At 42.3% G+C, this 71,809-nt stretch overlaps 2 protein-coding genes across 5 annotated transcripts; one reads left to right on the forward strand and one right to left on the reverse strand.

Annotated features, from left to right (window-relative positions):
• LOC100524773 (low-density lipoprotein receptor-related protein 2-like) lies at positions 1,959 to 42,554 on the forward strand. 4 transcript variants are annotated; one of them, XM_013997654.2, is made up of 33 exons: positions 1,959 to 2,146; positions 4,973 to 5,092; positions 7,117 to 7,236; positions 7,643 to 7,882; positions 8,972 to 9,085; positions 10,640 to 10,759; positions 11,972 to 12,097; positions 12,650 to 12,853; positions 13,574 to 13,742; positions 14,051 to 14,219; positions 15,057 to 15,282; positions 16,053 to 16,178; positions 17,819 to 18,043; positions 21,722 to 22,033; positions 22,945 to 23,157; positions 24,495 to 24,689; positions 25,724 to 25,939; positions 27,580 to 27,815; positions 28,946 to 29,075; positions 29,290 to 29,474; positions 30,306 to 30,492; positions 31,063 to 31,281; positions 31,853 to 32,036; positions 33,311 to 33,512; positions 33,601 to 33,765; positions 33,905 to 34,105; positions 34,981 to 35,530; positions 35,941 to 36,066; positions 37,146 to 37,256; positions 38,327 to 38,563; positions 40,654 to 41,122; positions 41,775 to 41,883; positions 42,326 to 42,553. In XM_013997654.2, exons 1-33 carry the CDS (start codon positions 2,071 to 2,073, stop codon positions 42,353 to 42,355), a joined length of 6,312 nt encoding a protein of 2,103 aa, XP_013853108.2. In that variant the 5' UTR covers positions 1,959 to 2,070; the 3' UTR covers positions 42,356 to 42,553. The 4 variants fall into 4 exon arrangements, with proteins under 4 accessions (XP_013853108.2, XP_020933440.1, XP_020933442.1 ...); XM_021077781.1 differs by lacking the exon at positions 38,327 to 38,563 and having other exon boundaries at positions 42,326 to 42,554; XM_021077783.1 differs by lacking the exons at positions 37,146 to 37,256; positions 38,327 to 38,563; positions 40,654 to 41,122; positions 41,775 to 41,883; positions 42,326 to 42,553 and having other exon boundaries at positions 35,288 to 35,530.
• Positions 50,082 to 51,133, reverse strand: CLDN23 (claudin 23). Its single transcript, NM_001159778.1, is given in 1 exon segment — positions 50,082 to 51,133. A coding segment is annotated over 1 exon segment (870 nt). The 5' UTR covers position 51,133; the 3' UTR covers positions 50,082 to 50,262.

Consider the following 71,809-nt stretch of genomic DNA (forward strand, 5'->3'; position numbering starts at 1 on the left):
ACCAAAAAAAACCTTAGGAATAAACCTGACTAAGGAGGCGAAAGTTCTTCTATGCCAAGGACTATAAAACAGTAATTAAGGAAACTGAAGATGATGCAAAGGACTGGAAAGCTATTCCATGCTCTTGGAGTGGAAGAATGCTGTTAAAATGGCCATACTACCCAAAGGTATCTACAGATTTAATGTCATCTCTATCAAATAATCCATGACATTTTTTATAGAACTAGAACAAATAATCCTAAGATTATGTGGAACCACAAAAGACCCAGAATTGCCAAAGCAATCCTGTGGAAAAGAAGAGGCATAACCTTCACATTTCATGCAGAAGGCATGAACCGTCCCAGACTTCAGACAATACTACACAGCTACAGTAATCAAAATGGCTGAGTGTTGGTACAAAAAAAGGCATATGGATTAATGGAACAGAATAGAGAGTCCAGAAATAAACCCACACACTTATGGTCAATTAATCTTCAAAAAGGAGGCAAGAACATACAATCAGAAAAAGTCTCTTCAGCAAGAGGTGTTGGGAATGTTAGGGAGCTGCAGGTAAAACAATTAAGGTAGAACATATCCTCACACCCTACACAAAAATAAACTCAAAATGGCTTAAAGTCTTAGACCTGACATGACGCCATAAAACTCCTACAAGAGAATAGAGGTAAAATTTTCTCTGGCATAAATCATACACACATTTTAAGTCAGTATCCCAAGGCAATAGAAATAAAGCAGAAATAAACAAATGGGAGCAAATCAAATTTACAATATTTTGCACAGCAAAGGAAACCATAAACAAAGGAAAAGACAACCTATGGCAGAAAATATTTGCAAACGGTGTGACCAACAAGGGCTTGATTTCCAAAATACACAAATAGCTCATACAACTCAAAACAAAAAAAAACTCAATAGAAAAATAGGCAGAACTAAAACACAAATTAGAGAAGTACAAATCAAAACTACTCATCTCACACTGGTCAAAGCAGTTACCATTAACACTGGAGAGGGTTTGGAGAAAAGGGAACATTCCTACACTGTTGGTGGAAATGTAAATTGGTGCAGCCACTATGGAAAACAGTATGGAGGCTCCTCCAAAAGCTAGAAACAGTTTTTCTAATCTGGCAATCTCACCCCTGGGTATGTATTTAGAGAAAATTGTAATTCGAATGCACCTCTATGTTCATAGCAGCATTATTCATGACAGCCAGGACATGAAAACAACCTAAAGGTCCATCTGCAGGTGATAAAGAAGTAGTATATAAACACAACAGAATATTACTCAGACATAAAAAAGAAAGAATGCTATTTGCAGCAACATGGGTAGACCTAGAGAATATCATACTAAGTCAAGTCAGAAAAAGACAAACACCATATACTATCTCTTACATGTGGAATCCAAAATATGACACAAATGAACTTATCAAGGAAACATACAAACAGAAAACAGACTTGTGGTTGCCAACGAGGGGAACAAGGAAGGGTTAGATTGGAGTTTGGGACTAGCAGATGCAAACTATTAAATACAGAATGGCTGAACATCAAGGTCCTACCGTGTATCAGAGGGACCTATATTCAATACCATGTGACACACTCTAATGGAAAAGAGTATTTTCAAGAGAATGTGCATTTGGGTATAACTGAGTCACGTTTCTGACCAGCAGAGGTGAACACATTGTAACTCAATGTATTCCATTTTAAAAAGAAGTCTGAGAAGCCTTAAGTATGGCTGAGCATTCTACCTTGAACTGAAGTGTGGCAAGGGTCCCGAGGTAGCTGGGCATCTGCTGTCCCGCTGCAGGAGGGGCGTGGAGTCCCAGGCACTCAGGGTCACCGAGCATCACCAAGGAGAAGGAGGGGAGGCGCGCTCTGGCTCCGTCTGCAGCCCCGCTGCTTCCCGGAGATCTGGCAAAGCCAACTCCCCGCGTACGCCGCCCACTCAGCATCGGCGTTCGCCATGCGCCGCGGGAGCGCGAGATCAAGGCGCCTGGGCTCTGGTGTGCTCCGCCTGCTCTTCCGAGGGGTCCATGCATAGCGCGCCTTGCTCCCGGTTTCCAGTGCTGTCCCTTCGTGGCCATGGGACGCCGGGCGCTCCTTCTGCTCCTGCCGCCTATGCTGGCCTTCCTGGGCAGCCTGAGGGAGTCCGTGGCCGGTGAGTGGGGCCCGCAGGCGGGGACACCCCGGGAGGGACTGCATCCAGCTCCGCAGCTTGCGAGCGCGGGGCTGGTGGGCTCCAGCTGAGAGCTTGGGACGCTCTCACTGGGTGCGAGCGGCATGTCCCAGGTGCCGCGCGGTGAGTTTTTAGTAGGGAAGCAAGGCTGAGCCATATGGAAGGGCCCCTTACTTCTCTGCCTCTGACTCTTTAACAAGCCTGCCTGGTGGGCGGGCTCAGCGGAGGAATTCAAAGTCTTCAGATGTTTTTCTCTATCAGTCCTCAAGCCATGGGAAAGGAAGCCCTCTCAGCACCTGAGGCAGGTTGCACCCTTCCTTCTAGGCTCATTTCCCTAACATCCCAGGGAGTGGGACTGGCTTTCTAGCCCTGTTTTCTGATGGGGCTGCCACCCAGATTTAACCAGGCAGCACATTTAGCCTCTTGGAGGCCCAGGACATGGGGAAAAGAAGCTTCCTTCCAGAAACAGCCGAGGGGAAATGGAGTTTGGGCCCGAGGTGCCGTCAGCAAGCAAATTCTGGTGGCACTTATTGATGCAACTCAGGTGTAGGCCGACCCCAAGACAGAGGAGAGAGGTCCCAGAGTGACTGAGACACCCTCTGTGCTTGTAGGGTCGGTGGCTAGTGGCTTGTGACTGAGCCAGGCTTTTGAAGTGCCCACCGTTTGTGAAACTACCCTGCAGGATTGCCCATCTCTAATGACAGGTGCTCCTGATTGACCCTCATGGATGGAGTTTTTAAATCATTTTGAAACTTTCTTGGTCAAGGTACTGTTGACTGGTTTGGAAGAGATGTCACGTAATCTCTGACTTGTTTGTCCTCAAGGGGTTTTGCTTCACCTGGTGTAGCATCTCTGTTGTGGCACAAAGCCCTTGGCCTCTGTGGTCTCTGCTCCACTCCTGAAATGGCATTTAAAGTTACCTACCTTGTCACTAAACATTGTTTTCCAACCCCTTCTGTTGTGAAGACATCTTTATGATGTCTGTTGTAGAGCAGGACATGGTCATGATAATTTGTATATTGACATACTATGAGGCGACTACCATAAACTTAATATGTAAATATATTAATAATAAATTTTTTACATATTCACAGCAAGCATCCACCTAAATTTGAAAAGTAATGTTTGGGACCTATCTCGCGTGATGTGTAGAGTCCATGTGCACATTTGGTCTCCAGACTGAGGCTCACCAGGGTAAAACAGTGTACCAGGTGGGACTCATCTAGCAGTGTGAGTCTTTGAGGGTTGACTGCAGCCCTAACTGGGGTCCTTCTGGAAGGCTCTGCTAGAAGAAGTAGCAAAAGAGTTGATACTTCATGAGCTCGTATGTGGTGGGTACTGTGCCAAGTGGCCTTGTATTCCTTTAATCCTTGTATCTTACTCTTAAATAGGATCACTTATTTACTACCCTCATTTTATAGACAAGAAAAACTGAGGTCCTGAGGGAGACAGTAATGCTCCTGCGGTCATGCTGTTAGTAAGTGGTCTAATCAAAGCCCCATCCTAGAAGCCTGACCGCTGAGCCTGAGATCCCATCTTAAGGGTTTATGACCTCAGCTGCTCTCAGTTGAATGGTTTTGATCAAGTCAAGTGGGATTGCCTGGGTGGTATGTGAATTGCTAGCAGAGTTGTTAGCTATTTGTTAATAACCAATACCTCTGGAGTTTTTCATTCATAATGTTTTTTATAAGCCAGCCTTTTAAAATCAGACATTTAGTAACTATGCTAAAAGCACTATCTTTAGAGGAATGCAGGTAAGACTAAGGTCTGATTCCTTAGCAAAAAAGGTGTGGTCTATGCAGTGGGCTTCCATTGTCAACTCCCATCACATAGTTTTGCACATGACTTTCTATCTCATATGCTCACATCTTCCCTGGGGTAGGACAGCTGGGTCTGCACTGCATCTCGAAGAGTCTGCTGCCAAATGGGCCATGTGGCTTATGTTTTCTTGAGACCCAGGATTGGCTTTTTCTCTTTGAGAGTTAGGACAATATAGTAAACTAAGTACAGTCAGGCCTTCCCAGTATTTCTTTCTGAGCACCACATTCCATAGCACGTTTATTTTGACCATTAATCATTCAGGATTGATAAACACAAGTTCATGACCTGAATAGAACTGAAAATAGAAATAAATGACCCACAAAGAACTGAAAACTTAACAAATATTTGTAACCAGGCTGTTGAGATTCTCACAAAGATGGTATCTGAGATCCCAAACCTAACTTCATTTTAAGCTTTATCTATACGTCTAAAAATAAAGTCAAGTGCTTTGAGCTTAACCTCTAAACTTACAACACTCTGATATATGGAATGATTGGCCAACGGGGACTGCTGTATAGCACAGGGAACTCTACCCAATATTCTGTGATAATCTATATGGGAAAAGAATCTGAAAAAGAATGGATGTGTGTATATGTATAACTGAATCACTTTGTTGTGTAGCAGAAATTATCACAATATCATAAATCAATTATGCTTCAATAAAACTTTTTTTAAAAGCCAGAATCAGAACTAGAAGTAGCTGTACCTTTATAACCACAAGTGTTAAGAATGAGCCATTCTAACAAGACAGCAGGGAGGTGAATGACAGCTCTCCAGGAGCAACTCCACAGCTTCAGAAAGAGTGGTTCCCAAGATCGTCACTGGCAAACCTACATGGCTTTTAGGGTACTGAACCCCCTGTTTGGGTTTTAGGGTATTCTGGGTAATAGTTGAGAGAAGAGAATATTGACTACAGCTTACCATGGAAAGTAAGATCCCAGGAAGCCAGGTGCTCTTATGACTTTGCTTCTCTGTCGTGCAATGCAGATGAAATCCAGTGTAACATGACAAGGCAGGCTGCGTGTGGTGGAGTTCCCGTGTGTATTCCTGTGGCCTGGCTCTGCAATGGAGAACAGGAGTGCCCAGATGGGGCAGATGAGCAGTGTGGTAAGTAGTGTCACCTGTGCCTTGTTGTGTAACATGCACTTACTGACACCTGGCCCTTATTGCCACGAGCCTGGTTGAAAGTCCGTTCTTATGGCTTTTACCCTCTTAGAGGGTGTTCGGAAATGTTGAGTGTTCTGGGTTGTTGCACATTTTCAATGGGGAAGGTCAGGGATCTCTTGTTCTTTCTTTCTTCCTTTCTTTCTTCCTTTTTTGGTCTTTTTAGGGTCATACATATGGCATATGGAGGTTCCCAGGTTAGGGGTTGAATCAGAGCTACAGCTGCCAGCCTACACCATAGCCATAGCAACGAGGGATCTGAGCCATGTCTTCGACCTGCACCACAGCTCATGACAATGCCAGATCCTTAACCCGCTGAGTGAGGCCAGGGATTAAACCTGCGTCCTCATGGGTGCTGGTCACATTCATTTCTGCTGAGCCATGATAGGAACTCCAGGGATGTTTCTTTAAATGTTGGCAGAACTGTTGTCCAGACAAGTGTGGAAGGCAATTGGGATGGAAAAATCCAGCAAAAGTCTGGCTCTTCCTCTTAAATTCAGACGTAAATGTCTGTGACAGTGTTACTTGAAATGGAATGACACAAAGAGTGCTCTATAGGAAACCCTGGCAGACCCCAGTGCACACAATTATTGTTGTTTAGTAAACTTGTCCAACTTTTACATGCTTAGAGATTTTACATGACTGAAAAAAAAAACAGCTTTCAAATTGGGATCAAAAGCTATAAAACCAATAGAAGTCAGTTAGCCATTTGGTAAATGTCTCCCTGAATAAAGTTCCTGAAATAAAGTTCAAGTTCCTCTCTTTGCTAAGAGAGCTCCAAGTCCCAGGTGGGACCATGGAGCACCTATGTGTGAGGAAAGCCTCTCCCCAGATGCCTTGCTCCCCAGTGCAGTGATTATGGAAGGGAACATCCCTCTTTAAAAGGGGAAAACCTCCACCATGCTTGGGGAGTGCTATGTTCTTTTTCTCTACCCCCACACACATTCCTGGGGTGCTCACTTATTGTAACTTATTTAACATGAAACCTAGGGTGTCAAAAATGGGTACTGTTACAAAATAGAGTAGAATTTTAGACTTGCAGAAATGCCCTGTGCTCAGCCTCCCATACACTTTATCCCAGCTCCCCAAGTTTACGTCCTTCAGCCATTCCACAGACTTAGGTAGACATACTTGAACATCTAATTAAACGCCCAACCCCAGTTCCCAAGTTGCCTTAGATCTTAAATATTGAGTCTCAAACACCAAAGGAATTCAAAGAAGTGAACCTATAAAACTGGACTGTCCAGTATAGGGGCCACTAGCCACATGTGAGCTTTTAATTTATTTAAATTAATATGGAGCTCCCGTCATGGCTCAGTGGTTAACGAATCTGACTAGTATCCATGAGGACTCGGGTTCCAGCCCTGGCCTTATTCAGTGGGATCCGGTGTTGCCATGAGCTCTGGTGCAGATTGCAGATGTGGCTTGGATCTGATGTTTCTGTGGCTGTGGCTGGCAGCTGGAGCTCTGATTTGATCCCTAGCCTTGGAACCTCCATATGCCATGGGTACAGCCCTGAAAAGACAAAAAAATAAATACATAAATAAATACATGAATTTATTTAAATGAATGTAAGAAAAAAATTCTGTCATACTAGCCACATTTCAAGTGCTTAATAGCGTGACCAGTGGCTGCTGTTTTGGACATCATGGATAATTGTGAAATGATTCCATTGTCACAGAAGGTTTTACTGTCCAGCAGTGTTACAGATGAATGATGGTCTGGGGGGTATGCTTTATTGATCTGCTTAGTGATTGTCCCTAAGGTAGAAGTACTTAGTTTTATCATCAGAAGTAACATGAAAAAGGATGGGCAAGTTTAGGGTTGACTCCAGTGGCAAGTCAGGAACTAATTATTCCTTTGCTAATGACAATATGTAATATGAAATCCAAATTTGAAAGCTGCCAGTGCCCTGACAAACACCTCTTCCTTTCTGCCTCTTCTTGGACACCACTGCTGGCCCTCAGAGGAACTATGTCGTGGACACCCTCAGGCCTGGCAGTGTGATGATGGCAGATGTATTGCCATTAGCTGGCTCTGTGATGGTGTTGGTGACTGCTCAGATGGCTCCGATGAGGTTGACTGTGGTATGTACAACTTAGTTTTACTGTCAATCATACTCTATTCATTAGCAGCTTTGATTAGCATCCGCAGTATTAGGTGAAACAAGACTGCCACTGAACAAAGCCTTGTGCCATCTGTGCTAAACCCAGATGTTCAACTGTCTCTGGTATTACAGGTGACTGTTTTCACCCACTCCAACATTTTTCAAAACTACCTAAGATTAAAACGATGATTAGCTTTATTGATTTTAAAAAGCTTATTTGGGGTGAAACTTCAGAATACAAAGCTGTGGCCACATCTCGGACAGCTCCCATCCTTCTCAATTCTTGGTTTTCTATGGATTAAAGTCATGAGCAAACAATAAATCCCTCAATAAGCAAAACCATGGTACAGCGGTCCTACCTCACTGAACCAGCTCCTGCCTTTTAGAAAGATTGGCAGCATGTCCAGACCGAAAAATCCAGTGTCCAGGAGATCCCCAGTGTCCCGATGCTTGGGAACTCTGTGATGGTGATAAGGACTGTGAAGGTGGATTCGGAGAAGCTCGCTGCCCCCATAACCGTTGCCTGACTGGGCAGTGGCAGTGCCGGAACAAGGTGTGTGTCCCTGACAGCTGGAGGTGTGATGGCATCGACCACTGTGGGGACTCCTCCGACGAGGAGGTCTGTGGTGAGTCCTGCCCCTCCCCCCACCTTTTGTTCCAAGGGAATGTTTTACTATGTGGGAAGCTTTCTTTGAGTTGTGTTTTAGTTCCTACAACCAAGACTGCCATCCTATATCTAAAAATGGGATGTTTCCTAGCAGTAACCAAGATTTACTTATCTTATCCATGGAAACATAACACAGTGCTTAAATAGTAACTCTGCAGTGGACACTCATAGCATTGCCTAGAATGTTTCCACTATTCATTTCTGGCCAGTGCACAGAACACCTGAACCCCAGTATCCAAAGAAAGGCTCCTAACAAAAGCCTTACATCCTTGCATAATGCATATGAAAGGGGAACTTTCCTCAATAAAAAAAAAAGAAAGCTCCCCCAAACTTGCTAAATGCTACATTCTTTTTTTTTTCCCCCTAAACACACAATGTAGTGGAACTTCCAACCTTTTTTTTTTTTTTTTCTTTTTAGGGCAATGCTGCAGCATATGGAAGTTCCCCAAATCAGAGCTGCAAGCTGCAGGCCTACACCACAGCTTACTGCAATGCGGCATCCAAGCTGCATTTGTGACCTACACCACAGCTCATGGCAACACTGGATCCTTAATCTACTGAGTGAGGCTAGGATTGAACCCACATCCTCATGGATACCAGTTGGGCTCGTTACCAATGAGCCACAATGGGAACTCCCTAGAACTTCTAACGATTTCATTCACTCTTTCTTCTCTACAGTTAAATCTGCAATATCAACTATGTTCAGAGTCTAACATAGTTAGGTTATATTTTATAACCTGCTTTCTTAAGCGAATACTTCTTTTAGGGATAGTGCTATTATTTGACTTTAATACCATTTCAAGTAGAACTATTTAGTGCTAGTTCAGTATAATTTTAATACTATTTAAATCCAGCACCTTGACATCTTTGCTATCACGTCTTAAGTCTTAGTTCCTGAAAACTCTGCTTAAAAAGATAACTTCCTTTCCTACCTAGGCTTCCCTTGAGTTATAGAAATATTACCACCTTCCTTACCCACTGTAAGTGTTGTCTATTTTTATCACCACCCGAAGCATTCATGAAAAAGAATGCTTAACTTCCTACACAGCTTCCTGTCCAGAAGGCACGGTTAAATGTGATGAGGGGAAATGCATCCTGGAATCCTTGATGTGTGATGGGGAAGCAGACTGTACAGATGGTACGGATGAACCCACCACATGTGGTAAGAAATCAATTGCTTGGCTTAACTTAGGGGAGGGGATAAGATGGAATAAATCCCTGCCTTAGTGATCATGGTCGCAGGGGGAGGGTGGGGGTACTCTCTGAAGAAGATGAGCTCAAATTCCTCCAGCAGCAATTACCCTTCAGTAATGGGTCCCTTACATTTGACAAGTTCCAGCCCCTGGCTTTGGTCTCCTGAATGTGAGCAAGTGTTACCAGAGCTATAGAAATCAAGAGCCATTGTCATGTTGTAGCTTTAGGGAAATAGACTAGCTAAACCCCTCAAACTATATGGCTCCTAAAATTCTGGAATAAAGCATACAGGCTTAGCCACAGAGAAGCAAATCATTTGTTGAAGACAAAATGGCATAAGCAATGAGATCCTGCTGTGTAGCACTAGGAACTATATCTGGTCACTTATCATGGAGCATGATAATGTGAGAAAAAAGAATCTATACATGTATGTGTAACTGGGTCACCATGCTGTACAGTAGAAAATTGACAGAACACTGTAAACCAGCTATAATGAAAAAAAAATCATTATGTATATTAAAAAAATTAAAAAATAGCATATTTCCTAAGGACTTAACCAAAGAAGAATTGAGAAATACTCTCCTGGTGAGGAGACTTCTGAGCAAGCAGTCCTGATTTTAAACCCTTGTGGTTCTCACTTTCAAAACCACTGTTGGGAGTTCCTGTAGTGTCGCAGCAGAAATAAATCTGACTAGGAACCATGAGGTTGCAGGTTCGAACCCTGGCCTCTCTCAGTGGGTTAAGGATCTGGCATTGCTGTGAGCTGTGGTGTAGGTCATAGACGTGGCTTGGATCTGGTGTTGCTATGGTTCTGGCGTAGGCCATCAGCTGTAGCCCCAGTTAGACCCCTAGCCTGGGAACCCCCATATGTCATGGGTGTGGCCCTAAAAAGACAAAAAAAAATTAAAAAATAAATAGAAGATAAAAACCACTGTTGGTTCCATTCAGGGCAGAGGGAGGGGGGCATCTGTCCCCAGTCATTTTGTCATCTGTCTGTTATTTCCCCCAAATCTGGTCTTAGACATTATGATGATACCTCTTGAATACTGTTAAAGGCCTCGAAAGAAGCTTTTCACAAAAGGAACACTTAAGAGATACTAAAAGCATAAATAATGAGACACAAAATACAGGTTTCTGGTCCTGTCTAGATAACTCACTGGGATTAGTCCATAATTATATCACTTCCTGGGCTAAGGGTCCCAGCTGTCCATAAATTCTAGAGAAGACAGAAAAGAGGTGGCTGGTCCCTCCAAGGGTGAACAGTGCACCAACACTTGGAGTTGTCCAGATTGTCCACCCAGAAATAAAGGCCTCTCTCCTGCCCTGTTTGTTCCTAACTTTCCCTCTTCTCTGAGTTCCCCCCAGAGTCTCCACATTCCCAGGTAAGAGGGTAGGTCAAAGCTTATCCTTAACCAGCCCTCTACTCCTCATACAAGTACAGAGGGTTGTGACACAGCATAGCTTACAAAACATTTGGTCTTTACCATGTTCAACTATACTGACCCTGTCCTGTTTCCACCAGGTAAAAACTGCTCTCTGGCCAGTGGGGGCTGTGAAGGGCAGTGCAGGGACACAGACTGGGGTGTCCAGTGTTCATGTGGAGCTGGATGGCGACTAGAGCCGGATGGTCAGAGCTGTGGAGGTCAGAATTCATTGATTCATCTTTACAACTTTTTATATTGCAGTAAAATGCATGTAACACGGCATTGACCACTTCCGTCATTTTTAAGTGTGTGATTCAGTGCCATCAACCACATCCATAATGCGAAACCATCAATACATCTATTTCCAGAATTTTTTCATCATCCCAAACAGAAACTCTGTACTCATTAAGCAGTAACTCTCAGTACCCCCTCCCCAGTAACATTTATCGACTTTCTGTCTATGAATTGCCTGTTCTAGTACTGCATAGAAGTGGGGTCATACATTATTTGTTCTTTTGTGTCTGGCTAATTTCACTTAGCCTGTACTTAAGATCCATCCATGTGGTAGCATGTATCAGAAGTTCCTTCCTCTAATTTTAAGGCCAAATAACTTTCCACTATAGGTATACAGTTGGCTTTGTGTATCTGCAGGTTTTGTATCCACAGATTCAACCAACTGAAGATTGAAGGGTGGGGGCATGGGAGGGAATTCCAAAGAGCAAAACTTGAATTTGCTGCATGCTAGCAACTATTTACACAGAATTAGAGATGATTTAAAGTATATGGGAGAATGTGCATAGGTTATATGCCAATACCACACCACTTTATATAAGGGACTTGAGCATCCATGGATTTTGGTATGGTTGTGGGATCCTGGAACCAATCCCACATTTTATCTATCCGTTGATTATTATTGATGCACATTCGAGTTGTTTCTACCCTTTGGCTATTGTGGATATTGCTGCTATGAACATTGGTGCACATGTGTCTGAGTTCCTGCTTTGCGGTATATACCAGAAGAAGAACTGCTGGATCATATGGTAAATTCTCTGTTTAACTTGTTGAGAAACTATCAAACTCTTTTCCTTTTGATGTTCTCACTGGCACTGCACACGGGTTCTGATTTCTCCGAATCCTTATCATTCACTCTGAATTAGGCTCTGGCTGACTTGACAAGGGACACATCCCCAAGAATGTTGCTAGGGTAACAGAGAGAAGTATCCTGTAGCAGCCACACATCTTGGGTCCCTGTATTGATGGATCTGCTGAGATACATTCACATGTGTGGGATTCTCTGGAGGCAGGGACCTCTCTATTCCAGCACCCAGCCCAGTGATCTCCACATAATACATGGGAAGTGGCCCCAAAGAGCAAAAATATTCAAGAGATTGTTCCTTGGTCCTCTCTCATTTATGACTCTCTATCCTCAGATGTGGATGAGTGCTCCATGGCATACAGCCCCTGTGGCCAGCTCTGTCATAACACTCCAGGCTCTTTCTCCTGTGGGTGTGTCCAAGGGTACCAGCTCCACAATGGCACTGACTGCAGAGTTACAGGTGAGTTTCGCTATGGGGAGCAAAGCTTCACTTCTGATGTAATCTTAGCAGCATTTATAGAGACGAGTGACATAGATGATTCACTTTAAGGTATTGGAGATGTCTACTATTTCCATAAAGATGCTTCTATGATAACATTAGTTGATCACTTTAGACTGTCAGTTGCTCTTACATGTCTCTAAAATGATTCAGTTTTTCTGTAAGATCCATAACCAGGTGCTCCAGAGACCTGGCCAATAATCTTAACTCATCCTATGCTGCTTTCACAATGGGACCCTTAATTACTTTTGGCTGCTATATCCAAGGCATGGAGAGAAGGGCTGATCCTGAAATCAGACAGAAAAGCTATAAAGAGCAGCTTCAGTATGCTGGAGTTGAGAGGAGGAATCAAGGTTTCAGGTGGTTTACCAGATTGCATCTAAATTCACCTTAGATCAGATTCTGGGGATATGTAGATTTTGACATGGGCCATGGGCCAACCTTTTTAGTTAAGGAGGATGGTGTGAAGGAAAATTTCACAGTTGTGTGCCACTCCTTCTACTTCTATTGCAGATGATGCTGTTAAAATTATTATTGCAGCAGATCGAGAACTTGGTGTCCTGGATCAAAGAACAGGCATTTATGAGACTCTAGTACCTGTAAAATCTAGGCCTACTTCTGTCGCCTATGATCTTGAGAAAAACATGTACTTCTGGGTGGATGAATTCTTAAATGTGTTTGTTCTTGGAAAGCCGAACTCTGTTCCTCTCTATCCAGGTATATTTCTTGATATTAAGAGCCCTAGCTTCTTCAACCTACTTAAACATGGTATGAGAAGCATATATGTCCACGTGGACATCTTTGGTGACTCCTTTGTCATCAATCATGAGAGTATATAATATCCTGATTGGAGATAAGTCTGTGTAGTTTGCTTCTCCAGGAGCTGTGTAGAGCGTAAGCTGAGAATGAAATTGCTATTAAACGATACCAGAAGCTTGGGGATGCGTGCTCAGGCCAGAGTTAGTCTCACTCAATATGTGACCCTGAGCAAGTTGCCAACTCCTTTGAACCAGTGTGTATGAGAGTAACAGCACTTGTCTTATTGGGTAACCATATGCATTAAACTAGACAGTGGAGGGGAAGAAGTGCTTAGCATAGCCCTGGGCACACAGGGCTATGCTAAGCACTCTAATAGCAGTTAAGAGGTAGGATTCATAAAGGTTCACCAGAGACTTCTGTAATGAACATTGTGCTAAACTGAGGTCACACTCTCTTGAATTTCTCAGTTATGCTTCTGCTAAAGTCTTTCTATTTCCTCACTGCCCGTGTTATGTTGAGAACCCCTCACGCAGCTGTGGATCTCATTCCCTGTGTCCTGTTTGCCTCATTGTCTGGCTTGAAGTCAGAAGACGCAGAACAGTTTTGTCTGAGTCTCTTTCTTCAAGGTGAGATGGTGTATAGAAGATTACATAAATATAATACTGTCTCTGTCCCCAGAACTTAAAGCAGTGAACAGCATCTCTTTGGACTGGTTCACGGGAGAGTTGTACTGGGCTAGCAGCTTTGCAAGGGTCATCTGTGCTGGTTTAAGTGATGGCAGAGGCTACGTCAAAATCTTGGAAAAGGATCTTGTGCCAGAGCAGCTAATTGTGTTTCCTGCTAAGAAGTAAGTAGTGCTTCTTTTGGAATATATCCAAAATCATTGGCTAGCTTGGATGTTTAAGTTGATAAGAGAACACTTCAACCTTTCCCACCTAGGTCTCATTTGCTCCACAAAATTCTTCATTTGAAGTCTAAATTGAATACATGGAGCCAAACTTTTCAGTCTACTGAGTTTAAGAGCAGAAATCTCCAACAATCTTAGCAGTACAATGATATGAGGTCTGTGCAAAAGACCAGGGGAGCCTGGCTGGTCAGCGTCGTACATACGCTCCCAAGGGGATTCTCTCACCCTTGTGCCTTTGCTTTTCTCAGGTACTTGTACTGGGTAAACCAAGGTGGGAAAGGCATGAAGACTATTGAAACGGCAGGGATGGATGGCTCTGATAGGAAGGTGTTGGCAGTGGTCGACATGGAGGATCCCACAGGACTGACACTAGACCATGTGGCTGGCAGGCTCTACTGGATCAGTGAATATAAAGAGGTACCACAGATGGGTCAGGAGGAAGAGGTAAACCCACCCATTCAGTAGAGGCTTGGTGTGATTGTGGTTAAGTACAGAGCTCTCTTGAGTCTTGCATCAACTTGGTGAAGTATCTTCTGGCCATGAAAAGTGAGCAAAGAGCAATATCTTTGAGTAGAGTCAGACTGTATCAGTGTCGGTTGGGAAACTTAGTGTGACTTTCTCTAAACATGCTACAGTCAAACCTAGCACTGGAATTTTCTGATGGTTTAGGTCCTATTCTATGTGGTACCTAGGGTACAAAACCTCTTAGGATGGCAGAGCATTTCCTTGAAAGCATGCAGTTAAACACTTCAGCGTTTTGTACTCACATTTCTAGGTCTTACTATTATAGTCCATGCTACCTCATTTTTTGAACCCTCAAACTAAAAGTCCAGTAGGACATTGTGGCTGAAAGCTTAGGTTGGGGAGTCGTATTTTTAAGCCTCTTTCTTTGGACTGTGATTTCTGGCTGCTTAGGGTGCCTCTTTGAGCTCCCTTTGCCCTCACTGAAGAGAGGGAGAATGCCTACATCAGAACGCCACTGGGAAATGTAGTGGAAGAACTTGGTACCATGTCTGGATGCAGACAATAAGTTATAATTGCTACTTGTGCAAGATATTTGTAACCCCAGTTTGTACAAGAACCAGCCCTATCCATTGGCTTTGGCATTTGCCTCCATGGATCCTAAGATGAGGTCATCTCTCTCAAGTTGATATCAAGTAAAGATGTTTATTGGGTGTCCAAGAAATGAAGGGGTGCTAATATGGTCAGTCCCTCTTGCTCACGCTGCCCTCATGAGGCTCTTTAACCCTCCAGTCCATAGAGACGGTGAACGTGGATGGCACTGGAAGGCACACCTTTCCTGAAGTCTTCTTGGAAGGTGAAGATCCAGTGGGCCTGGCTGTGTTTGAGAATTATTTCTTCTGGGCAAATAAGCAACAACTGTTTCGTGCGTCACCCCATACCCCAAAGGAAAGGGTGGTACTGCTCAAGGCTTCTGTGTCTGCCTTCTCAGTGCTCCACAAATCCCAGCAGCCTAAGAGTAAGTCAGCGGATTGCTTTTAAAGTGCTTATGCATTAGAATGCTTACTCAAAGGAAACCACCTAAATTACTACCTCAGTCTGTTACTGGAACTTGCTATTTTGAGGCAGGGGAAATGTTCTGGGTATCATTCCAGACGAATCCAGTACTTCTGAGTAAGATGAGCTGAACAAAAATATCTACTGGGAAACTCATTCCAGGCATGTAACTTGCTCTTGTCTAACTGTAGCAACTGGAGTTTTAAAGTCTGAAATATACAAAACGGGTAATAAGCTGTTCACAGAAGGACAAGAATAGCTTACTCACTGACACATCAACGATAACAAAATGGAACCAAGCCAGCATCCTGCTGGTAGGAGGAAGTCAAATGTTCATTGACTAGGAGTTAAAGTCTTGTTACTCTGAAATTGTATGTCTGCTTCATCTCAGATAATGCTTCCTCAATGGTTCCAAGAAACTAACCAAAGTGGAGAGCCTGGAACCACTATTTACTTCCTGTAAGCAAGTCATTTGGCCTTAACTCCAAGGGGAAAGATGCTGTGGGCTGAAGCTTTCTGGGCCTGAACTTAATATAGAGAGGTCATTGCCACTATCTGAAAGGCTGGGGGCCATAGAAGTTCAAGGTTGACATGACTAACGTAGAAGGTAACAAGTATGTTGGGATTCGTCTTAAGACAAAAATGCCTTCACACCCCATGAGTCTTAAGTTTTAAATAGTACAGATAAATACATCTCAAATTGTATCTAACCTGTTTTTTATTTTAAAACAGGTAGATATCCAGCATGCATTCCAGGTTCTTGTAGCCACTTATGTCTCCTGTCCCCCGTCCATCCCAAGGGCTATAAGTGCGTTTGTCCAGAAGGGATGTTTCTTTTACCTTCTGGGACATGTAGTGGTAAGTATGCTGAGTCAAATGAGTTTGGTTCAGTAGTTCCCGTCGTGGCTCAGTGGTTAACGAACCAGACTAGTATCCATGAGGACACGGGTTAAATCCCTGGCCTTGCTCAATGGTTTAAGGATCTGGCATTGCCGTGAGCTATGGTGTAGGTCACAGATGTGGATTGAATCTGGTGTTGCTGTGGCTGGGGTGTAGGCCAGCAGCTACAGCTCCGATTTGACCCCTAGCCTGGGAACTTCCATATGCTGCAGGTAAAGCCTGAAAAGCAAAAAAAAAAAAAAAAAAGGGTTTGGCTCAAGAAGGCATGTTCCATAGCAGGTCTGAAAATAATGTAGCTCCCAGTTTTTGGACCAATTGACAACCTATTTTGATAATCAAGTTTTGTCACCAAAACACCATGATTAGTTTTTTTATGGTGCTAAGGTATATATTACAGAATTTACCATTTTAACTATTTGTAAGTGGCATTACATACATTTACAGTTTTGGGCAACCATCACCTCTACCATCTGCAGAGCTTTCCATCTTCCCAAACTGAGATTCGATTCCTGTTAGACAGTAACTCCCCAGCCCTCTCACCCCTCCTTACCCCTTGGCAATCACCATTCTTCTCCCTGTCTCTATGAATTTGACTACTCCAGGCACCTCATATAAGTAAAATTATACAGTATTTGTTTTTTTGTGACTAGCTTATCTCAGCATAATTCCTTCAAGATTCATCCATGTTGTAACAGGTATCAGAATTTCCTTTTCAAGGTGGAATAATATTCCGCTGTATGTATATACTACATTTTGTTTATCCCTTCATCCATCAATGGATATTTGGGTTTTATTAGCTTTAAAACAAAAAAAGTAGTTTATACCACTCAGTTCTAAAAGAAGGATTAATGACTGAGTTGGTCTAAGAAAGAAACTCTCCGTAGTTTTATGACTGTTGTGTATTTTGACTCATGTTTGTTATGCAGAGTGTCTGCATCAACATTGTTAACATAATTCCTCATGTTGCTGTTCTCTCGGTGAAATGGTAAAGGCTCCGTAATTCATTGAACATCGCTATCCAAATTACTTGACTTTTTTCCTGTAGAACGAACATACAGGTTTTAAAAAGAATACATGCTGTAAATGGGTTGATGTTCTAACTACTTTTGAAAAAGTTCATAAAGTGGGTAGCCATGGAATGTGATTATGGTATAATAAACTGTTGTACCAAACTCAAGACTTAGCATAAAATGTATTTTGAATATTATATGTACAGCTAAATGCTCTAAACGTTTCTTCAGATAAGCAGCAGAGCTTAAAACTCCCTGTGTTGAGCCTTGCATCCTATAGGCAGGGATTTGATGACATTACTGAATCAGAGGGCATAGCACCACAGCCTCATCCTCAGGATTCTGTGTTAACCTTTCAGCAGAAATTTAAAAGACTTGCTGTCTCGGGAAAACTGAGCAACACTTTCATTTACCCAAATGACCCTCTTTTCTAGGGAAGCCAGGGCATTTGTGTTGTCTGCATGCCTCAGAAGTAGCTTTGTAAGGTCCCTTTCTAGGGGAACCTCAGCTTGAGAGAGAGAGGCATTGCTCCGGAGGGCTTCTCTCACAAAAGGTCAAACTCTTTTTTTTTTTTTTTTTTCTTCATAGAGTTAAAACTAGTGTTTTCCTCTGGCAAACGTCTCTACTTGTTGAAAGTTGGTTTCATGGGAACTGCTATAGAGAGAAGCCTAGTTCAGGAGCATCCAAGGAGCATCTGTTTACTGGATATTGACTGGAAAAGAAACCTCATATACTGGACAGATGCCCAGGGACATCTGTTCCACTCAACTGGCTATTCAGGGGAAAAGCGAGCAATTTGGACAGAGCATACAGGTGAGTTGGGGTGGCTATTTTGGATTTATTTCCCCCTTACTTTCTGGCTCTAAATTTAACCAGGGCCACCATCCCCCAACACACACACACACACCAACCCAACCTGTCAACCTTAATACCAAAGAGTGGTTTTTAACAAACTTAAATATTAAGTGTCTCTGATTTACCCTTGTCCTTTTTTTTTTTTTTTTTTTTTTTTGGTGGGGCAGAGGTGACCACGGCATGCTGAGGTTTCTGGGGCAGAGATCAGATCTAAACCACAGCTGCAACCCAAGCCACAGCAGTGACAACACTGGATCCTTAACCTGTTGTGTCACCAGGGAACTTCTGCTTTAGTCTTGTTCTTATGAAGGATGTGCAGACTTTTAAGAGGCTTCCATAATTTGGGAAATCCTAGGGTCAGTGATAAAGTTTTTAAAATTCTATTTTTCTGGCCTTAAGCCTGGATAGGATGGAAATGGACTTTAAATACTTTAGCTTTGCATTGCAGATTTCTCTTACACTAATTTAGAAGCAATTTGCAATGCAGATTTCAGCAAGATATTTTCTTAATATGATAATATATACTTGCTCTCCCTTCACACACTCCTACATGGCACACCCCACCCCTAGTTCCCTGTACTCAGCCTCAATGCAAATATCTATTTTAGAAAAGAAAACTGAGACTTAAATTCCAGGGTAAATAATCTAAGTTCTGAATGTCTGTGCCATTGGGTACTTTAAGTACCAAGGATCTGCCTTGCTACAGGAAGTGCAGTATAGGAATACACAACCCTGAGACATCCTTCAAAGACTACTCAGAGCCCATGAGCAAGTGCAGAGCCTTCAAAGACTCTAGTCAGCCTGTGAGCAAGTACAGAACCTGGCACACAGGGGCCTTCAGACTCTGAAGAACTTTCAGGAGAAACTGAAATTGGCAGTGATCTTACAGTGCATCTCATGGATGTCTGGAAAACCCCTGATCATGGATTTCCTCCCACTTAATTAAAATCCTACCTCCCCCCCACCCCCCACGACTGGCTAATCTTTTATAATTGGTTTCTAGATTACAATGATTCTATTAAGAATTTGTAAGAGGGAGTTCCATTGTGGCTCAGCCGACTAATATCCATGAGGAAGAGGGTTTGATCTCTGGCCTCGCTCAGTGGGTTGAGGATCCGGCATTGCTGTGAGCGTGGTGTGGGTCGCAGAGGTGGCTCGGATCTGATGTGGCTGTGGCTATGGCATAGGTAGCTCCAATTTGACCCTCTAGCCTGGAAACTTCCATATGCCTCATGTGTGTCCCTAAAAAGACAGAAAAAAAAAAATTGTAAGAAACTGATCATTTCTTTTGAGCTGGCTCTGGTGAGGAATATTGAGTCCCTGCGGTAGGTGGCACTGAAATAATAGAAAATATTTTGTGGAGTTCTTGGTTGTGGCTCAGTGGGTTTCAGACCTGACTAGTATCATACTATGAGGATGCAGGTTCGGTCCTTGGCCTTGCTCAGTGGGTTAAGGATCTGGTGTTGCCATGAGCTGTGGCATAAGTCACAGATGAGGCTCGGACCCATGTTGCTATGGCTGTGGCTATGGCGAAGGCCTACAGCTGCAGCTCCAACTTGACCCTTAGCCCAGGAACTTCCGTATGCCACAGGCGTGACCCTTAAAAAGCAAAAAAAAAAAAAAAAAAAAGAAGAAGAAGAAGAAAACACTTTGTGCTTCCTGTCCCTGGTTAGTGGCACGGAGCTCTGAAGACATTTATAATTTTCTGAGTGAGAGGAGCATCTGACACAAAGCTCCTAAATCCCTTGGAATTTCCTGGGTAATGGGAATAGCTTTTGTTCTAATGAGACAACTTGTGGTGGGTTTTGTAGTGCAACACAAAATTGAATTTAAGTCCACTTCTGTCGTACCAGATTCAAGACCAGAAAAATATTAAAAACTTTATCTCTGTGTCTAGGAAGTTGGTCACCAGAAAGACCAGGCCATGGCTAGAAGCTCAGAAGTTTCAGCCCCATTCCTCACTCTCTGGAGGGGGAGAGGGCCTGAAAATGGAGTTAATAATCATGCCTATGTAATGAAGCCTCCATAAAAATTCCAAAAGAATGGGGTTCTATAAACTTCTGGGTTGGCGAACACGTCCAGGTGTGTGGAGACCCCAGCTCCATGGGGACGGAGGCTTCTGCGCTTGGGGCCCTTTGGACATTGCCCTGTGTAGCTCTTCATCTGGCTGTTCACCTGTATCCTTTCTATCATAAACCTGAGTTTTGTGAGCCATTCTAGCAAATTATTGAACTTAAGGAGTGGGTTGTGGGAACACCAGTTTAGAGCCAGTGGGTCAGAACATGGGTGACAAGCCTGGTACTTGTGACTGGTGTCTGAAATGGGGGCAAGTCCTGTGGGACTAAGCACTAGGCCTGTGGGATCTGGTACTGACTCCAGGTGGATGGCATCAGAACACACTGAAATGTAGCTGTCAACTTGAAAAGAACATACAGTGTAAGAACTATGAGTTGAGTTTATTCAGAGTTTTACTAAGGTCTATGGCCCAGGAGACAGACTCAGAGGGCTCTGAGGAACTGTACCAAAGAGATAAGGGGGGAGCTGGGATATATATGATTTTTTTTTTTTTTTTTTGCTAGGAAAAACATGTCATTAGCATCAAAAGGTTACTGCTCATCACAAAGAACAGACATCTCAGACGTCTCATGTTAATGATTTTAGTGTTTTTCAAAGTATGGGAAGATATAAGGATCTGGACTCATTTGAATTTTTTTTTCTTAAATAATGTATCTTAACGGTCCAGGGGCCAATCTCCAAAGCATAGAAAGCTTCCTATTTTTTCTCCATCCTGAATTTTGTTCAGATGCATTGTTGGTGGGTGACTATAGTGGTTGATGGTTTGATTCTTATAGAACTGGAATGGCAGGCAACATTTTTTTTTTTTCTTTACATAGGGCACCCAGCTTGTGATGCAGAATTTTTCTTGGTATGGGGAAAAAAGCCCCACACATCTAGTGTCATGAGTACTGTGGTATAGAAAAGGGGTTGAAAAGCATGACAAAGCCAGGCAGGCCTTTTCTAGGTAGTAATCAACTCAACTTCGGCTGTCAAGGCCCATTTGCAGATCTCGTGGCCTCCTTACAATTCTCGGGCCTACAGCTTTTGTCTTATCTTTACATCAAAGTGTACTGACATCTGTGCTGTTTTCCCTTGGGTGTGTTAATCTTGTCCTCATGTTGAAAATTGAGGCTGGAAAATACAGATGAAATTCTGAATCAAAAATAGGAGCGCTTCAAAAATTCTGTTTTAGGAAAGGGTGCATGCTTTTAAGAACCCGTGTAGAATTGCTCAAAGAACGTTCTGTGACCAGGCACACTGGGCTGTCCATCTTGAACCTGGTAGGCCCAAGGTAAAATCTAACTCCAGAGGAGAGCCTATGTTTTCTGAAGATAGCGGAGCCCAACAAGGGCAAGAGAAACGGAACCCAGTGAGGAGAGCCTATGTTTTCTGAAGATAGCGGAGCCCAACAAGGGCAAGAGAAACGGAACCCAGTGGGCCAGTCTTGTGCAAACAAGACATGTAGGCTTATGGAGAGTGATCTTTGCATTCCCCCAGTTGTCTCCCTTTTGTCTTTGACCCAGAGGTTAAGACAGCATGTGAATGTGTTTGAATGCCCTTTCCTTGTCCTCCACATAGTCTGCTCAGCAAATGTTGACATTCCGACTGGGCACTTGTACTGGCTGCCCTGTGACAGAAGTGCTATTCAGAAGACCAGAATCACTAGCCCAGATACTCAGACCCTGTACAGAACAGACAGCATCATACTGCATCTCCTTCTCGATTGGCCAAAGAGGCTGCTCTACTGGGTGGAAAGTGGGGAACACTTGCAGAGTATGACCCTGGATGGCAAAAGAAGACAGGAAGTGTGGAGAGGCACCTGGACGGCAGAGACCCACATGACCTTGGACCTGGGATCATCTAGCATCCTCTGGACCACCAAAGGGTTGGGTAAGCACGTCACAACCAGTGAGGTCGGAAGAAGCTTGAGGGGATGGATGAGAATCTTGGTTTTGTTTGTTGCTGGTTGGTTTTTGCTTTTTAGGGCCACTCCTGTGGCATATGGAAGTTCCCAGGCTAGAGGTCAAATCAGAGCTGCAGCTGCCAGCCTATGACACTGCCACAGCATCTCAGAATCTGAGCTGCATCTGACACCTATACCACAGCTCCTGGCATACTCAACCCACTGAGCAAGGCCAAGGATCAAAGCCACATCCTGATGGATACTAGTCGGGTTTGTTTCTGCTGAGCCACAATGGGAACTTGAAGAATGTTTTTTGAATATCATGATTTCATTCTTAGAACTAGTTAGACATAAACTGATTTTCATAGTTAAATACTAATTCTAGGCACAAGCCACCGACCTCCAACTCTGTTTTCTATAAGTCTAGATTTATGATTAAAAAGAAAGAAAACTTTAGCAAAAACGTACTTAATTTTGAGCACTACCAAAAGCTGTTTGTTTCTGCTGCTGTTAGGTAGAACCAAACTTTCATTGCAAACGAAGTACAGGTGTTCCAGTTGTAACTTGACAGCAGGTACAAATTATACCTTTGTAGCTGACTGTGACAGTCTTTTCACCCAGAAGCCACCCTTGAGACCTGGCAGCTGTGTGCTGACATCTGGGTATTGTAGAACAGTACGTGGAAGGTGGTCAAGTTACATCTGACGTATACATGGCAGACCTCGCTCTCCTGAGCTTTAAACAGCTTCCTTGGGTTATCTTTAACTGTAAAGCCTACGAAACTTGATCAGAAGACTCTGTGCTTCTTTTTACTATGGGATCATTGAATCTTCATGCCTCCCTGATGTCACAGGTTACTTGTTCTCTATCAGCGTCTAAGAAAATGACTCTTCCTTAGGGTTGCAAAGTCTGAGTCTCCTAAAAAATAGAACATATACTTTGAACAAGACCCAGAGCGACGGGATCATCGCAGCCCACGAGCCCTACCTGGTGACTGTGAACAGAACGGCTATTGTGTTGTGGAACAGGAGGGTGCTGGAGCCCTTCTCGGTGTCGAAAGAGCCACACATACAGAAAATGATCATCCTGGCAGAGAACCTGGAGGTTCCAGGTGAATATTCCCATGCTGGGTTATTCTTTAGGATCCACACTATCTGACTCTTCTCGGTGTTTTTTGAGGAGAAAGTCCTGAGTCTCTTCCAGTTGTTATTGATAGTTGTCCTAACCCACAGTTCAGCAGAACCCCAACTTGTCCTTGTCCTGGAGGAGTAAGAATCTAACATGTTCCTCAAAGTTGTCAAATGATACAAATTCCTGTAATTCCAAATTACATGTTCCTCAAAGTTGTCAAATGATACAAATTCAAGTAATAATACTCAAAGGAGGTGCACACCATAGCCCCTTTCAGGAATCATTTTTCACATTAGCGTATTAAAGCTCTTCATCTGGCAGTAAAGCAATCCATTTAACTTGCTCCAAACCAGTTTTCCAAACTGATTTTTGCCAAGAAACCCACTTTCTCCTAGCAGTGGCATCTTGCAGGGGACCCTTTGTAAAGCTGCTTTGAGTCATGGTTACCAGCAAAGCCAGCTCTTCTGTTGAAGCTGCTCCTTGGTCATTTGGGTTAATCTGCTTAAGGCTAGTTTAATTCTTCTCTTTCTATAAGCCTTTGTCATGGCACCAAAAATGTGATCCTGGTCTTCAGAAGAAGAAGATATTCTATCAACAGGATTGACGGGGCTTTCTTGTAGAAGCAGCTGGAAGTCCTGAGGAAGAGTAGGAACAAGAACAGAACCATTCCTCCTTGTCCATTCTTGCCTGTAGAGGTCTCATTTCCTTCTCCTGTCTAACCTGCCTTACTGTTGGATTCACTGGTTGGTTTAACCTCATCTTCGGGGCTTAGAAGCATTAGGCATAGGAACATACTTCTTAGCTGGTAAAGTATGACAATGGAAGGTTAACTTTTTGGTAAAAAAAAAAAAAATCCAATCTTGATTATTCTACTAACAAATTTCTTAGGCTACTGAGATAGTTGCTGAAGAGTGTTAATTGATAATTTTTAGTAGTTTAACTTAGACATCTCAGTGTAACACTGGCCCCATCCTAGATCACAAGATGCTATAGCAGGAACCAGACAGAGCAAGTGTCTGTCTTTAGAAACATACTTTATTTCACATGCCTAGCATATAGCATCAGTTAGTGAAAAAGTTAAGGTTAAAGTTAATAGGGTTAAAAGGAGAAAATAATTGATGCAAATTCAAAGCCTTGAGATGATGGGCCAACACACCACAAGTAATCAATGGATTTAGGGTCTTACACTTTCTTTCTATGAGGTAGAAAAATATAGCTGCCCAGCCAGGACATGGTTTTGAGGAGTGGGGCAGTAGAAGCACATGTCCATTGCTGAACCCGGATGTTCTGACCTGCTGACACAACTGTTTGTTGTAGATCCTGAGGCTGAAGAGGCAGCCACACTCGTCCCTCCTCCTCCTCCTCCACGCCCCCCGCTCCTCTGCACCCGATCCTCTGTCCCCTGTCGGGACGGGCAGGAGTGCGTTTCCCGGGAGTACCTCTGTGATGGCAAGCGGGACTGTGAGGACGGCTCGGATGAAGAGAACTGTTCCTACTTCTGCAACAAACCAGGTGTGCTGTCTCCTATTCTCGGTCTCTTGTCCCAGGTATGCTGATTTCAGCAAGCTATGAATTTCCAGAGTTTTATCATTTTCATCACACTAGCTTTCCCTGTAAATTTTCATAGATTAGTCACAGTCTGTGATTGTCCATTTTATCATATTAAAGTACGACAGTATTTTGCCAGGTATAATCCGTTATTGCTTCCTTGCTTCCTCAGATTGCTTAAATATTCGAAGCCAAAGAGTGACCTAAATGGACTGTTTATAACTGACTTAGGAGTGTTTTAACAAGTCTTTAAAATAACCAAACCAGGAGTTCCCGTCGTGGCGCAGTGGTTAACGAATCCGACTAGGAACCATGAGGTTGCGGGTTCGGTACCTGCCCTTGCTCAGTGGGTTGACGATCCAGCGTTGCCGTGAGCTGTGGTGTAGGTTGCAGACGCAGCTCAGATCCCGCATTGCTGTGGCTCTGGCGTAGGCTGGTGGCTACAGCTCCGATTCGACCCCTGGCCTGGGAACCTCCATATGCCGCGGGAGCGGCCCAAAGAAATAGCAAAAAAAAATAAATAAATAAAATAAATAACCAAACCAATATGAGGCCTTATTATAAACAACCTAATTCAGCTTGCTACCTTAATTGACCTGATCATTTATTAAACCTTGCTTATGAATCAGCTAAGATATAGAACTCAAATACGATCAAACTCCAGAATGAGGGTAAGTTAATCTAATTAGAAACCATCTGCAGAGTTCCCATCATGGCGCAGCAGAAACGAATCCGACTAGGAATTGTAAGGTTACAGGTTCGATCCCTGGCCTCAGTGGGTTAAGGATCCAGCGTTGCCGTGAGCTGTGGTGGCTTGGATATGGCGCTGCTGTGGCTCTGGCATAGGTCGGCAGCAACAGCTCCAATTCGACCCCTAGCCTGGGAACCTCCGTATGCCCTGGGTGTGGCCCTAAAAAAAAGGACAAAAGACAAAAAAAAAAAAAAAAAAATGTATGATGACCTTATATGGTGCTAGCTTTTGACCATTTCGGTTGAAGGGATCTTCCAGTGTCTGGATGGAAACAAGTGCATTGAGGTGAAATACCACTGTGATGGGACTCCACAGTGCTTGGACGGGTCCGACGAGTTGGATTGCTGGAAGCCTGTTGAAGACTGTTCTCTGCATTGTGACAACAGTTCCCGCTGTGTCCCCAAGAGCTGGCTGTGTGATGGCAAGCCTGACTGTTCTGACAAAAAAGATGAACAAGGATGTAGTAAGTTCCAGGGAAGTTCCTTGGAGTATTTCCAGCTGCACTACAGTCAGTTATGGTAGTGGTAGTTATGTTCTATAAAGTTGCCATGAAGACTAAATTAGAGGATATTTATTTGTTTATTTATTATTAAAGTACAGTTGATTTACAATGTTTCATCAAGTTCTGTTGTATAACAAAGTGACCCAGTCATACACATTTCCATGTGCTATACAGAAGGATCCCATTGCCCGTCCCTTCCAAATATAACAGTTTGTATCCAAAAAAACCCCCAAAATGCCCCTCTATCCACTCCCTCCCCTTTCCCCCTTGGGAACCCCAAGTCTGCTCTTCTTATCTATAATCTGTTTCTGTTTTTTGTTTGTTTGATTTTTTTAAATTGGGTTGTTTGTGTTTTTGTTGTTGAGTTTCATGAGTTGTTTGTGTATTTTGGAGATTAGGCCCTTGTCTGTTGCATTGTTGGCAAAGATTTTCTCCCATTTTGTGGGTTGTCTCTTCATTTTTTTTTTTTTACTAAATTAGAGGATAGTAAATCATGGCTTTTGGAGAAAATACAGGATGAAGTTTCTTTGAGTCTATGGTCACAACATTTTTTGTCAGCTGATCAATATGTAACCTTACTTTAGCTGTGCTTCTGTTTAAAGACAACTTAACATACATTGTTGGCTCATTACCACCCAGCAGGACTATAACTCATGCTGAACAAAGCTTATCTAATGCATGTATCTTCTCTATAAGACACATCTTAGACCTTAGACGTCTTAGGAGCACCAGACAGCACTTCAGCACCACACTTGGGACCATTTTAGCTAGCAAGATCACCAAAAAGTACAAAAAAATGTGAAAAGCACCATCCTAAATGAATTGCAGAAGGGACACTTTCTTATAGTCTGAGAATGGAAACAAAAAGGCAGAACATTGCCTTGTTCAGCCTCACCTGGAAACTTGTGCATTGGCAGCTCACATTTTTGCTTCTTTGTGTATCTCTTCACATGACCATAAATAAATATGAGAGGGTTGATTTAGGGCATTACAAATACACTTTAGCAAGTAGGTGAATGTGTAAATACTGAGTCCGCCAATAATGAGGATTGACTGCATTTACCACAGAATTAACAGACTGAAGATGAAGGTTTCTGAGTTAGAGGGACCTTGGAGATCACGCTGCAATGGTTTCCTTTCCATAATAAGATTTCCATTAGTTGAAAACTAGACTGTGTACCAAAATAAAGTATTATTTCTTGTTGGGCTGAAATTTAACTCCTTAAAGATTTTTTTTTTTTTTGTCTTTATAGGGTTGCACCCACAGCATATGGAGGTTCCCAGCTCTGTCAATGTCAAGGATGACATTAAGGTCCAGAGGCGAATCTTACTGCCCTGCCTGTTCCACCATCCTTCTATGTGTCTTCCCCTCCCTGTCCATCAACCTCATTTTCCAGGACAAAGAGGACTTTCTAGGCTAGCTCAGTAGGACTTTTCTCCTTTAACACTCTACTTAAACCACTTTCTGCCCTAACGTCTGCCAGGGCTTAGTTCCCAAGGTGACAGCAGAAGATGGGGGGGGGGTGGTCTTCAAACCATTTTATTTGCCATCAAATTGCTTCTGCATCTGGCTGTGTTCTACCTAACGCTTTGTTTTTCAGTTCATGAAAAATGCAGTGCATCTGAATTCAAATGTGAAAACGGCCAATGTGTATCTTCTTCCCTGCGGTGTGATGGGAACCGGGACTGCCTGGACTACTCGGATGAAGAGGGCTGTCCTGCCAGGCCCTTGCCGTGTCCGTCAGGGGAGGTGCTGTGCCCAAGGAGTAGAGAGTGTGTGCTGGCAGAGTGGATATGTGACCATGACTTAGACTGCAAAGACGGAAGCGATGAGAAGGTAGCCCTCGCTCCTCCCAGAGAAATACAGGAGACCGCTAATGGCGACAGTAGCAGTTGCTTCTTTACAGAAAACTTGGAGAAACACAAGAACAGAGAAGCCTCCTAATTACTGGCCAGAAGGCACATGTAACTGCTTGGGGGTGTCCAAAGTTCCTCTTGAAAGTCAAACTTGTCAACCTTTATTGTAGGAGGTTTGCAAGTATTAGGTCTTGATGGTCATGACTTAAATGTCCTACTAGAGAGATGGTTTAAAGCTCCATGTGACAGGAGTTCCCGTCGTGGCACAGTGGTTAACGAATCCGACTAGGAACCATGAGGTTGCGGGTTCGATCCCTGCCCCTGCTCAGTGGGTTAGCGATCCAGCGTTGCCGTGAGCTGTGGTGTAGGTTGCAGACGCGGCTCGGATCCCGAGTTGCTGTGGCTCTGGCGTAGGCCGGTGGCTACAGCTCCGATTAGACCCCTAGCCTGGGAACCTCCATATGCCACGGGAGTGGCCCCAAAAAATAGCAAAAAGATAAAGCTCCATGTGACAGTCATTGTGATGTGTACTGATGCTCCGACATTGTATGAGATGTAACCCAGGCTAGAACCCACTGCTTGCATTTGATCTTAAGGAAGCACTTACGCCCAGATGCTCTATTTCCTCATCAGTAAATGGGTAGCGTCTTGAGGGGGCCAAGACTATCTCAGGATGCATGGATGTTCCCCTGCCTTCCTCCTACACCAGATGAGAATTCATGTCAGGTCAGGTGCAAAATGTGATGTAGGTTTTAATTTGGTGAGGTGTGCGTTAGAAATGGTGGGAGGAATTCGAGAGAAGAGTTCCTAAATCAGATTCTTTTGCTTATGCTTCTTAAATAAAATTAAGCCTTCCCGGCTGGTTAGTTTGCAAAATAAGAGATTTCTTCCCACTTTCCCACCCATATTAGTATCACCTAAAACTCCTTCCCTACACTCCAGCTGCAGAAGAAGTTTCTTAAAACATGTCACCCGAGTCCTCAGACTCTGTTCAGCTTCATTGCCGAAGGGACTGAAAGCTGTCTCATAACCCAGGTTTCCTCCTCCTCTGAAAACCCTTCCTGGGCTCTGAGTGCAGATGTTATTAACCCAGTCACTCTTTCTCCTCAGGACTGTGACCCCGAGGAGCTTCACTGTGGCTGGAGGCAGTGGCCCTGTGCCAGCGGAGCCCAGTGTGTGCCTGAGCCCTGGCGCTGTGATGGGCAGCGTGACTGCAGGGATGGCAGTGATGAGGCCGGATGTAAGTGCAAGGGAGAAGGCAGACAGCTTCAAGGGGGTTCCTGTTGCCTGCTGCTGCTTGGCATGGGCCACCTGCTCAGTCAGCACATGCCGCAAGACCTGGCACTGCTCCCTTTACTAGTGTGGAGTTGTCTTGATTGTACACATGGGAGCCTCACCGTGGGAGGGATGTTTGGTGGGGGTCGACTCTAAAGGTAGAAAGGCATCCTCTCCAGGCCCCCCTGAGGCATGCCAAGGCTTCGAGTTCCAGTGCCACTCCTCTGCCTGCCTGGCCCCCAGCCTGGTGTGTGATGGGAAGGAGGACTGTGCTGACGGCTCCGATGAAGGTGGACAGTGCTCATCGGCGGTATGCCGCCAGGGACAGTGTTTCCACACCTGCTACCCGTCCCCACGAGGACCTGTGAGTTGCTTCGGTTCCTGTGCTTTCATAGCTTAGCTAGAGACTCAGTTTAGGGAAAGGGCCACTGTCCTCATCCAGGCTGACCCTGACAGCTCCTTATGCTCTGAATCTTACATGGCAGAGCTGTCCTGACCCATCCACTGATGTCCCTGTGCTTGAGCCTTTCCGTCTAGCTCCTTTCTTGTCTCGTGTCTTCTGGAACCCTACCACTTCACTTCCAGAAACTGTCCTCCCAAGGTCATTCCCTCTGCAGCTGTAAGCTCTGGGTGACATTTAAGATGAAGCAACAGGTTTGGGGGGATTGTCCCAAGAGCCAAACAACCCCCACCCCCGTCATGTTGCAGCTCAGAAAATTGAGTACCTAGCCACGTGGAAGTCCTTTCCTTGTGAGTATGTAGAAAAGACTTGCTCGTCAGCTGAGGACTGCCTGTGTTCTGGTTTGGCATTATTGGTTGGCCGAACTTGGTGAACTTGATCTGATGGGCAAGTGGAAGAAAACTGTGCTGATATCTGGTCCTAGTAACATTGCTACTGGTTGAAAACCAGGTTCATGAGGTCCACAGGTCTCTTCACTTACAGATTCTGCTGGGGCCCTAGGTGTCCTGTGCTGAGACCTTTGTTAGCTTGGGAACTCTAGGGTGTGAGGTGTGCTGGTGGATAAGATGGAGAAGAGTAACTGTATTCAAGGTGAAGTTGGTTCAAAGAACAGTTTGAGTTGCTCACATCTAGTATATCGCCGTGTGCCTTTTATATCAAGGTTGAGGTCCTTTTTTTTTTAATCAAAGTTGTATTTGTCTTCAGAAAAGCTAAATGTTTTCCAACCTTTTTCAGGCATGTGCTTGTGAACAAGGCTTTGAGCTGAAAAATGGTGGACAAATCTGCGAGGATGTGGACGAATGCCAGAAGTTGGGGAGCCAGCCTTGCAGTCAGACCTGTATCAATACCAAAGGCTCCTACAGCTGCACCTGTCATCCTGGCTACTTGCTGGAGCCTGATGGCCATACCTGTAAAGCAACAGGTAAACTGGAGCCAGGAATATATCCTAAGCTGTGGCTTGAGAGCTTTGAGGTATTAGAACATCCAGGAATACCAATGCAGATCTTTCCCTGCGGGTCTTAAGTGTCCCTGTCTGTTTTCTGTCTGTCTGTCTTCAGAACAAAACTAGCACAATCCCAAAGCTCCCTTCTTATACCTCATCTTTCAGACTGAATTTGAGTCTGAAAGTATGTACTAATAAGGCATTATTATAACAAAACCATAAACGGGGCACTTTACCTGGAGTAAGAATAAATATCTAAATGCTCAACAAGCACGTCTTTCCTTCTCACCTACCCATAAATATTTAGTTAGTCAAATAAAACTGGTTTTCAGTTTAAGATAATTATGCCTTTAATTTACATACCCTCAATCCATGGGTGGTAGCTTAATCATTGCATCAAGGGAAGAGCTACTTAGATGTCAGCTAGCTGGTATCACATTCCTGACAGTGAGAAGGCAAAAACTACCTTGTCCTCTGATTCCTTAGGCAGTGCTGGGTTCACTGTTCAAACCCCTTACGGCCATGCTGAAAGCAGTTCTTACTCGACAGGTACTGAACCAGTCCTGCTTGTGGCGATTCAGTTTAAGCTACTCCTCTATGGACTGAGGAGCTTGAAAGAAGATATTCTGGTAACTGCTGACAAGAACCTGATTATTTTCTCTATCGACTATGACTTGGTGGATCAGAAAGTCTTCTGGACCGATCTCGGTGCAGAAAGTATTAAGTGGATAAGCATGGACACGAAGAGGAAGGGGACTGTGGTGAAAGGTATGTCCCCCTATGTAGGCTCTCATCTTACTAAATATACATGAGAAATAAGGTAAATGGCCATGAACTTTCTAAACATTGGTTTATATCTCCTTAATGGAAAGGGATCAAGCCTTGCTAGCTGGTTTGAGAAGATGCCATCTCAAAAGACATGGAGTCAGTCAAGCTATCAGCCATTGAACATTATTTGTAATAGTTGTCTTCCCCACAAGTAGTACTTAGGAGCATTTTTTTTTCTTCATTTTTTCATTGTCCTGCAGCATATGGAGTTCCCTGTCCAGGGATCAGATCTGAGCCACAGTTGCAACTTATTTGCAGTGTTGGATCTTTTAACCCACTGTGCCATGCTGGGATTAAACCAGCATCCCAGAGCTTCAGAAACACTGTCAATCTGGTTGCACTACAGCAGGAACTCTGCTTTGGAGCATTTGAAAGAGGACTGCTCTGATGAAGATGAACAGACCAGTGGAAAATAAATTAACATGGCATCTGCATTTGATGCATGAGCTCAAACCTAATAAAAACTATAACTTAACCTAAGTACACATGTTGAATGGTTTCCTCTCTTTAGGAATAAAGTCAGACTGCATAGCAGTTGACTGGATTGGGAGAAATCTCTACTGGACAGACAGGACAGCTGGTCAGATTTTAGCAATTCAGTTGACTGCCACTTGGAGAGGAAAACCTGAATACACAATCGTCCTGGGTGATGACCTGAACCAACCACAGTCTTTGGCTTTAGATCCCCTAAATGGGTGAGTCCACGTGTCATAACACCCTGTCAGGTCCTTTACATTTGTTGTTCCTCTTTAGTTCTATATTGGTTGTGTTCCCCCAATGCAGAAGGAGTGGATAGAAACCTTATCTGACTTGACTTTAGATATGATGTTGAGTCAACCACACACATGGTAATTTTGAAAGCTCCTGGAAAAAGTTTTTTATTTCAGAAAAGTGAGATGTAGCTATACTTATTTGGTGGCCCACCTACATTTCCTTTTGCTAAAATAAATAAATATACCTCTGGAGTTCCCATTGTAGCTCAGCAGAAACAAACCCAACTAGTACCCATGAGAATGCGGGTTCCATCCCTGGCCCCATTCAGTGGGTTAAAGAACCAGTGTTGCTATGAGGTGCAGTGTAGGTTGCAGATGTGGCTTGGGTCTGGCATTGCTGTGGCTGTGGCATAGGCCGACAGCTGTAGCTCCGATTCTACCCCTAGCCTGGGAACTTCCATACCCTGCACCTGTGGTCCTAAAAAGCAAAACAATACAAAAATATACCTCTGAATGGAGAATTTTTATGGCTTTAAAACATCAGGAGGAGTGAGAATGAAACTAGGAATTGTGTTTAATTTACTATAATGTTATTGGGGTTGGTGATGGGGGTAGAATAATTAGGTGTTGGAGTTGAGACTGGGTTCTTCTCTGTAGAATCCTTTCCCTTTGTAAAGGGCCAGGAACTTAGAGATAGCATTTCCTACTTGTCTGAGCTAAGCCCTCTTTGGGATGGCCATGGATGTATCAAACATAAGAATAAAAGCAAAGCTCAGGATCCAAAGATGACCCATATCAGATACCTTCCCTCTGCTTTTCTCACCTTTTCAATACCTACAACCAGGAATCTGGTAATATTTTACTCAGAAAATAACCAGGAGTTTCCTGATGCATCTAATGACTTGTGGTCAAGAATGAGGTCTGAGGCACACGTCTGCCCATGGAACCAGCCTACTTCCTATCCCAGAAAAGGATTGGCAAATTCCCTGTATATTTTCCAGGCTAGGGACTGATGTACTTCTTAGGCTTCTTGTACAGCTATCATTATAGATATTTTATCCCTAAATGACGAATACACAATCACCATAAAATCTCAAGGAAAACCTTCTTTTACTACTTCACAAATTATGCTTAAAGCATAGACCCAATTTAAGTTTGAGGGAGAGAAGGAACTAGGCTGTAAATCAGTGATTTAAGGAATGAACTAATGATATTTTCCATGAGGTAATGCTTAAAGCTGACTTTCATCCACATAGGTTAATGTACTGGTCTGAAATTGGAGGAGAACCTCAAATAGAACAAGCTGGACTGGATGGTAGCAGCAGAAAAATACTCCTCAGTCAAGGTCTTGGCTGGCCAACTAGCATAGCTCTTGACCAGTTGAGCTGGAAGATATTCTGGTCTGATGACAAATTTCACTGTATTGGCTCTGCCAATCTAGATGGTACTGGGATAAGCGTAAGTGTTCTTTTGGTATTGGGCTTGCATGAAATATCATGTGCCTTGTGTAAAACTCATCCCGGGAACCTCACCATCACCATTTTAGATGTTGCAGCTCACACAAATCAAGAACCCCTTTTCCATCACTATGTTTGAAGATGAAGTCTTCTGGTCTGAAATGAAGACGCGAACAGTACAGCGCATGAGAAAGACCACAGGCAAGAACAGGGCTGTCCTCATCAAGCGTTTGGAACAGCCATACGGACTTAAGGTCTATAGTTTACACTTCAAAATACGCCCAAGGACAAACCATATTGACATCCATCTCTATGATTAAAAGGCAAGATCTAGTCATTTGCCATTTTTAAGGATTCGGTCATGCATAGTGACATCTAGGTGTTTTCTTCCAGATAATACACGAAGTGCTGCAGCCCAGGTCTTCCAATCCTTGTCTGGACACGGGATGTTCTCACTTGTGCCTTCTGAGCCCGAGATCCAAAGGAAGCTGTCGTTGCCCAGTTGGACTCCTGCTTGCAGACGATGGCGTCAGCTGTGTTCCACTCAAGGAGTCTGCATTCCTGTTCCTTGTGTTGCCCACAGGTATCATGCAGGTACTGTTCTGCCCCATCCCATTTGGGTGCTTGGGCCACAGTCTTTTCAGACTTTGAGTAATTCGAATTCTCTTGAATTTACATATTCTAAGGAGCATTTAAATGATAAATACAACTTGTATTTTAATATTCACTGTGCACTGGAAGCTATTATGACCAAAATAAAGTAGCTACAAAAGGAAGACCACTCCCACTTAAGTTACTTAAGAAATGCTGAGCACCTCAGAACACGGTGACGTTAGGGATCTGACAGTGCATCTAACCTGGCTGAGTTGTCCAACCATCTACCTGGTGATGTGGAGTAATTCCAAATACAGGCAACTCGGCTGGCGTCTAGCCTGAGGGGTAAGTACATTTTGTGAGGGGAAATTTTCTTAAATCATAGGAGGATAAAAGGTACTAACAAGCAAGTCACCTCTAACTTCTACCATCCAGAGTACATGGCAACTTTGGCATTTTAAAATGACAAAACAAATTTTGGGGTTAGAGGATTGACTTCATTTTCCAGAAGATCTTAAGAGTGGAATCTCATTTAAAGGGGAGAGGCTTTAATAATATAAGTGTAGTAAATCCATTCATTGTACACTGTTAACTAATGCAATATCATATATATATATATATCAATTTTATCTCAATGAAAATAAATTTTAAGAAGTAATGGAAAGGCCTTTCACAGAGGAGTAAATCTTCAGAGCACAGGAATTCAAGGAATTTAAAGTGCTCAAAGCTCCAGGAAGGGAGAGAAATCCCATCTGCTTTTAGAAGATAGAATATATGAAAACCTGAACTCAAGTTTCTTAGTCTGAATGCAAAATCAAGATGAAGGATTAGACTAGACTCAACTGGTGCTACCCACCTAATTTTTTTCCCTATAGATTTATCTGAAAAATCTAGAAGCTTCACAAGGACAAGCAACTTTACCAGAACATAGGATTCTTCCCTTTACCAGCGTGAACCAGCTTGCATCAATGGACTACCTCGTCCAGGAGAGGGCTCTGTACCTTTCAGAGTTGAATAAGGGTGTTATCTGGCTCCTGAGGCTCAGAGACTCTGGGAAGCTTTCTTGGAGGAAAATCATATCCACAGAGGGGTCAGTGATTGACCTTGCCGTGGACTGGTTGAGTGGAAACATCTACTGGATTGATAGTATGAATCCTCACATCAATGTTGCTTCCTCCAAAGGCCAGCACACCACGGTCTTGCTCAGCCAGCGTCTTTACCGCCCAACCTCCACTGTGCTCCACCCGCCGACGGCAGTCATGTGCTTTGTGGACCTGGGTTCCCTGGATGACAGTAAGCGTGGATCCAGCATTGAATGTGCCTCCATGGATGGCAGCAGGAGGAAGGTGCTATGGCAGAAATCCCAGGTCCCTGTGGGCCTGACCTTTTCAGATGCAGGAACCCGAGTGTACTGGGCTGATCCTGGTAAGCAGTTATCTTCTCCTCCCTAAATGTGAGTGTGAGGGGACTTGGCCAGAGTGAAAGAGTGAAGTTCAGCTTTCTGGTCTTCAGCTATAACTTCAAATAGCTTTTAGGTCTAAGTGAACATTTTCTGCACCACCTTCCAAACTAATACAGTCATTCCCCATCCTGAGCAGCATTTAGTAGCACAGAGAGTCATGCAGCTGCCTCTTGCCGAAGGAACGAAATCAGAACTTAACACATATGAGTGAGCAAATCTTGGTGTACTGCTGTTAGAGTGAATAAGAGCTGGTCTTCCAAAAGATACACGACCTACACTGTCCTTCTGGAGGGGAGATAGAACAAGACATAAAGCTGCAGGATAGAGTCCAGCTGTTTGGGCTGCATGAAATTAACTGAACCTCTCCTTCTAGGGAGAGGACTCATAGAAAGTATTCAACGAGATGGCTCTGGATACAGAGTAGACCGCAGGGGCATTCAGGGCCTTAACCTCTTCACTTATGGCCAAGGCATGATGTTCTGGACAACAGTTGATGATGGTAGGTCTTGATTCTATATCTGATTGTCTTTGGGACTCAGATTTATTCCTGGGTGTCTAAAGCAAATCTGATACTTCTCAGCACTGATCTTTGGCAATGCCTTTATTTTGGAAGAATAGCTAAGCAACTTCCCTAATTTAACATTATATGTTAACAGTGATTCTGTGATTTGGGGGAGCTTTTACCTATTTGGTTATTCTTTATATGAATATACTTAGTCCCATTCTGCCTGAGATTTATGGCTTTCATAGGAGGCTCTTGGCTTTGGAGGACACTAGTGTATGGTACAGACAGAATTGGGCCAGGAACTGGAACTAGGTGGTATAACTGCTTTGTCAAGTAGTAGCTGTAATGCCTTTCCTATAATGTGAGACAGTACTTGTCTCAGTTGATTAGGTACACATGAAAGTACTTGGTGAATTCTAGAGGATTCTATACTTGCAAGGTATTTCTGGTATTCAAAGAGATTTCTTAACCAAAATGCTCTGCTGTATTGTTTCTGACTAGAGCCTAGATTAAGTAAAACTGGAAAATGCTTTTTAAAATAAATTTAACTCTTTATATTTCCAAATGCTGGTCCATTGACCAGCTGAGCTGGCCTCATCAGAATTGCAAAAGTAAGTTGTCAGATCCTACCCCAAAGATCCTAAATTGTTAGGTATGTGGTGAGACCTTTGCCATTTACTTTAAGATCCTCTGGTGACTCTTGGTGCAGATCAGCCATTTTCAGAAATGTTCTGGAATAATGTTTAAAACCATTATTCATGACTTGCATGAGCTGCATTTAAATGTCTTCATTTTCTGTCTTTATATCTAGCTATGTATAAATGTGATAGACATAACTTCATAAGACTTTATTTGGGGCAAAGGCATAGAACTATTTTTATTTCTATTGAAATTTCTTCCCAGAAACAATATTTGGAAAAATGCATGTCTCTTCTGTAAAACTCTTATTATTCAACTGGGGTTTTTGCAGATGAGTAGCATTTTGCATACTGAGCAATGTTCTTTGCCCAGGAAGTTGTTGTAAGGTAAAAGTTTCACTTTTGTTAATAAATGTTCACTGCCTTTTGTTTCAGCTGAAACCAATAAAGTTTGGTACAGCAAGGCAGAACTTTTAGAAAACAGGTGGTTCCAAGTAGACCAGAAGATTGTGGATTTAAAAGTTTACAGTAAATTTAGTCAACAGGGTAAGCAACCTTGTAATGATCATAACAACACTGAAGTCTACTGAATTTCCCCATTAAGGGGCTGGTCCATCCTATAATATCTCCTGGAATATCTGTGTTTCCCATTAAAATATTCCCCTGGCATATTCATGTAGATCTGCATAACTCTCTTATCTCTGTGCAGTTCTGGTATATAGCTAGTCCTGTTACTTTTCTAAGAAACATAATAGTGCTAAGGATATTGGGCTGGGGTTTGATATACTTGGGTTTTATTTAAGTTGTCTTATTGTAGATTGAAATTCCCTTTTAGTTCTAAAGTGAAACAGGTCCTTGCTGTGCTGGCTGTGGTGTAGGCTGGCAGCTGTAGCTCCAACTGGATCCCTAGCCTGGGAACCTCCATATGCCACAGGTGTGGCCCTAAAAAGTCAGAAAGACAAAAAATAAATAAAGTGAAACAGGTCTTGATTCTAGTCATTGTCACTTGTGTATACTTGTTATCTTTGAAATACCAACTTGAATGTCCATAAGTGTGTTTCTCTACCTCTCTCATAGACACAGATGGAGTGCCTAATTGAATGCTTGGGGAGTGTTAGGACAGTAATAGATGAAATCTGTTCCTTGTTGAGATTAACACTCAAATAGTTAACAATACCTACTACTAGCGTATATGAGTGTCTTGTCTTAAGGGAATGCTGCTCCGTTGGTTGGTTTTTGAAAGCTAAACTTCATCAACTAGTACTAGTTTTGCTTAAACTCCTAAAGCCTTGGCTTTCTGGGGAGAACCTTTTTGGAATTCTAGTTCTGATGTTGGCTGTTTGGTAGAAGGGAAAAGAGAACTTGGATGAGCCAGGGTTCTCCTTCATTTTTCTTAAGCTGGTCTCTGTCTGAACTTACCTAAAGCCATCCTTTTCCATGGAGAAAAATCGCTAATCACTTGGTACTTAGTAGACTAAAAGGAATTAAATTGAAAAGTTATCCACTCTGGGAAAAACGTCTGGGTCCTATAACGCTGAGTCTGTTTGCAGAAAGTTTGCAGAAGACCTTTCTGAAATAGTCTAAATTAATTTTTTGGGGGGTATGGGGGTCCACAGGCAGTAACAGTTGCTCAAAAGACAATGGAGGATGCAGCCATATCTGTTTACCAAACCCAGAAGGGCAGACTTGTAAATGTTCCAGTGGGTACTACTTGGCTGACATAAACAAATGTGTTGAAGCTGTCCGATGCCCTCCACGGGCACAATCCTGTAAGGATGGTCAGAAATGCATTTTCATGGAGCAAGTTTGTGATGGTCGTTTGGACTGTCTGGATGGATCTGATGAGATGGACTGTGAGTAACTCCTACCCAGGACCCACTATCAGTCATTGTGAATGATTTACTTTTAGTAACATCTAAATCCACAGTATTTCTCCAGATGTAATCCTTCAAACTGTTACCTCTTTCTTACTGTGTACTTTTAAAAAATATAAAACTTTTAAACACAGGCAATTGGATATGGATTATGTGAACAGTTTGTGTAAAGCTTATGTACCCCCAATTTGATTTTAGAGTAGGCAATATGTGGTATGCGCCACAGGGCTCCACAGTGTTTGTTGTCTGAATAAACATCATCTAACCCAGATTTGAGTCAGTCCATGGGAATTGATCCTGATAGTGAACATCGCCTAAGGGTAAGAGGTTGGGCAGACTAGTTGTTGACTTGTCTGGTTCTCCCTTTTTAACTGGGAAACAGCACTTTCTATCTCAAAGAGTTGTTAAGGAATCCAAGAGAGGATTTGGAAAGCTGTCATATTAGTACATAACACTGTCATGTTAATACTTAAATGCTGGCTGTAGATGGTTGTTACAGAAATACTGTTTCAGATAGTGCCTTCATGGGACAGTGCTGTTGTGGCCAGTCAGTTGAGTGACCATAATATCTAATTCTGCTGGAACCACCAGCTACAGCTTCATTAATATCCAAGTCCCTTTCACTGTAGAATCAAAGAGACAGTGGGCTTGGCACTGAAACTGGTCACAACTAGTAAAGGACTAGATTTGGAAAAGGAATCTTACAGTGAAGAGTTCTCTTTGGTTTCTCATCTTAAATTCTCAATTTCCTAAAACCTAGCTAGCTGAGAGACCAGTTATTATCCCCAAACACTTCATCTGAAATAGATAAGGGACTTTGATTCCTAGAGTTGATTGTATGAGCAAATGAGGCTGGTTTTGTTGAAAGTCTTGTGTTGACAGTGACTCAAGGATGAGGGTAAATGAGTGAGAAATGTATCACCTTTACCACCTGCTTTTAAAATGAAACCAGAAACTTACCTTCACTTGCTCTCCTGTTCCTGATGACCCAGGCCCAAGAATTGACTCTGCTCCTTAGTGATTTTACCCTGACTTTTACATAAAACTTTTTGGTGGGAAATGGTCGTGGGTGTCTAAAATTTAGACTGATTTCCTCTGGGTGTACGCTACCATCAGGGACCCTAAACGCCCGGGAGTGGACATACTCCTGCGATGCCGGCTTAGAGCAGAGGCAAGAAGCAGTTGTATTGTTAATGCCACTGCCTTCACTCCTGGTTGTTTGGTCTTCCATGTGAAGACTAATGCTTGTGCCAACAATGATGGAGAATATGGTGAAATGCCTTAAACACAAACTTAACTCTTGGTTAGAACCCTATCACCTACTCCCTGCTTTATGAGTACCCCTCCCACCACTGCACCAAATCTGGTTCAATATTTGCAACTTGTACATGTTGCCAAACCTCCAATTTACTTGGACTGAAAAAAAAATTGAAATATTTGCAGATAAACTTAACCTTTCTTATCTAGATAATTACTACTTTGATCTACCACACTCATCCTTACAGAGTGAAACATTTTTGTAACTGGTGGAATCTACTTTGGCTAAAATTCTGCATACCACTTAAAAATAAATTGGTGTGATGGACTACACAGATCTCCAAACCAAATATTTTAAGTGCCTTAAGCTATGTAGTTTTTTAAATTAGCTTTTAATAGTTTTTATTTGGCCAAAAATATATTCTTTTTCTTTCTTTTTTTTTTTTTTTTTTTTTTTTGGTCTTTTTAGGGCTGCACCCATGGCATATGTAAGTTCCCAGGCCAGGGATCAAATCAGAGCTATAGCTTCTGGCCTCCACCACAGCCACAGCAATGCAGAACCTGAGCCTCATCTTCAGCCTACACCAAGCTCACAGCAATGCCAGATCCTTAACCCAGTGAGTGAGGCCAGGGATTGAACCTTTATCCTCATGGATATTGGTCAGGTTTGTTACCACTGGGCCACCACGGGAACTCCCAAATTTGAATTTATTTGGTTTAGCCCACTAGAATTCTTGTTCTTCTGAAATAATTTTTAATTGACAATGACAAACTTGTGTATATACCTACACTCATACCCACTGTTTTTGAAGGTACCTATCCAGATAAAAGTCATTCGAAACCAACACCTAAAACGTCAGAGGCTGGAAAAAGACTTTCACCAAATGCTGCCCAACCTCTCCAGGGTACCAGGTCTAACAAGGCTAGATCTCCAAGTCCAGAAGGGAAGAATTATCCTGTTGGACAAACAGTAATGCCCCTGACTCCTGCTCTAAAGAGCAAGATTCCAGAAACGAAGGAAGGCGTTCAGCCCAAGGACTCACGGAAGGCAAAATATATACTCTGTAGCAGCGATTTCTGTAATGGGAGGGGAATCTGTACAATGGAAGGAGATCTGAAAAAATGCAGCTGTCTGATGAAGTATGGTGGAGAGTTCTGTGAAGAAGCGGCACATGGACTGGCCCCTGGCTCTATGGCCCTTAGCTTAACCGTAACCCTACTGGTGGTTCTGGCAGTTCTTGGAGCTTTTGTATATTTCAGAAGAGAACACAAATTAAAACGGTGAGCAGCTACTGATGTCCTCATGGGAGAATTTTACTCCAAAGAAGGCTTATTAAGTAAAATTAAAACAAGATGAATGGGGTTGGAGGTATGAATACACTCTAGAAATTTGTCCTCTGAGGAGTGATTTGGCAACAAAGCAGCCTTACCTGTTAAAGGACCTGGACAGATCATCTCCTCTGTCTAGACTTTCACTTTACAGACTGAAGAACAGGCCAGGAAAAATAGGTCTTGCCTAAAATAACACTGGTAATAGCCAACTTGTTACTATTAAGATGAACTGAGGTGGTTCCCTTGGGCTTTTGATTGTCAACCAGGCCTGTCTTCTACATTAACCTACTTTCTTAACTCACCCGTGTCCAGTTGCTACTTGCCTGTTTTTGATTCATTTCTCACAGACTCCAATTACCTCGTTCCCCCTCAATTGAGATGATGTATCATTTTGGAATTTAAGTGAATTTCTAGTAATGAATCATAACTGACTCAAATGTTATCCATTCTATGTCAGTTGCTTTGTTAGAGAGACTATTAAAACAGCATAATTCCCATAACAATGACTTGATAGGGGACAGGTCAGCTCTTTCTAACCATGCCTCAATCCCAGCTTCTACCCTAAGGAATAAGTGTTTGACTTTGTTTCTCTGATTTCTAGAAACAGTGCAGCATCATTAAGAAATCCAACCTGCCATAAAGAAAATGACCAAGAAGAGGAGAATCTAATGAACAGTGAGATTTTTGTCAATGAAGCATATGATGAACAGGTATGCCTGGGAAATGTCTTTTCGGAAAACAGATGGCGAGGTCCACTCACAGAATGCCCTTTCTGAAAAACCTTAGGAGGTTAAAAGTAGGCAGTGCTGAAGAGGTTTTTGTTATTGGCAAATGATGCTATCATGTAGAGCAAATGAATGCTCAGTAACTTTTTTGTTTTCAGATTCTGTTCTTTGGTTGTTCTTTGGTTGTTCAAACCAGAGTGAGACATACATGAAATTGTAACCAAGAAATTCAGCTTTTGGGGGACTTCCAAAAGGGGCTCAATGCTGTTGTAGGGTAGAGTGAGGTATAATAATGGTTAGTTGGAGTTACCCCTAAAATTTATGTCCCCCTCAATCCCATGATCTCTGTATAGCTTAGCCATCTCTGTCTTTTTGTTTTGCTTTAGTGTAATGTGTATTCTCTAATTTCAAATCTCTTTTCCTACAGGAATTGTTAACCTCTTTACAAACTGACTAATCAGATAAAAAAGGAGCTGAAACATCTCAATAAAAATTGTTTATATATTTCACTGTGTACTTTTTTAAACTTCTGTAACAGTTTGTGGTCAATGGTAACTTCATATTAAAATAACTGCTTTTCAGGAGTTCCTATTGTGGCTCAGCAATAACAAACCTGACTAATATCCATGAGGATGCATGTTTGATCCCTGGCCCTGCTCAGTGGGTTATGGATCTGGCATTGCCGTGAGCTGTGGTATAGGTCACAGACATGGCTCAAATCCTGCATTGCTGTGGCTGTGGTGCAGGCTGCATCTGCAGCTCTGATTAGACCCCTTAGCTTGGGAACTTCCATATGCCACAAGTGTGGCCCTAAAAAAAATGCAAAAATAAATAAATGCTTTTAAATTTGAGGAAGCCATTTGGTTTTGTTAGTGAGTGTTGAAAAACTGAATTTTCAATAGGCAGGGTCAGATTTCAGTACAATCTCCATGTAATTTAGGTGCTGACTTATCCACAAAAGCTTTCTGTTCCCAGGATGCTGGCTCAGTACTAATTGACAGTTCTGAATTTGAATCCAGAATCTAGGCTCTGGTACTAACTTTTTGAGCTACTTAAATCTCTCTGAACCTGTTTTCCCCATTTTACAAAAAGGAATGCTGTCTTCTGAATCTTTGCCTTATGGGGTAGAAAATATTCAAGTGTTAGTTTCCTACCGTCCCTCTCTGACACATTGGACTGCAAAGTTTAGTATTTACTTCTGCTGAAGATTTATAAAAACAGTGTTTTTCTTATGTTCTTATTTGATTCTAAAACTAAGCACAGGTAAATTGACTTTATAGGTTGTAGAAACTCAGACAAATAATTAGTCTAAGAGTTCTTTCACGTGGATACTGGTGGGCAGAGTCATAGGTATGGACCAGAATTCATCTCAACCAGCTCATGCCTGCTGAGGAACATACAAACACTACTTAGATTCCAGAGCCCCTTTGAATTGCTAATACTTCTGCAAGTCTTCCTGGATGACTGCTCTACTCACGCTCACACAAGGAATTAAGGGCATTGAATCTGTGATGGCGCACAGGTGTAACAAAGCAGGAGTATGGTCTAAAGTTCAACAGCAGCAACCTTGGGCAACTCTCTTATCCTTAAATCATTACCCCAATGATAATTGAATTAAAACTCAAAAATGCTTATACACTGCTTAGCATTGTATCTGAGACTGACAGCGATTCCAAGTTGTAGTAAACACAACTTGGAAGACTTCTTGCTTGAACATTTTCCAGACTATTCATATTTAGTTTCTTGTGGAACGAATTTGTAGGATGCCAAACATAAAGAGAAGTCCTAGGCTTATTACTGGGGGTGTAGTTATAAAACACACTGTGCTTTTCAGTCGAGTATAAAAATTCCCAAGTGCAGATCAACTTGACCTGAAGAACACGCCGGGGGCCCACTTTCCATGAGGCCGGGAGATACATGGAACACCATTAAATTGCCTCTGGGTTCAGCAGTATTTGAGAGAGCCCATCTCAGCACCACTAGTACCTGACACCCCTCTCATCCACAGAGTGAACCTCACATTTCTTTCGCCACCTCTCCCAAGAGCCATCCTCTCTGCCGAGTTTGCCCTTGGAAAGGCTCTGCCTCTTATCTGTACACAAGCGCATGCCAATGGCACAAGAGCATCCAGATCAAAAGCCTACATGGATTAGGTACAACAAATGTGCTTAAGCCTCTGTCTTGGCTCCATAGACCTTATGCTTCTACCGGACTTCTAGGGCTGATGTTCTGGCTAGCTCAGCCTGCTTCCCCAGGCTCTGTGTTAGAGTGGTACGTCTGCCCTCCTGCTCTGCAGACCCATTTCCTGTTTGGGTCCTAGAAATACCTGCTACTTACTCTTTCTGGGAAAAAAGGGGAGCTGGCTGCAGCCAAATCCATCACGTGTGTGCTCCCCCCACCTTGCCCCAACTTTATATCTTTTCCCACCTTTGGTCTCTTATGAACATGTGCCAAAGTATTAGCCACATCCCCTAGCCAAGTCTAGTTTAACATGACCTGGTGTACTTTGTCTATTCAAGAATTCACAAAACACATCTGAATGTTACTTTTTCACCAGAAAGGCTTAATTTTATGAAAGGATACTCAAGATTTTATACTTAATTCCTAACCATCGCATCCCCTGAATTGGTTGTTGTTATATGTCAATTGACTGTAATATGTCAATTTTATAACTTGATCTGTTTGAAGCAATGGACACATTATAAAGCATAAGACCCTTCTAACGTGACAATCTCTACATTATTATTAATTTCTTAATTTCTCTACAGCTAATAAATGGAGAAGTAAGGCTGTGGGAAGACATAAAATTTGGATTTCATTATAGTTACTCAATTTCTGTAACCTGTTAAATAGATTTGAGTTTTCTTCTGGAAGAAAAAGGAGCTTTGGGAAAGTTAAATATTCTATGCTTGAGGCTTCAAGAGCTCTACACGAAACACCATTTTGTGTCTATTGCTAGCAATTAAGAGTTAAATTAAGCATTTCATCCTGTTGTCCCTCAGTATGTACGAGGGATTGTTTCTAGGGGCATCTTGGATACCAAAATCCATAGATGCTCAAGGCCCTTTCAGCTGGCCCTCTCTACCTGCAGGTTCTACATTGAAAATATTCCATTCACAATTGGTTGAATTGTTTGGTTGCTACAAAAAGAGGACTGTGCTTATGCTCTTGAGAAAACAAATTAGAAGAGGGTTCATGGATGATGGGAGGGAGATACTAAGTTTCTACCATTTTAACTGCTGGGAGGCTTAGGAAATTCAGAGAAACCAAGAGCTAGAATATGGACTTGTTTGTTGCATTCAAGGCCAGTTACTAATTTTATGAGCCAATCAGCTTTATATCTTTCACTGTTCAATTTTCCTGTTTCTTCTCTCAGCCTCATCTAGTTCTTAATCTTCATTCTCAGAATATTAGATTCAGGAAGGCCCTCTGATAACATCTAATCTAGTCTGCCCGGTTATACTGCTGGAGAAACTAAAATCCAGAAAGGGCAGAGCTTAGGCTGTTTTTAGGGAACATATTATTACTCAAGTTCTAGAAACACTGCAGTGACTTGTTCAGTTTTCTTCTGCCCTGTGGTGAGTGGCAGCAATTTGGGAGGCAACCACAATGGGGTAGGGGGAGGAGTGGCAGGGGCATTTGTCACACAGGTGGCACAGAGGTCTTTGGATGACTATGGTAGAGTTGTACTTAAATCTTATGCCACTTTCTCCACTTGCCCAAGTGGAAAATTAAGCCCTCTAGTCAGTAGTGTCTCCCCTCTACCCCAAGACTTCTCTATATTTTCCTTTACTTGAGCAGATTAAACCTTGTTTTTCCCATGTTCAGTTCTGCTTCCTAAAGATTGGCTGGAGGAGGTCATGTTACTGTGTGCGGTGAAAAAGAGCAGAATGGAGGGCAGATGTTGTTGGGAAGATGGGGTGAGAATGTCACACAAATTTCTACTTGAATTATTGATCGAGTTCCTTATTTCTCTCCCTTCCCACAGGGAGAAAGATCTCATTGGTAGTTTCTTGGGAATAGAGGAGGCATGGGTTGTGCTTGACTGGTCTTTGTAAGCCAGTCATAATCCAATTCACCCAGTAGCTCCTGTGCCACTCCCCACCTGTGTTACTGGCTTCCACCCTGAGTTTCAGGCCACAGATTACTTTCCATGTACATGATACGCTGTGTGTAAGGTGAGGAAGCACTTGGGTACAGAAACTGGCTTTAGAGGCAACTTTAATGTGTTAAATTGCTATCAAGCTTGGAAGAAGGATTTGTACCCATGCTGGGACTGCAAAACTAAATAGAAGCCATCTATGCCCTACCTTCAGTTTAGCGATAAAATGAGACGGTACACCAAGAAAAGCACACATTTGGACACTTAAATGATATGTTCAGATATGATACCTCTAAGCCGATGGGGCAAATTAGGGTATGTGTATGGGAGAAACTAAGCAGGGTGAAAACCTAGGCCTTGGCCAAATCATGAATGGAATTTAAGGTCAAAGTGAATGCCAGAGACGACCTAAGAGTTTTAAGACATATTACAGCCCTTCATTTTAAGAAGGCCAGAGTGAAGATGTGGAGTGAGTAGTGGGCGTGTGGGAGGGATTTCCCTTTTATTAACCTTTTCCAGCACTCTGAGGCCCTGAAGTTGAAATATCTTTCTCTGCCCACTAAATTTGGGGCTGTTTATACACTGGCAAGTAGGATATTCCTCGCCAGCTATTCAGATATCAAATTGTTTATATTTGACTCTGAAAACATTTTGTATGGCTGACTGAATCTGTTCCAGACTGTATTCCCTCCTAAAGAAGCAATTAGCCCAATAAAGCATAGCCCAGAAGATTTCCTGGGACTCATTGACCACCAACTTCTTCCTATCCTTATCAGTCTGTGCTGTGTAAAGGAGCAAAACGGTGGTGCCAAGACCACCATGCCAATCTGTTTTCATTAATATTTCCTTACAGGGAACTTGAAGTTTGCTGTTCTCTCTGGTCCCCAAACTTTTCTTTCAGTTCTCTGCTCAAGCCTCACCTCCTTCCTGACCACTGTACTTAAAATATCGCCCTTTTTTCTCTAGCCCTTGACCCTGGCTTATTATTCTTCATTTTCCTTGAACATCTTTCTCATGCAAGAGTATGAAAGTAACACAAAAAGCAGACCCTGGAATGGATTTGCTTTCCAGGTATGTCCACAGATGGGCTGACAGAATAACAGGTGCTCCCAAACTTACCGGATGAATGATCTAGGCCATGAAGAGGTGGTTGGTTGTTGAAACATCCTTGACAGCACCTCTCAGAGCCTCAGCAAGGGACAGACAGCCTGTGTGCCAAAAACCTCACCCCTTCTAAGTAAGGGTGTGCATCCAGATCAAAGCTGGATTGGCAAATGGGTGGAGCAGCAGCTGTGTTAATACAGGGTCTGCTCTACTTTCACAGATTCCTCACTCCTCCAGGCAGAACTCGCATAATCTGGAAAAGACTTTAGGAATTCCCTTTTCCCACTGTGGCACAATAGGATCAGCGGCATCTCTGGAGCACTAGAACACAGGTTCCAACCCCGGCCAGGCACAGTGGATTAAGGAACTGGCATTGCTGCAGCAGCTACATAGGTCACAACTATGGCTCAGATTAGATCCCTGGCCTGCTGGCCTGGGCACCCCATATGCCCTGGGGGAGCCACAAAAAAAGAAAAAAAGGCTTTACCCATTAAATGTAGACACATACTCTGTATGTCCTTAGGATTATTTAAAGTGAGTCATGATGGCACATCAGAAGCATGCAGGGCTTGAACCCAGGAGGCAGCAGTATTTCAGGGTAGTGTCTCACTGCCCTGTAGTTGCTTGGCTAGTGGGTATTAGATTCAGGATAAGTGGTCACCAGCAACAGCAGTTCCTGAGACTCCAGCCTCCTCTAGCGTCTAAGCATGAAGTCCATTGTCAGTTTTTGCTGCCATAGCAAAGAATAACCCTCAAGTCAAATCCAGATCCTGGACTGATGCAGGAGTCTCTTTCCATGCCACCTTGAATATTTTTATAGCAAAAGGAAGTTTGTATCTTTTAAAAGGAGTTTTTTTTTTTTTGGTTTTATTTCTGTGGATAGGACCAAAAAAAAAAAAAAAAAAAGTGGAGTTCTGGAGTTCCCATCATGGCTCAGTGGTTAATGAACCCAACTAGGAACCATGAGGTTGTGGGTTCTATCCCTGGCCTTGCTCAGTGGGTTAAGGATCTGGCGTTGCCGTGAGCTGTAGTATAGGTTGCAGACGCAGCTCGGATCCCACGTTGCTGTTGCTCTGGTGTAGGCTGGTGGCTATAGCTCCAATTTGACCCCGAGCCTGGGAACCTCCATATGCCGCAAGAGTGGCCCAAGAAATGGCAAAAAGACAAAAAGACAAAAAAAATTTAAAAAAAATAAAAATAAATAAATGGAGTTCTAACTCTTGGCAGCAGATCTTAATCACCCAAGTGGAAATCTTTTGGATATAAACCAGTGGAGAGTAACTGGGCAGGGAGAAGTGAAAACATACAAAGCATGAGCCTTGATTTTTACCAAGGCATCCCTAGAAACGTTGGAATGATGATGCAGGAAAGCTTTGGTAGATTCAGTATTTGCCAGAAACCCAGTGTCTTTATGTTGTCTGCCAGGTCCAGACTTCTCAGGTGCCCAATTCCTGCCCTTTGAGGTGTCAGCTGAAAAAAGCAGGGTTGCCTTTTCTCCACTCTTGCTCTGTTCCTGAGTTCAAGTCCAGTAACTCATTTGAATAGCAGCTCTCAAAGGTCTGATTATGTGCTGCCGGTTGGGATTGAAATTTGAGTGAGGCACAGTCCTAAGGAGAACCATGAAGCCCCACTGGGGGTCTGTGAACCAGGAGTATAGTTAGAAAATCAGTTTCAGGCCTCACTCCAAACCTGTTGAATCAGAATTTGCATTTGAAAAACGTTGTGAAGTGATACGCCAAAACACTCAAGTTTGTGGTTGCAAAAATAAGCAGGTTATTCCAGTATATTATCTATATTATCCCTTCCACTGTTAACAAGCAGTACATGCTGTTTAGTTAGATCTGCTATAGCTCTCTGCTTACTGAACTGAATGTTCCTACTTCTGAATTGGCTACCAATAGCAGCTTTAAGATTCAATTCAGATCAAGACAACTTTAAATCAACCACTTGGAATTGGAGCTAGCCCTGCTGGAGATTTAGTCCTGCTTATGGAACACAGAGCTGCCTACCTATGATTTTAGGCAGCACCGTTACAGGAGAAAAAGATTTCTAGTCTCACCTCATATGGAAACTGGTGCTTCTGGTTTTCTCAACAATAAACTTGGCTTTGCACAGAAAATAGCATGAATCTGAAAATAAAGCCATCTAGGATTGAAGCGGGGGCCCACTGGCTGCTTTTAGCAATCTTATGCTAAAAGGTGTAAAGATCTAAGGGCTAGATTTCAGAAACAGTGCATAGGCAGCCAGGAAATTGTTAGTAATAACTCCCAAAGGTTGCACTGGAGACAAAAAAGCTTTTGTGAGTACAGTGAAACTCTTCCTTTCTAGTTTTATTTAAAATTAAGAAATATATACACATGTATGTTAGTCTAATGTGATTTACAGGTTCTATTTTATACCAAATATTTAATATATAGTCCCCTTTCTGTCCAGGGTGAGGTAGCCAAGAAATAGAACAATATAGCATTAGTCCCTTCATTCTTCTTCTGGCTTCTAGAAGAGAAACTCTGGAATGACCTCAACTTTCATACTAAAAAGAAGTGAAAAAAATAAATCCTATTTATGCATGAAGAAATGTAAATATGACTTAATCAGATCAGATTATTTCATTCCTTCAAAGCCACTAAGGCTACTGGTATTTGCATGGCTCTACATTTAAGAGCCTTGTTCAAATATAGCCAGAAATAAACCAGTCTCTTGAGAGTTTGCATGAAAATGAATTATGCAGCAGAAAAAAATTAATAATTCTATTGATACAAGGTTCATAAGCATTTCAGAATGTTGTTGTTTCAAGGTGTTAAATCAGTTTTGAGGCAATTTGCTGATTTTGACTTTCTGTTGTTAGTGTCCCTGGTCGACACCATGCAAAGGCTCCCTTTCTAGATCTCCTTCAGCTAAAGTATGAATAACCTGTCCCTCCCTAAGAGGACCCTGATCCCTCTGGGGAGGAACACTAAATTCCATAAAAAGAAAACCAAACCCAACCTGAACTAATTGTCCAAGGAGTCGAGTTTGGCCACAGGAAAGGAAGGTCACCCGGGGGTCCGACTCCAAGCCAGGTGTTTCAGCATAACAGTAACAGCTAAGTTCCAGGCTGGACCACGTGGGGCGAGTCCTTCAGCCAGACACCTCCTGGCCAGGGCAGGCTGGGGCATTGCCTACAAGTCAGAGTCGCAAGGCAGCGCGCTGCCGCAGGGCCGGGTGCTGCGGGAGGACCCGTCAAGGTGGGAGTCGGGAGACTTCTCTCCGTCGAGCACGTCCACCTGGTTGCTGTAGGCCTTGGGCGGCGGCCGGGGCATCGGGAAGCCTGCCTTTCGCCGGCTGGTAGGGCCGAGCTGGGCGGGCCCCGGCCGGTGCTGGCCGTCGCTGTAGTACTTGATGGCTGGCGTGAGCCAGTCGACGTGAACGGTGCTAATGCTGCTGCGGCGCGCGCTGCTGGGGGAGGCCTTGCGGCAGCTCCGACAGCGCTCTGCGCACCAAGGAGCGAAGCTGAGAGCCAGTGAGAAGCCACCCAACAGCAGCAGGCAGCTGCCCAGGTAGCCCAGCACCAGGCTGTAGCCGACCTGCACGGTGACCGGGCTGGACTGAGCCGGCAGGACGGCGCGATCTGCCAAGAAGTGGTTGTACCAAGAGACTGGGATGAGGCTCAAGAGGCCCGCGGCGAAGAGCACGACGCCCGAAAGCCCAGCCAGCGCGAAGTGGGGCTCGTCCTGCCAGCAGCGCACGCCGAGAGTCGCCAGCAGCAGCCCCAGGGCTGTGACGGCCAGCGACGTGACCATGAGTCCCCGTGCCACCTTCACGGGCTCTGCCGCGAAGTATCCCAATTCGTCTGGCTGGCCGCACTGGCGTTCGCGGCTGCTCTGCTCGCGGCACATGTCCCACAGTCCCTGGTACAGCACCACGTCCACCGGCTGGTCTAGAAAGCCCTTCACCAGCCGCCAGCCTGGCGTCAGCGTGCTCGTCAGGGTGAGCAGCAGCCCGCAGGGCGCGAGCACCATGCCCAGCGTCATAACCACTGGCGTCCGCATCCTGGACGGCGCACCTGCTGCCTCCGCCGCCGGCTTGAGTTGTCCAGCTCTCGCACCCGCCGAGAGCGCCCCAGGATTCGGCTCCGCAACGTCCGCACGCTCGCCGCTGCAGCGCCCGGAGTCCTGCTTCTGGCTCTCCTCCCGCCCCCTCTTTGTCTCTGGCGCAGGGCAGTCTGCGCTCCGACGCTTGTCCCTAGTTCGCTCCTCCGTCCAGTCAGTTTCGCCCTCTCTCACGCTTGGCAGCCTAATCGAAACCAGTTCGCAGGCGAGTCGGATCGAAACCGCGGCCCGAAGTGAGGGCACACAGAGGCGGTGGCCGCGGTGGCCAAACCCGTCTCGGTGGGAGGAGCGGGAGAGGTGAGCCGGAAGCGGTGTGGGGCCCCTCGCGGCCCCCGAGGAGCAAAGGTCGCCCCGCCTCTGCTCTTCTGCGCTGCTAGGCAGGGCCCGGCCGGCCGTGGGCGGGGAAGGCAAAGGGTGGTACCGCCCAAAAGGTCTCACCCAGCCCTGGCGCTGCGCAAGTCACTACTTCTCAGCAGATCTCAGGTGGCTAAAGTTTTTTTCCAGCCCCCGCCTGTCGCCATATGCCTGTGTCCTGTCCTCCCTCCACCCTCAGCGGACATCCGATGGCCCTTGGAAACTCTGCCCTGTTAACATGCAACCACTCGCGGTCGAGTGGGTGGAACCACCCAAAATGCCCTGGACAGGTGTGCACTAAGGGCCCACCTGGTCGAGAAGCCAGTCCCAGAGTTTTACACTTGTGCATTTTATTTATTTTTTATTCAAGTTTAAAATGTTTATCTAACTATATTAGCGCTTGGAAGATACAGCTTGACCATCCACATGACTTTCTTTTTTCTTTTCTTTTTTTTTGAATCCATTATCCTGGTCTCTAGAATCATGGTCTCTTGTCAATACTCTAGCTCATTTTTTTATTTTATTTTTTATTACTTAAATGAATTTATCACATCTGTAGTTGTATATGATCATAACAATCTGGTTTCACAGGATTTCCTTCCCACAGCCCAAGCAAATCCCCCCCACCCCCGAAACTGTCTCCTCTGGAGACCATAAGTTTTTCAGTGTCCATGAGTCAGCATCTGTTCTGCAAAGAAGTTCAGTCTGTCCTGTTTTCAGATTCCACATGTCAGTGAAAACATTTGATGTTGGTGTCTCATTGTCTGGCTGACTTCACTTAGCATGATAGTTTCTAGGTCCATCCATGTTGCAAAAAATGCTGGTATTTCGTTCTTTTTAATGCCTGAGTAATATTCCATTATGTATATGGATCACATCTTCTTGATCCACTCCTCTGTCAATGGACATTTAGGTTGTTTCCATGTCTTGGCTATTGAAAAGAGTGCTACAATGAACACTGGAGTACATGTGTCTTTGCGAGTCGTGGTTTTCTCTGGATAGATGCCCAGGAGTGGGATTGCTGGATCAAATGGTAGTTCTGAGTTTTCTAAGGACTCTCCGTACTGCTTTCCACCAATTTGCAATCCCACCAAGAGTGTACTAGGGTTCCTTTTTCTCCACACCCTCTCCAGCACTTATTGTTTGTAGAATTTTTGGTGATGGCCATTCTGGTTGGTGTAAGGAGGTACCTCATGGTGGTTTTGATTTGCATTTCTCTCATTATGAGTGATGTTTAACATCTTTTCATGTGTTTTTTGGCCATCTGTATGTCTTCATTTGAGAACTGTCTGTTTAGATCTTGTGCCCATTTTTTGATGGGGTTGTTTGGTTTTTTGGTATGGAGCTGCAGAAGGTGTTTATGAATTTTGGAGATTAATCCCTTGTCAGTGGATTCACTTGCAAAGATTTTCTCCCATTCAGTGGGTTGCCTTTTTGTGTTGTTTAGGGTTTCCTTTGCTGTGTAGAAACTTTGAAGTTTGATTAGGTCCCATTTGTTTATTTTTCTTTTTGTTGTCAATACTCTAAGAGATGGATCTGAGAAGATGTTGCTGTCGTTTATGTCAGAGACTGTTTGGCCTATGTTTTCCTCTAAGAGTTGTATAGTGTCTGATCTTATATCTAGGTATTTAATCCATTTGGAGTTGATTTTTGTGTATGGTGTTAGGGAGTGTTCTAATTTCATTCTTTTCCATGTGGCTGTCCAGTTTTCCCAGCACCACTTATTGAACAAGCTGTCCTTTCTCCATTATATATTCTTGCCTCCTCTGTCGTAGATTAGTTGGCTGTAGGTGCATGGGTATAATTCTGGGCTTTCTATCCTGTTCCACTGATCTATATTTCTGTCTTTGTGCCAGTACCACACAGTTTTGATGATTGTTGCTTTCTTGTATAGTCTGAAGCCCAGGAGCCTGATTCCTCCAGCTCTATTTTTCTTTTTTAGGATGTCTTTGGATATTCTGGGTCTTTTGTACTTCCAAACAACTTTAAAATATTTTGTTTGAGTTCTGTGAAAAATGTCCTTGGTAAATTGATAGGGATTGCATTGAATCTGTAGATTGCCTTAGGTAGTATAGTCATTTTGATCATATTAACTCTTCCACTCAACAAGCATGGTATATCTTTCCATCAATCTGTGTCATCTTTGATTTCTTTCATCAGTGGCTTATAGTTTTCAGAGTACAGGTCTTTTGTCTCTTTAGGTAGGTTTACTCCTAGGTATTTTATTCTTTTGGATGTGATGGTAAAGGGGATTGCTTGTCTAATTTCTTTTTCTGCTATTTCATTGTTAGTGCATAGAAATGCTGTCGATTTCTGTGTGTTAATTTTGTATCCTGCGGCTTTGCCAAATTCGTGGATGAGCTCTAACAGTTTTCTGGTAGAGTCTTGAGGACTCTCTAGGTATAGTATCATGTCATCTGCAAGTAGGGATAGTTTTACTTCTTCCTTTCCAATATGGATTCCTTTATTTCTTTTACTTATCTGATTGCTGTGGCTAGGACTTCCAGAATCAAGTTGAAGAGTAGTGGCAAGAGTGTACATCTGTGTCTTGTTCCTGATCTCAGCAGGAATTCTTTCAGCTTTTCACCATTGAGAATGCTGTTCACTGTGGGTTTGTCATATATGGCCTTTATCATGTTGAGGTAGATTCTCGCTATGCCCACTTTCTGAAGGGTTTTTATGAGAAATGGGTGTTGGATTTTGTCAAAGGCTTTTTCCGCATCTATGGAGAGGATCATATGGTTTTTATTCTTCAGTTTGTTAATGTGGTGTATCACACTGATTGATTTACAGCTACTGAAGAACCCTTGCATCCCTGGAATAAATCCCACTTGATCATGATGTATAATCCTTTTAATGTATTGTTGGATGTGGTTTGCTAGTATTTTTTTGAGGATTTTTGCATTAATGTTCATCAGTGAAATTGGCCTGTAGTTTTCTTTTTTCGTGGAATCTTTGTCTGGTTTTGGTACCAGAGTAATGGTGGCCTCATAGAATGATTTGGGGAGTATCCCTTCCTCTTTATTATCCTTTGTATTTCTGTGATGTCCCTTGTTACTTCTCCTTTTTCATTTCTAATTTTATTGATTTGAGTCCTCTCTCTTTTTTGCTCGATAAGTCTGGCTAGGGGTTTATCAATGTTCTTGATCTTGTGAAAGAACCAGCTTTTCATTTCATTGATTTTTTCTATGGTTTTCTTCATTTCTATTTCATTGATTTCTGCTCTGATCTTTATGATTAATTTCCTCTTTGATTTCTTCAGTGATCCATTGGTTGTTTGGTAGCATGTTGTTTAGTCTCCTTGTGTTTGTGTTTTTTGCATGTTTTTTCTTGTTGTTGATTTCCAGTCATATAGCACTGTGGTCGGAAAAGATGCTTGATATGATTTCAAGTTTCTTAAAGTTATCGAGGTTAGATTTGTAGCCCAGGATGTGATCAGTCTTAGAGAATGTTCCATGTGCACTTGAGAAGAATGTGTATTCTGTTGCTTTTGGATGGAATGTCCTATAAATATCTATTAAGTCCATCTGATTTAATGCATCATTCAGGGCCTGTGTTTCCTTATTGATTTTCTGTCTGGATGATCTGTCCATTGCTACAAGTGGGGCGTTAAAGTTCCCCACTATGATTGTGTTATATTCGATTTCTCCTTTTAAGGTTGTTAGCAGTTACCTTATATATTGTGGTGAACCTGTGTTGGGTGCATAGATATTTAAAATTGTTCTATCTTCTTTGTGGTTTTATCCTTTGATCATTATGTAATGTCCTTCTTGGTCCCTTAATATATTCTTCATTTTAAAGTCTATTTTGTCTGATATGAGTATTGCTACTCCAGCTTTCTTTGGATCCCTGTTTGCATGAAATATTTTCTTCCATCCTCTCACTTTCAATTTGTATGTGTCCCTAGAAGTGAAGTGGGTCTCTTGAAGACAGCATATATATGGGTCTTGTTTTTGTATCCATTCAGCCAGTCTGTGTCTTTTGGTTGGGGCGTTTAGCCTGTTAACACCTAAGGTAATTATTGATATGTATCTTCTTATTGCCATTTTCTTAATTCCTTTGGATTTGCTTTTGCTGCTCTTTTTTCTTTCCTTCTTCTCTTATTATTTTCAGCCTAGAGAAATTCCTTTAATATTTGTTGTAAGGCTGGTTTAGTGTTGCTGAATTCTCTCAGCTTTTGCTTATCTGTGAAAGTTTTGATGTCTCCTTCATATCTGAATGAGAGCCTTGCTGGGTAGAGTAATCTTGGTTGGAGGTTTTTTCCTTTCATCACATTAAGTATATCATGCCACTCCCTTCTGGCCTGCAGAGTTTCTGCTGAAAAATCTGCCAATAACCTTATTGGGGTTCCCTTGTATGTTATTTGTTTTTTTTCCCTAGCTGCTTTCAAGATTTTCTCTTTGTCTTTAATTTTGGTCAGTGTGATTAATATGTGTCTTGGGGTGTTCCTCCTTGGGTTTGTTTTGTATGATATTCATTGTGCTTCCTGGATTTGAGTTAGTGGTTCCTTTCCCATGTTAGGGAAGTTTTCAGCTATTATCTCTTGGAATATTTTTTCTGTCCCCTTCTCTCTCTCTTCTCCTTCTGGCACCCCTATAATACAGATGTTGGTGTGTTTAACATTGCCCCAGAGTTCTCTGAGACTCTCTTCATTTGTTTTCAATCTTTTTTCTCTTTTCTGTTCCATATCCCTAATTTCCAATAATCTGTCCTCCACCTCACTTATTTGTTCTTCTGCCTCCTGTATTCTGCTGTTAGCTGCTTCTAGTGAATTTTTTATTTCAGTTATTGTATTTTGCATCTCTTCTTGCATAAGTTTTATATCTTGTATCTCTTTGGTCAGTGTTTCCTGTAAGTTATCCATCTTTGACTCCACTTTCTTTCCAATGTCTTGTATCATCCTCAGCATGGACAGTCTAAAGTCTTTTTCCTGGAGGCTAGGAATCTCCTCCTCACTTAGCTGAGTTTCTGTGGTTTTTTTCTTTTTCCCTCATCTGAGTTATACTTCTCTGTCTTTTCATGTTTATAGGTTTTTGGTGTGGTGACCTTTTGACAGATAATAGAATTGTAGCCTCTCTTACTTCTGATGTCTGCCCCCCATGGCTGAAGTCGATATGGGGGGCTTGCTGTAGGCTTCCTGATGGGAGGGGCTGATGCCTGCCCACTGTTAGGTGGTGCTGATTCTAATCCCTCTGGTGGGTGTGGCTTTGTCTCTGGATGGGATTAGAGGCAGCTGTGTGCCTGAGGGGTCTTTAGGTAGCCTGTTTACTGAGGGGTGGGGCTGTGATCCCACCTGGGTTGTTGTTTGCCTTGGGGCTTCTCAGCAGCTGACTGAGGGGTGGGGCCAGATTTTCCCAAAATGGCCACCTCCAGAGAAAGCCATGCTGCTGAATATTCCCCAGAGCTTTGCTTTCAATGTCCTTCCCTCACAACAAGCCACATTCACCCCTGTTTTCCCAGGATGTCCTCCAAGAACTGCAGTCAGGTTTGAACCAGACTGCAGTTTGCTTTGCCCTGGGACCCAGTGCACGTGAAAGTCTGTGTGTACCTTTTAAGAATGGGGTCTCTGTTTCCCCCAGTCCTGTGGAGCTCCTGCACACAAGCCCCCCTGGCCTTCAATGCCAGATGCTCCAGGGCTCTTTCTCCCCATGCCAGATCCCCACTCGTGAGATTTTGGTATGTGGCTCAGAACTCTCACTCCTGTAGTTGAGTCTCTGTGAACCATTTAGTTTCCAGTCTGTGGAGCTTCCCACCCAGGAGGTATGGGGTTGTTTATGTCATGAAATCGCCCCTCCTACCTCTTGACGTGTCCTCCTCTTTTTCTTCTGGAGTAGGATATCTTTTTTAAGGTTTCCAGCCCATTTGGGTGAATAGTGCTCAGTCTTTAGTTGTGAATTTTGTTGTTTTTAGTAGAGAAGTTGAGCTCCAGTCATCCTATTCCACCATCTTAATCCTATTCCTGTTTTGTTTGTTTAATTTTCTTAATAAAGATGCCATACTTTGGATTAGCTGTGATGCAAAAGAATCAAAGCAAGAGTAATCTGGGATGAGGAGTTCTAGAATTTCTTATTTTCCTTTTTCAACCTTTGGAAAGATTTTGAAAGTGCCAAAAAAACAGAGAGAGGTGTTACTGGGTGTCTTGTCTAGCACACTTTTCAGGCTTTCTGACTCTGCAACGTCCTGTGACTTTCACTGTTCTTGAGCTATTTGCAACTGTGTAAGTTGCAGAAGAGTTGTAGTGTGCCATCGCAAATGATTTTGTCTACAGAAATGTAAATGTGTTTGTCAGTAGAATGTAAGTGATTATTGCCCAGAGGATACAGACCAATTTGTCATTGATTTGTAAATTCACTTTAGCAGGCCTGTTTACCTGTGTGTGTACTTTGCAATCTTTTGAATTGGTTGTAACAGCATACTGGTTCCCTTAATAAGTTAAATAAAATCTTTGACACGTGTTCATTATATTTGTGTGAAAATTATGATTTTACATTTTCCCTAAAATTATTCTTTAACAGTATTTTCCTCATTTTCTATTTTTCTTACAATGGAAGTATGTTAAATTTTATAATTGCTTAAAATTAAAAGTATTTCTAAAAGCCAAAGTTAAGAGTTGCTTTGAAATAATTTTAAACATTCTAGATTGGACAACACCAAAGATAGGAATCACTACCTTTGTTTTTTGAACATTTTTAAAGAAAATTCTGGTAAAATACACATAAACATAGAATTTACCATCTTAACCATTTTAAAGTGTATAGTTCATTGAAATTAAGTATATTCATATTTGCTACTGTCACCATCATCCATCTCCAGAAATTTTTCATTTTCCCAAACTGAAACTCCACTCATTTATCAATAACTCCCATTCTACCACCAGTCCTCCTATCCCCCAGCCCCTGGCAACCACCATTCTATTTTCTGTCTCTATTAATTTGAGCCCTCTAGATATTTCCCCCAAGTGGAATCAGGCAGTATTTAGGACTGACTTATTTCACTTAGCATCATGTCTTCAAACTTTATCCATGTTCATGGCATGTGTCTGATTTCTCCTCCTTTTTAGGGTCAAATAATATTCCACTGCAGGTATATACCCCATTTTGTTTATCCATTCATCCTTTGATACACACTATGCTTCCACCATTTAGCTCCTGCAAGTAATCCTGCTATGAACAAGGGTGTACTAATATTTCTTGGAGTCCCTGCTTTCAATTTCCAGAGGTGGAATTGCTGGATCATTTGGCTACTCTCTTTTCAACTATTTTAAAGAAATAGTCTATTGTTTTGTATGGCATCTGCCTCATTTTACATCCCCGCCATCAGTACACAAGAGCTACAATTTCTCCAACTACCCCACCAACTCCTCACACCACAACCCAGGAAAACTGGACATTTTTCTTATTTTTTTTTCAAAGTATTGTGCTCCCTTTTGCCCCTAGACCTTGGTGTATGCTCTTTTCTTTTCCCAGCATCCTGTATGCCACTTCCTAAGCACAGCACATCCTTCAGATCTTTACCTACATGCCATTTTCTCTGGGAGGATTTTGAAATCCCACAGATGAATTTTTCCTATTGTATTTCCATACACACCCTATTCTATCATAACACTTGCCACAATTCCTTATTGCTTGAATCATCTAGTTGTCTAGGGCAGGGATAAATTCTCTGAGGGCAAGGATAATTGTTCAGTTCTGCCCTGAAATCTGTCTTGATGCCCAGTCCATAGTAGCCACTCAATAAATCCATTTTATCTCTTTTCACCCTGTATCCTTTCACATACTATCCACAGAATTCTCTCACAGATGACTGTCTGGTCAAAATAAACTGTTAATGCATTTCAGTAAAGTTGTTTGTTGTTTGAATGTTTGTTTGTTTTTAGCATAGTGTACCTCCAATATTTATAGCAAAAAAAAAAAAAAAAGAAAGTGTAGCCCTGTGGTAATAAAAGAGATGATTGCACTCAGTGTGGCATCTGATTCTAGACTTGAGCTCTTTGTTTCATGAGCCTCCCAGTTCATCACAAGGCTGAGTGAGAAAAAAAGTATGAATCACAGTGTGGCAGGAGGAGTGAGTTATTGCTGAGATTAGTACCTATCTGTGTAAGCTAATCTTCAGGTCCTATAATAGCTTTCTTTTTTCAAGAGAAGCCTATGGTAAAACAGTGCCCTTGGTTTCCAGATAAATAGGGGGTTCCCAGCCACTAATTCTAAAGGGACTAATGATGTTAGCCTATCCTGGCTGGTCTCAGATACCATCTAGTACCACAAAATCCCAATATTTTGCAGTGATTTTATCTTGGAAGGTACATTGCAAACTTTGGGGAGCAAAGATCAGTCTGTTGTTATGAGGTGTCCTCTGAGTCTCTAAACCACTTCTTTATATTTTACTCTCTCCACATAAGGCCCTAAACACTGTTGCTAGTCTTCCAATGGCAAATCCAGTTCAGTAGATTATAGAATAAAAATTAAACTATGAAAAAAATCAAAATATGGTCATTTTCTATTATTAATTAACATTAAAACAGCCTGAATTGAAGACCTTCTACATGGCATTAGCTTTTCTGTTGGCCTATAGCCTGACAAATGTTATTTAAGCTTTGTGTGCCCACTATTATAGAGAATAAATAGATAGTCTTTGACATCCAGTTTAAAGTAGCCTCTGGTTAGCTCAGTGTCACATCACCATAATTTGTTTTCTATATAGAACTTAATCACTATCAAATATTTTCTTATTACGTGTTTATATTGACCTATTTATATTGTACATATTGACCTATTTATATCGTTTCTTCCACTGCAATGTTAAGTTCCAAACACTAGGGACCTTGCTGGCTTTGTCTATGACTGTATTTCAGCACCTGGAATAGTGTTCATAGGAGGTTCTCAATATTATGTTTGTTAAATTAATTAAAAAAAATTTTAAACTCCTACACAGTAAAAGGAAGAAAGAGCATTATTTTTTTTAAATCATAGTAAAATACACATAGTAAAAAATCATAGTAAAATAACATGAAATTTATCATCCTAAGCATTAAAGTGTACAGTAGTGTTAAGGGCATTCACATTGTTGAATATCCATAAATCTTTTCATCTTGAAAAACTGAAATTCTCTACCCATTAAACAACTCTCCATTCTCTCATCCTCCCAACCCTGGCAACCACTTTTCTACTTTCTGCCTCTGCAATTTTGACTACTCTATGACAGTGATATAAGCGGAATTACACAATATTTGTCCTTTAGTAACTGACTTATTTCTTTTAGCACAATGTCCTTAAGGTTCATCCATGCTATTGCATGTGTCAGAATTTTCTTTCTTTTAAAAGATGAATAATATTCCATTGTTTGTATAGGCTACATTTTGTAATCATTTGTACATACATAGCCCTCGTCTCTTCAACCCTGTCCATTTCTGTAGACCGCAGGGCAGAAAGATTTACCAAGCCATGGACTAGGTTCATGTAGGTCTTTGAGAGAGTTTGCAGTTCAGACTGAGAATCATTTTTTTTTTTTTTCACATTTGCAGGTGTTTTTGTCTCTTTGTTTGTGTTGCCAAAATTCATGCTATGATGTCAACCATGACAAAGTCCTAAACAGAAAAACAAAGTACTCTCATGATAGTAATGCTTTCCAAACTAATGGAAAGATGCAGTTCTATTCTGATAAAAAGTCACAGTAGGATGGAAGAGGTAATTTCAAAGTTCTTCTGGAAAAATGGATTAAACATATGAAGAAACTTCTGAAATGAAAGAGCATCAATGAAAGAGTATGCACATGCCAAATATTAAAAGTAATATAAAGCCACAATAATTTAAACAGTGGGATATTAGCACCAGAATAGGAAGTTAGATCAATAAAACACAATTAAGGCCAAAAAAGTAGACCGTGGAGGAGTTCCAGTCATGGTGCAGTGGTTAACGTATCCGACTAGGAACCATGAGGTTTCAGGTTTGATCCCTGGCCTTCCTTGGCAGGTTAAGGATCCAGCGTTGCCATGAGCTGTGGTGTAGGTTGCAGATGCAACTTGGATCTGGCATTGCTGTGGCTCTGGCGTAGGCCAGCAGCTGCAGCTCTAATTAGACCCTTAGCCTGGAAACCTCCATATGCCGCGAGTGCGGCCCTAGAAAAGACACCAAAAAAAGACAAAGTAGACCGTGGTTATGCACAAATTTTTAACATGATAAAGTGGGATTTCAACTTGTACGGAAAGGCATGAAAATTCAATGGTGCTGTTGCAAATGCTTAATTTTGGGAGAAGAAAAAAATGTAGTTCCTTCCATCACAAAGATGTAAAAAGAAAAAGAAAGTCAAGATAAAAAAAAAAAAGGGGGTTCCCATCATGGCTCAGTGGTTAACAAATCCGACTAGGAACCAGGAGGTTGCGGGTTCGGTCCCTGACCTCCATCAGTGGGTTAAGGATCTGGGTTGCGATGAACTGTGGTGTAGGTTGCAGACGCAGCTCGGATCCTGAGTTGCTGTGACTCTGGCATAGGCCTGCGGCTACAACTCCAATCAGACCCCTCGCCTGGGAACTTCCATAGGCCACAGGAGCAGCCCTAGAAAAGACAAAAAAAAAAAAAAGGTATTCCTGTCATGGCTCAGTGGTTAACAAATCTGACTAGGAACCATGAGGTTGCAGGTTCAATCCCTGGCCTTGCTCAGTGGGTTAAGGATCTGGCGTTGTTGTGAGCTGTGGCTCTGATTAGACCCCTAGCCTGGGAACTTCCATATGCCTTGGGCGCGGCCCTAGAAAAGGCCAAAAGAAATTAAATAAAGGAAAAGAAAAGAAAAAGAAAGTCTAGGTGGCCTGCATAGTAACATATTAAAAGGAATTCTGAAAAAGTTAAAAGGAAGTAGAAGGGGAAATAAACACATAGAATGTGAAAAGGGTTTCTAAGCAAAACATCAAAGATGGTAATTATAGAGAAAAAGGTTGATAGACAACTATTTGGAGCGTATAAGAATTAACATTTTTTTTTTTATTTCACAGATAAACAAAATTTGCCTCAAACAAAGTTAGGACATCTTTTTTTTTTTTTTAGTGGCAGAAAAGGGGTTAATATTTTATATTTATCTGGGAAATCAATAAGAACACAGTATCACAATGAAAAATGGGCAAAGAAAATGCACAATCACAGAAGAAAATAAACATCTAATAAGCATATACAAAGATGGTTAATTAAATGACCTTTTATTCACATAAATGAAAAATAAAACTTGGGGGAGCCAATTTTTTCTCCTTTTAAATTGGAGAAGTTAAGGGGGAAAATGCTACCGATTTTGGCTAAAGCTGGGGAAAAAGTCTCTAGCCAAGGTAGAGTAAATATTACGTTTCAGAAGTGATGTTGAAGTTTGTTTTGAAAAGCCTTAAATGTGTGCTTTTTCTTTGATTTCTCAATTAATCTTCCAGCTATTTTCTCCAGAGAAATAAACAGAGTATGTGTAAAGACTTAGCTTAAGGATATTCACTGTAGTGCCCTTCATAATAAGGTAATTATAAAATAGTATTGCAACATGAAACCAGTCTAAAAAGGTATCACGGACTTAGAGAATAGACTGTGGCTGCCAAGGGGGAGGGGGAAGGAGTGGGATGGATGGGGAGGTTGGGGTTAATAGATGCAGACTATTGCCTTTGGAATGGATTAGCAATGAGATTCTGCTGTGTAGCACTGGGAACTATGTCTAGTCACTTATGATGGAGCATGATAATGTGGGAAAAAAGAATGTATACATATATGTGTAACTGGGTCAACATGCCGTAGAGTTGAAAATTGACATAACACTGTAAACCCGCTATAATGGAGAAAAATAAAAATCATTATAAAAAGTTTAAAGAAAGAAAAATACTAGAAGGATGTATACTGGAATGTCAGCTGTTCTTGATGGGATTCACAATTGATTTTTATTTTCTTTGATCTTTTATTTATTTATTTTATTTTATTTTATTTTATTTTGCTTTTTAGGACTGCACCCATGGCATAGGGAAGTTCCCTGGCTAGGGGTCCAATCAGAACTGTAGCTGCCAGCCTACACCACAGCCACAGCCACATGGGATCCAAGCTGAGTCTGCAACCTATACCACAGCTCACGGCAATGCGGGATCCTTAACTCACTGAGTGAGACCAGGGACAGAACCTGCATCCTCATGGATAATAGTCAGATTTGTTTCTGCTGAGCCACGACAAGAACTCCCTGATCTTTTATGGATTTTAAAAATTTCCCTTTTCTTGAATTCTTTAAATTGAAAAAGTTTACTTTTGAAAGTTCGTGGCTAGCTAAGCTTCTCAATTTCTCTAACTTTGAAGTCAAGTCCTATATTCTTATGACACAAATGTTTCTTCCAGAATTGTGAGTGTACAGTCTTTTATGGCTATAATTAGGCCTTGTTCTATATGAAAAGTTGAATTCTATTTTGATTTTAACATCAAATAATTTATAGAAATGAACATGCGATAAATAATATGCACATATTCTGGAAAGAAAACTGGTTGGTATTTTTACATATTATTTTTCTGTAATTCCAAGTATTTTTAGTGTTTGTACATGATATAGAAAGACTCTACCTAACAACAAATAGCAAGGGCAAAATTAACACACAAATTGGCCACAAGCCTCACAATTCACATTTGCCATTGACTTTGAACTTCAAGAATGTATTTGGAAATTATGTTGTAGCCTGGTAAGAGAGTAACTATGCACCCTATATTCTCATTTTTACATTATTTCTTCTTTCAGAGAGTCATTTTTATTAATGTCACATTCATAATCACGGTGAGTACTGTATACTAAGAAATAGTATAAAAAAAAATGCATTTTCTCTTTTTCTTCCTGGAACTCTGAACACACTTTCCTGTGGTTGCCAAGCAAACAGGACAATTCTGTGAAAGACCTAATGTTATATTTACAATGTCTTGCTATGTGATTTCTAAATTCCTGTGAGAAATGCACTGAATCTAGTAACACAAGCCATAAACTTCAGTTTGGAAGTTTAAATTAAAGGAGAAATTTTAGCTTAAGATATCAAATAGAACTACAGTGGCTTTAAAGGAAACTACTGCCCCATCTCATAAGATTTAATTTTTTTTTTGTCTTTGGTCTTTTTTAGGACCACACCTGCAGCGCATGTAAATTCCCAGGCTAGGAGTCGAATCTAAGCTGTAAGGGCGGGACTACACCACAGCCACAGCAACACCAGCTCTGAGCTGCATCTGTGACCTGCACCACAGCTCACAGTAACGCTGCCAGATCCTTAACCCACTGAGTGAGGGAGGCCAGGGATCGAACCTGCATCCTCATAGATGCTGGTCAGATTTGTTTCCACTGAACCACAACGGGAACTCCAGATTTAATTATTTGAATGAAGTAAAAGTGAATAAATTTAACAAGCACTTGTTTTGATGAAAGTTTCTTTGGACTTGGGAATGAAAAAGAATATTAAAAATGTCTCTTTCCTGCTTTTAGTCTGAGATAATCCTCTCGCCTGGACATTTGTAGGACCTACTTGTTCTCTGGCACACCTTCCTGAGTAGGAAACGGTGTAGAATTATGCTGAAAAGTCCTTTGTCCTGACTTGCTCCTGTGCACAGCTATGTTTCACATCAACAGACAGAGATGGAGGGAATTTCCCTGAAACAACTAAAACCCAATAGATAGAGGAGTTATACATCACTAATATCTGGGTGGCAATTTCACAAGCACATCCAATAGAAACATGCAGAAATCATATCACTCACTTTATGGTTGGCGTGAGATTTGTTTAGAAGTTAGAAAGCAGGTATGCGAAAATAGAGGCCTTTCCAAACATAAGTTTTGGAGAAAGACCATTTTCTCTTTAGTTCAGCATTCCTCTCCACCTCTATCTTTAGAAGCAATTCAGAACCTGTTAAACCTGCAAAACTTGTCAGTGTGAAGCCTGATGCCACCAGTCAGACATGTTATCAGTTCTTCAGTTCACCGGGATCAGTAACAATGCATAATGTTTACAACCTGGCAGGCATACGATTCCTGACCCAGTTAGGCATCAAAAAGACTTGGACAAGACCCAGCAATGGAGAAAAGGGCAAACCCACCATGGTACATGCAAATAGGCAAACACTGGGGCTGGAAGGACCATGAGAGTGTAACTCTAAACCTTATTTTCTTGATGTGAATTCAGAGGTGCAGAGCGAATTGCCTTTCTGAATGACAGAGTGAAGGTAACTGGTGCCAGTTTTTGACATAGAGCTGAACTTCTGTGTGAAGTGGCTTTTCCTTGCATTGCTTACTATTGGGCCAAGTCCAGCTCTCAGAAGGTTCACTTTTTTTTTCCAGTTAAAACAGTACAGTTTCTACTCCACAGGATTGGTATAAGGATAAGGGAAATAACCTTTATAAAATAGGTAACAGGAGTTCCCATCGTGGCTCAGTGGTTAACGAATCCCACTAGGAACCATGAGGTTGCGGGTTTGATCCCTGGCCTTGCTCAGTGGGTTGATGATCCGGCGTTGCTGTGAGCTGTGGTGTGGGTTGCAGACGTGGCTTGGATCCCGCATTGCTGTGGCTCTGGCGTAGGCCGGCAGCAACAGCTCCTATTAGACCCCTAGCCTGGAAACCTCCATATGCCGCAGGAAGTGGCCCTAGAAAAGGCAAAAAGACAAAAAAAAAAAAAGTAACAGAGAATAGGCACTTAAAATAACATTTTATTAATATTGACAAAACTGGATTAATCTATATTTTAATGATATCAGCTTAAACCTCACTATACTCTGCCTAGTGTTTCTAAAATTTATAATGATAATGGAACCTGGATGTCTCAAGCATGTAGCAGAGAGCAGAGAGTGTTCATATGGGTAAGGTGGTAGTCACTTGGAACACAAGGCAATATTTATTAAAAAAAAAAAAATTTTTTTTCCTTTTTAGGTATTCACCTAATGCATATGGAAGTTCCAGGCTAGAGGTTGAATTGGAGCTACAGCTGCCAGCCTATCACACAGTCACAGCAATATGGGATCTGTGACAACACCACAGCTCATGGCAATGCCATATCCTTAACCCACTGAGCAAGGCCAGGGATTGAACCTGTATCCTCATGGATACTAGTCGGGTTCTTAACCCATGGAAACTCCCATAAGGCAATATTTAGATATGTCTAGTTTTCTACAGAAAACTATAAGACTTTTGAGGTGGAGGCATTAGAACACGTATGTCCAGTCTGAAACCAGTGTAGAGCATGGGCTATTAACAATAACCTGAACACTTAGCTCACACTCCTTTTGTCATTGGATATGAGGTTTTCATCCTGTAAGTCAAATTCAAGTGTTGAAAACCCAGACAATTTTTTCCTTTTTTTTTTTTTTCTTTTTGCCATTTCTTGGGGAGGTTCCCAGCTAGGGGTCTAATCAGAGCTGTAGCCACTGGCCTATGCCACAGCCACAGCAACTCGGGATCCAGGCCGCGTCTGCGACCCATACCACAGCTCACGGCAACACCAGATCCTTAACCCACTGAACAAGGCCAGGGATCGAACCCACAACCTCATGGTTCCTAGTGGGATTCGTTAACCACAAGCCACAGCGGGAACTCCAACCCAGACACTTTTTTAAATTGAATTCATTTTACAGAAGAAGTTATATAAAAAATCTTAGAAGTTGTTTCTGGCCAATTTTGGTATAAAAGTCTACAGCTAAATTAAAAAATATTTTTTCTCAGTCATTGAAAATGTTATGTAGTGTTTCTGAAAGTAGAATGTTATACATAATTGGACAATTTGAATGCAAAATTCCAAATTGGAGTAATACAATTCAAATGTAAATTCCAAATTGGAATAATACTGTATTAAGGGGAAGCAAAATATATCCAGTTTAATGAGGAAGATGGAATCAAAAGACATCGAACACCCTGCAGTTGGAATCTCTCTTTAAGAAACCAAAAAGGATGGTCTGTTGATACCCACTTCTGTTATCAGACCTCAGCCAAATGGTATTTGTGGTTTTGATTTGAATATGTTTTAAGTTTCATGGACAAATGATCTCATTTGAGTACAATTAATGAACAATCCTGTTCCTGATGTTACTTGGCTGCTGGCCAGCCAAGTTACTTAGTTGTTTTGCTCTAAATAACAGATTTAAGGAGTTCCCACAGCTCAGCAGTCAAAGAACCTGATTAGCATCCATGAGGACGTGGGTTCGATCCCTGGCCTCATTGGGTTAAGGATCTGATGCTGTCTCGAGCAGTGGTGTAGGTCACAGACACGGCTCAGATCTCAGATCTCGTGTTGCTGTGGCTGTGGTGTAGGTTGCAGACACAGCTTGGATCCCAGGTTCCCATTTGACCCCTATCCTGGGAGCCTCCATATGCCAAGAGCACAGCCCTAAAAAGACAAAAGGCAAAAAAATAAAAATAAATAAATAAATAAGGGATTTAATTAATTGAAAGCCTTGTGCTCCCCCTTTTGCCTGGGGAACACCTGCTGATCCCACAGGGAGGAGGCTGGTTTTAAAGGATTAGTCAGCCAGGAGGCTCCCTTGGAGAAGTAACGACCTAGGATTCAGAATTGCAGAATCGTTAGTCACACCACCTATGAAAAGTTGCTTATTGTAGGGGCAATAAAACCTTCCTCATGCTTATCTATAAATAGTTAGGAGAGGAGGAAGTTTCTTGAGAGAAACCTATAAAGTATGTGAATCTTGAGCTGTATGATAAAGCAGATGAAAATAAAAGAGAGAGGATATTGGAAAGAAGTGACATACTTGTGACAGATTCAGCTAGTTTAAAATCCATCTGTAAAAGACTGGACAGCTTGGCAATATGTTTGACATTTACATATAATTAGATTATTCAATTCATTATTAATTATTCAATGACCAATCCTTACTATACAGATAGCACAGCCTTTCTCTATCTATCTATCTATCTATCTATCTATATAACTATCTATCTAACTATCTATCTATCATCTTTTTAGGGCTGCACCCATGGCATATGGAAGTTCCCAGGCTAAGGGTTGAATCAGAGCTGCAGCTGCCAGCCTACAGCACACCCACTGAGTGAGGCCAGGGATGGAATCTGCTCCATCATGGATGCTAGTTGGGTTCTTAACCCACTGAACCACAACAGGAACTCCTTTCTCTTAAAGGTTGAAAGGACTGAATTAGTTTGCCTTTGCTACATGAAAATTATACCAAAATTTCATGGCTTGAAACAATAATGTTTTTTTATTATTTTTTTATTATTATTATTTGATTCTATGCCTTGGCTGGGTGATGCTGCTGCTGGTGTTGTCTGGGCTTAGCCACGTGGCTGTGGTATCTGGGCTGGGGGCTAGTCTCCCCTGGGACAGCTGGGTTACCTAACACAGCCTGGCAGCTGTTTCACATGTGACTTTAGGGTTCTGGCAGCAAGAGAGGGCAGCCCTGGAGTTCCCTTGTGGAGTATCTGGTTAAGAATCTGGTGTTGTCACTATAGCAGTGCAGGTTGCAACTGTAGTGGGGGTTCAATGCCTGACCCAGGAACTTCCACATGAGGTGGGAGTGGTCAAAAGAAAAAAAAGAGAGAGAGGACAGCCCTTATGCCCAAGCAGCCGTCAAGCCTCTGCTCATGTTTACTAAGTTACACAGACAAGCTCAGAGTGAGTATGGAGGAGGTTTTCCAGGGTATGCAGAGAGAGTGATGAGAGTAAATCTAGGCCGTCAGTACCACCATTTATCAGAGGTATGTGCAACTGCCTTTCAGTAGGAACGTCAAAGCATCTCAGGAATGTTTGCAACCAGAGTAGAATTCAGCTGGATCAGTTCTGTCCAGTACAGATATATTTAGTTATGTGTGTATCCGTGTATTCATATATGTAAAAATAATTTAAAATGCTCTAGTAGCCCCATTAAAACAAAGTAAAAAGAAACAAGTAAAATTCACTTTCATACTATACTGCATTGAATCCAGTATACCCAAAGTAGTATTATTTCACATGTTCTCATTATAGAAATTCTGAATGAAGGATTTTATATATATTTTTTGTACTAAGCCTCCCAAATCTACTTTGCACTTTATACTCATGGCATACTTCATTTGAGACTTGGTCCATTCCAAGTGCTTAATAGATTCATGTGGCTGGTCACTATTGTATTGGTCAGCATAGATGGAGATGTTAACAGGTGGGACAAGCAGGAGAAGGGGAATTAGAAGACTAAGATTAATTGACGGTCTGTATGCAGGGTAGTCATCTCCCTTCGAGCCATGCACACACATCTGGCAGGAGAGGGTGGGGGTGGGGGAGGGAGGCTTTGTATAAGAAACAGAATGAATGCCCATAATATAATCCATTGTATTAATAAATCAAAGAAAAAAAGTCATACTACAAGATTCTTTTCTATTAAAACTCTACATGAACTGCTAATTAAGACAAACAGACAACGACAACCAAAAAAATCCTTAGTGAAAAAAAAAGGAGAGAGATTTCCCTAGGTGGTAAAAAAAAATATCTACCTAAAGCAGTAGTCAAAATTTTAAGTGGTGAAACAGCAGAAACATTCCTGACAAGTTCAGAACTAGTTTTCAACAATGACCTGGAAGGGCTCATCAATGAAAATGGATAAAAACTTAAATTGAGGGTAGACTCTCAAGTCTAGTTCTGAACTTGTCAGGAATGTTTCTGCTATTTCACCACTACCATATGATATCACTTATATCTAGAATCTAATATACAGCACAAATGAACCTTCCCACAGAAAAGAACCGCATGGACTTGGACAACAGACTTGTGGCTGCCGAGGGGGCGGGGAGTGGGATGGACTGGGAGTCTGGGGTTAATAGATGCAAACTATTGCATTTGGAGTGGATAAGCAATGAGATCCTGCTACATGGCACAGGGAACTATATCTAGTCACTTATGATGGAATACAATGGAGGATAATATGAGAAAAAGAATGTATATGTATATGTGACTGGGTCACTTCGCTGTACAGAAGAAACTGACAGAACACCCTAAACCAACCATAATGGAAAAAATAAAAATCATTTAAAAAATAAATAAATTTGGAGTTCCTGTCTTGTCGAAGCAGAAACGAATCCAACTAGGAACCATGAGGTTGTGGGTTTGATCCCTGGCCTCGCTCAGTGGGTTAAGGATCTGGCATTGCTGTCAGCTGTGGTGTAGGTTGCAGATGAAGCTCGAATCTAGCAGTGCTGTGGCTGTGGTGTAGGCCAGCAGCAACAGCTCCAATTAGACCCTTAGCCTAGGAACCTCCATATGCTGTGAGTGCGGCCCTAAAAAGACAAAAGACAAAAATAAATAAATAAAAATTAAATAAATTTAAGGGTAGAGATATTGGAAAGAAGAAATAAAATAGAAAAAAAAAATGTCCATTCACAATAGTAGCAACAACACAATTAATAGGATTTCTATGATGTATAAAGACTTAAAAATGACTGCAACTTCTTTGCCACTTTTTCCATCAAGAGGTCTAAGTAAGTCCCCCCATGTTGATTGGGGTTGGCCATGTAACTTGCCTTGACTAATGAGACCTCCATATATAACTAAACTGAGACAAAACTGCTGGTGTAACAGAGCCTGTCCAAGTAAGCAAGCTAGTCTAACAGATGGAGGATGTGAAGAAGTTCAGAAGAGAACCAAGGCACCCAACTGACAGCTAGCACCAAGCCCCATGACATGTGAGTGGGTCCATCTTAGACATTCCATCTCAGTCAGCTGAATGCAGTTGGATGAGTGAACCCAGACAAGACCAGAGGAAAAAAGCACTCATCGAACTGTAGAGAAATAATAAACAGTAAACCATAAAGTCCTGGGGTGGTTTGTACTGCAATGACAATTAACTAATACAGAAGAACACTGCTACTGAACCCTGGATTGGTAATTATTTTAGAAAGCATTGAATTGCATTTCCTTATAACAAAAGGATACTACAAACTAGGATTAGAGTTTAGATGAAAGGTGACATTGGCGAACTTGGGTCCAGAAATCTAGTTTCCATCAATTCATTAATTTATTCATTCTTTCACCAAGCGTTCATTGAGTGCTTACTGAGACTGGTGCTCAGTAACCTGGTGAAAGAAACCACTGATGCTGGTGAGAGAAAGATGAAATTGAGTCCGTCTAGAGGGCAAGAGAGAATTATAAGTAAACAGTCATGATGTGGAAATATAGACACTATAAAAGGTATGTCCTGGGTGCTATTTCTGGGAACCCAGGATCAGGGTGGGAGTTGGGAAAAGACAGTCCAGGCAGAGACAGAAGGAGCAAAGACCCAGAAATGTCTAAATGAAGCTTGGTCTGGGA

This window comes from Sus scrofa, chromosome 17 (assembly GCF_000003025.6).
Source record: "Sus scrofa isolate TJ Tabasco breed Duroc chromosome 17, Sscrofa11.1, whole genome shotgun sequence".
Taxonomy (NCBI): domain Eukaryota; kingdom Metazoa; phylum Chordata; class Mammalia; order Artiodactyla; family Suidae; genus Sus; species Sus scrofa.

Bases quoted from the DNA above. Each gene is read 5' to 3' on its own strand.
- LOC100524773 (XM_013997654.2), top strand. From the start codon at position 2,071: ATGGGACGCCGGGCGCTCCTTCTGCTCCTGCCGCCTATGCTGGCCTTC. The intron at 7,883-8,971 runs GTGAGTCCTGCC...CTTCCTACACAG, and splicing joins CTCCGACGAGGAGGTCTGTG to CTTCCTGTCCAGAAGGCACG. The intron at 18,044-21,721 runs GTGAGTTGGGGT...TCCTCCACATAG, and splicing joins AATTTGGACAGAGCATACAG to TCTGCTCAGCAAATGTTGAC.